Source organism: Cibotium barometz, chromosome 54, assembly GCF_041138505.1.
Source record: "Cibotium barometz isolate CiBa-2024 chromosome 54, ASM4113850v1, whole genome shotgun sequence".
In the NCBI taxonomy this organism is placed as follows: Eukaryota; Viridiplantae; Streptophyta; class Polypodiopsida; order Cyatheales; family Cibotiaceae; genus Cibotium; species Cibotium barometz.
Genome location: NC_141099.1, coordinates 3,907,475 through 3,979,563, shown reverse-complemented (window position 1 = coordinate 3,979,563; position 72,089 = coordinate 3,907,475). Strand labels below are relative to the sequence as shown.

Genomic DNA, 72,089 nt, shown 5'->3' with positions numbered 1-72,089 from the left:
GAATTACTCCCATAGGTTCGAGGTACGAAAGGTCCACTCGACCTTGCCCCGCTTGTACTTGTCCCAAAGGTCTTTCCCCGGGTTTCATTAGAAGAGTTATCATTCCTGTTCTGAGGCTTGGCATCATTCCATCCTCTTGTTCTTGTTGCACTATTTTTGCTTTACCACTTCTGCTCTCAGTGTCGGATAGCCGTTCTACTTGCTCCATACAAAAAGGCCTTCTAGCTCCACCTTTAAATAGGTGAGCTAGTGGACCATAAGTCCATTCACACACACACCCTTCTTCTCCCCTTTTACATAACCTTAGTCTCTTAATACCCCCTGTCATTCCATCTCCTATGGTGAGGAGGTCAACATGCCTTCCAGCCGGCTCAGTCTGTCATCTTGGTGATCCTACCAACTCGGCCCTTGGGATCCCTTGGGTCATCCATTTGGTATTGCTGAGTAAGTGCTCTTGCCTCGAGATGTCTGTTGTGCCGTTCATGCCGAATCCACACTGTTACTTCGATGTCAAGCTCTGTCTCTCTTTCTTGCCTTCCTTAATTCTTGTGACTTCTTTTGCGTCTAGGTGGCCACCTTCCGTGGTCTTCCCCTTTGTCATATGTATTGATCAAACTCAGCGATGCGGCATTTCCTGCTCTGATACCAAGTGTCACGGGAGGAGCGGTGATCTGTTCTGGGTCCGAGTTCCCGCTCGGGACTAGGAAAATCCAGTACAAAATTGAAAACAAAGAATACTTGCTGATGAACGCTACACACAAAGACCTATAGCTCGTCTCAAAGAGGACAACGAGCTGGTCGATTTGAGTACTGGAACTTCGAAAACGGACACCGTATATGAAGGAGATATGACCAAAAATGTACAAGCTGCATTAGAAGATGGTATCAACCAAATGCGGGCTTCCAACCTAAAAACTTGTATTGATTCAATGCTGACACACGACGAGATTACAATGGGGATCACAAGAGTGATGAGAGAAAAGACTTATGGGTATCCGAGGCGCGAGATCCCTTGCCCACAAGCCGTCTTGTATCTAAACAAAGGTAGGAGAGGTCGGGCTAGGCCACATTACTCCACCTCAAGGTAATCCCATATAGAGGCAAAGAATTCGGGTCCTCCAAGCATCCCTTGAGAGCACCATGTGAGGCCGGATAGGAATCCCACGCCTCACACTACAGAACACCATGGGCTGGATGTATGCTATTGACCTAGGCGTTGCAGCCTGTAGAGCAGCACGTAGAGGATACGTTATTTTACCAGAAGTTGGTGTGTTGCACTAGAGGCAGAACGATGATGAAGATATTGTAATGATGAGGTTGATGGCGGTTGTTGTGTATGGTTGGCCGCGTTGAGTGTTCGTTAATACATGATCATGATGGTTGATGTAGATTATATATGTTGATGGTTGATGATGATGATGGCAACGTGTATGTTGATGTAGTCAGGTTGATTGTGTTGGTTGATTCAGGTGGCTGCTTACTGTCTATTGAGTTGATGTGTAGATTATATATGTTAACGTGTTGATGGGGCCACATTTACATAATGCATGGAGCAGCAGTCGACCAGCACAAGCCGACCCAAAAAAAAGGTTTTTAGGTAATATAACGGGCACCCTTTTGGGCCGGTTGTTTGTCACACATTTTGTTGTTGCCCATATAGCCCTACAAGTCTGCCTTACAATCTATGCTAGTCTTTAGCCTGATGAAATAGCAAAATAGCTCATATCCAGCTATGTTCTACCCTCATCTTGCTCAGCCCACATAATACCCACTCATGTATTTATCTTCCATGTAGGGGAAAAAGAGTATTAACCACGAAAGAATGAGGAGGGTATCTTCCATTCGAAGGCTAGGGGAAAGATAGTGCCAACCACAAAAGAATGAGAGGGAGGGCATCACGATAGTGGGTTAGGGGAAGAAGCGCAATAGGTCATCTCAACAGATGGCGAAAGGCAGAAGAAGTGGCCGGGGAAGAGTAAATTTTTTGAAAATGCAACTACTGATAGCATGTGGAAAACTGATCCCTCACCAAACTAGTCTTTAATAAGCTCTAAAGTCATCTTTGTCCATGGTGTGACGTGGAAATAGAGTCTTTCTTTGCTACAAAGCCACCTACTCTAGTCAATTAATAGAATCCATTTTGAGCTTTTTTCCTCTAATTTAGCCAAAATCTCTATATTCATACCAATTGTGGTGGTCCCTAGGATCTGTTATACTGACAAAATCTATCAAAAGATTTGAAAAAAGATGGCATGAAGTTAATACCAAAATTTTTGAAGTTTGGACAAACTACCTCCAATATTCCTTTTGGCGCCCATACCATTTTCATTCTTCTTCTCAACATCTAGAAGCTCTCATCTTCTAGCTCTCTCTCATCTCTTTTTCGACCTCACTGAGCTTCATTGCATCTTCTAGCTCTCTCTCATCTCTTTTTCAACCTCATTGAGTTCCATTGTTTCATTCTCTTGCTTCTATTATGGAATCCATAAGACGTCCTTCTCGTTCAATAAACTCGTGTGTCGTACACAACAAAAGGGATGATGGAACTTGGGAACCCAAGAGTTTCACTGTAAACGACTGGATTACTATGTTGCCCTCATGGAAGGGATCTCACAAGGTGAAAAAAACAAAAAGAGAGGATATAAAATACCATTGGAAGGGACGGATTGCTGCTTTCAAGGCTACATCTAAAGGCTGGTTTGCTCAAGTCCAACATGTTTACATGGCAAAGAATATATACGTACCTCCAACTCCACATATTCCTATATGCAAGCACATTGTAAGTTGTAGTTCAATTTTGCATATATATTTTTTCTTTTAATACAAGTTTTAACTTTCGATTTCTTCAAATATCTTTCCCTCAACAAATTTTGAGTGGCAGCTTGTGGAGAGCTTCACTGGTACTTTCCAAGCCATTCATAAAGAATTTGCAGAGCTCATGTATTGTAACTAGAATGCGGCTTTTTTTAATAAAGGTAATCTTTTTGTATACTACGCACAGTACGTTGTTTCCCCAAAAATAGTTGTGTATAGGCAAATTGAGGATTTAGCAGTGCCAAGCCTTTCTTCTCTTATTGAGACATTCCAGATGAAGCGATGGTGCAGAGCTTCAAATATAAAATATCCTAGGATATTCAAAATGTTGGATATGATAATTCAACCATGAAGATTGATCAAAACATACTCAAGGTGGATCAAAGCTTGTACAAAACATCATGAATATGAGGGACAAAAACTAGTATATGCAGGAAATTGCTTTGAGATTAACACAAGAAGACACTAATTATGATTAGGCATGAACCAAACTTACATAATCACTTCATCACGACTTATATCTTATTTAGAGACTCCTCTACCCTATTTTTAGTTGCATGAGTTGCATGAACCATATGCACCAACCATTTGTAGGCTTTACACCAACCATACTGACCACTAGCCTAACCACCACACATTAAATTGGACTAAGGAGTTGGGATTACATTTATCCAACAATCCCCCCTTAAGACCAACTTCTTACAAGAACATGAACAAATCTAATATACCTCCTTGACACAATGAGTAAGAGTCCCCCCTTAACAACAACATAGGGTGGTGTACTCTCCTCTACAACTTGTCATCAAGTTGGAACAACATAAGTCTTAACTCAACCACATACATGACATAATTTAAAAAGCATAATCATCATCTACATCTTTTATACTAAGATTAGAAAAAAGATTTGTTTCTTCCTGTTGGTTGACTTCTTCAACCACATGTGCCTTTGCTAGCTTTTGATCTTTTTGGTAGCACTTTGAGGATGGATGATTTGTCTTTCCAAAATACTCACAAGGATATTTGGAGACACAATCCTTAGTAAGATGATTTGTACGACCACAAATAGTACACTTCTTCTTTTGTATAATAGCATATGCATAAGGATCTATCACATCCTTTGTAATCTTCTTGCTGCAAAGAATTTATGATACTTTCCAAGGAAGGGACTAGCTCCTTCTCTTTAAGTAATGTCACAATTTGCCTAAAGTTTGAAGGTAAACTTTTAAAGCAATATAGCAATAGCATCCTCTTCAGGAACAGGAGACGTAACATAAACTAATTGTGTCATTAAGCTCTTCAACCTATTAATCACAGCTATTAAATTTTCATTACTCTCCATGGTTAGATCAAAGAGTTGCATCTTTAAATTGATCTTGGAATGCTTGGCCTTTGCACCAAAAGTACGCTCTAATACTTCCCAAGCTTCCATAGCTGACTCAACATTATCAATATAATGAATAAAATCATCTTCTAAAGCAGTAATGATAATACCAAGTGCTTGCTCATCTTTTACTTGAAGTGCAGCCGTTGTAGCTCTTGTAACTGCAGCAGAAATACCTGCTTCATCTTCAGTAAGTGGCTTCACCGTACTCCACAGATTTTTCTTCATGAGGTAGCCCTTCACCTTGATTTGCCAGGTATGAAACCTAGTTCCATTGAATTTGTCCAGGAATTTGGAGTTCATGATGATGAAATATGATGCTTGATGTTGATAACTTGCTCATATAGATTATTTAAGCCCAAATAATAATAATATCATCAATATAGATCAAAATAACAAGCACCATGTTGTTGGAGCAAAAGAGACAGAAAACAGGCGACTGGAAAAACGTGTCATACAATATCTCCTGTGGAGGACCAATTGCTTCAAGATTTGGTATGCTAAATCCTCACATGATAGACTTGAAGCACCTAAGAGGAATTAGACAAATTTGTAGAGATGGCGTCGGATGAACCCGATTAGCAAAAAACAGCCTGTGTTGATGGCGATGAGAAATTCGTGAAGATGCAACGAAATCCGCCGTTGAGTTGTGTTGTAGGGCATGCGTGGGAGCAAAGCAAGAAGCCTACATCAAAATATTGGGATATAATCACCTCAGATGCAAGCGTGGAAGCAATCTACAGCATGCTGTCCAAAATAGGCTATGGTGATTAAGAGAAAGATTAGGATTTTTGCTAATAAACCAAACCTAATTGGGTCATGCTCTGATACCAAATGTTGGATATGATAATTCAACTATGAAGATTGATCAAAACATACTCAAGGTGGATCAAATCTTGTACAAAACATCATGAACATGAGGGACAAAAACTAGTATATGCAGGAAATTGCTTTGAGATTAACACAAGAAGACACTAATTATGATTAGACATGAACCAAACTTACATAATCACTTGATCACAACTTGTATATTATTTAGAGACTCCTCTATCCTATTTTTAGTTGCATGAGTTGCATGAACCATATGCACCAACCATTTGTAGGCTTTACACTAACCACTGACCACTAGCCTAACCACCACACACATTAAATTGGACTAAGGAGTTGGGATTACATTTATCCAACACAAAAGGCCATGACTCGGAGAAGGATCTCGAGGAGGATACGGTTATCATGATTCGTGCCTCTACATGTCTTTGTAGCTTTCTTCAAAGACGTACAGTTACAGAGGACAAAGGCATCATGGCTAAGTAGAAACTTGCCAGCAGACTATTTGGACAATATTATAGGACTATTTTGGAAATCTAGAGAGTATGACTATAAGTGAAATGGATCTAGAGTAAAATATTGAATCAAACACATCAAAGCAAAAATCTAGTATCCATTAATCATGAGATTAGTTATCAAATGGCTCATCACATGAATATACAAGAGAGAGAAAATCTATAAGTGCATGTAGCAAGAGAAGATGCACAAATAGCCTAAGTGTGTTTAACCTCTCACTAAGAGGATGGCTTTCAAGTTAGCCATGAACTTGACCATGGAAGGCCAAACCTCCATAGATGGAGCCCAAAGGTACAAAATGACCAAAATTAGTAAAAGTGTCAAAAGATCCTACCAATGTACCCCAAGCCCTATTTATAGTCACTTTCTCCTTTTGCCCATGGGCCCCTATGTACATGTGGAAATCAAGCTCTATGGCTTCATGACAAACCATCCCTTCCCAAAGATTTTGTCCTCAAAATCATACAAGATATTTACAATTGAATTGCAATCTCAATGTAAACCCATGGGAAGTAGAGAGGTCTTCAAAAATGCGCCTCGAATACATTTGGAATAGGGAAACCAAATGTAGTGAAGCCGGCAAACTCCTCCAAAAATAGCATGTACAACTATTATGGCAGCCATGTTGTCGATGAAGCTTCCCTTGAAATTCTTCATGAAACCTCCATAAAAATGAGCTGCAAATGATGCGTAGCCACACCCAAAAGGGTCCCACATATTTGTCATCGAACCAAATGATCTTCCAAGTGTGTTGGAGTAGACTGGTAACCCTAACAATAGATCCAACCAAAGCTGTCCAGAAATTACAGCACATATAAAACCTCATGATATGCCCATTCTTCACATAATAATCATGCCACTTAATCAAGGAATACTTCCATCAAGTAAACCATGTTGTTGAACATACTCCATTGATTGCCAAGTAGCCTCATGTATGGGCAAGCGCTTCCATTTCATAAGGAATTCATCAATGTTCCGGTTCCTCAAAACCCTTGTCCTCTTGTCCACAATCCTCTCCGTCTCATAGATAATCTCTCCTTCTTCATCCATCGGTGGTAACTCTTCAATCTCTTGAGGAAGAGAGCCTACAAACCTCTTAAGGTTGGATACATGGAACGCATTATGAATCCTTGTAGGAGGTAGGTCAAGCTTATAAGCCAAATCACCCACTTTCTTGACTACCAAATATGGTCCATAGTATCTATGTACCAACTTGGAATTGGAAGACCCTTCAAAAATATTGTGACGGCTCTTAGGAAGCTTGAGCAACACATAATCACCTTCCTTGAACTCCATTTTGCGTCTATGCTCATCCGCATTTGCCTTCATGACTTCTTGTGCCTTCTTAATATTATCCTTGCATAATTGAAGAAGGTGTCTCATCCTTTCCAACTCTTCCTTGGCTAAAGGATTAACCATTTTATCCTCATGGAAGGCAATAGATGGCACATGCACTTGATACCCATAAAGAGCCTCGAAAGGTGACATCCCAATACTCAAATGCTTGCTTGAATTATGACAAAATTCAGCAAGGTAAAGCCATTCATCCCATGATGCTTGCATGTCATGACAATAGTGCCTCAAGTACACTTCGAGCCATTTGTTTGTGCACTCTGTTTGCCCATCCGTTTGAGGGTGATAGGCTGTAGAAGGAGTGATTTGAGTCCCCAATTTCTCATACAATGTTCTCCAAAAAGTGCCCATGAACTTGGTATCTCTATCACAAACTATGTTGAGTGGCAAACCATGTATCTTGAATACATGCTCCATAAATTGCTTGGCAATGTGAGAGGCCCCATAAGTAGTCTTGGAAGCAATAAAATGAGCTGATTTGGTGAGTCTATCCACCACCACAAATACTTGATCCCATCCATGCTTCGTCTTTGGCAAGCTCGTAATGAAGTCCATGGAAATGTGAGTCCATTTTCCATCTGGAATAGGCAAAGGATGAAGTAAACCACTTGGCAATTGGTGACTATCCTTATTCCTTTGCATGACACACATTCCAAAACAAACTTCTTGACATCCCTCCACATGCCTTTCCAATAGAAGCTTTTGCTCACTTTGTCAAATGTCTTGAGAATACCAAGATGACCTGAAAGCGATGAAGAATGCATCTCATGAAGCACCTTGGGAATGTAGGATGAGGTTGGAACCAAATACACCTTATCCTTGTGCCATAGTAGACCATTCCAAAGCTTATTAATGAGGAAATTCTTCACCATCTCCTTGCTGTAATTTTTTGTAAATATGGGCAGCACTCTCATTGACAAGATACTCCTGCATTTTCTGCATTTCCTACATCTTTTAGCATATTGTCCCATATTGTCCCTCAAGATGCATGCATGATCCCTTCCACCGGGGTCGAAAGGAAACTCATCCTCTTCTTTGACAAAAGAATGACCCTCCAAGTCTTCTTCATGTGTCTCCTCACTGCAATCTTCAAACTCTTCCACATCATGAGATGACTTGGAATCGTCATCCTCATCCATAATGATCATAGTAGCCAAACCACTTTCTTTGATTTGCAAATGTGCCTGGGTGACCACTTCTCTTTGCATTTAAAACATAGGCCTTTGCTCCTCAATTCCTCAATCTTAGGATCATCCATCCGTTGAGTCTTCTTGAATGGTTGAGGAGGCTTCTTAACAAACCCATTGCTCTTCTTAGCATCATTATGAACTCCACTTGTGGACTGTCCACTTCCAAAAGATGTATGGAATTTGGAAGTGTAAGTGGATGTAGAAGAAGGTAGACTTTTCCCCACATTTGAAGAAGTGTGAAATGGCTTATGAAAAGGTACATTGGGCTGAACCCTCTTATACTTTGGCTCATATAGCTCCGCCAACCTCATAGCCTCTTTGATATTGGTCTTTGTGCCGAGACATCCGCTTTGATGTATGAATCTAGACCATGCACAAACTTCTTCAATCGCATGCCTTCATTGAGTCCATCCACAAACATAGAGAGCTTCATGAACCTCTTGATGTACTCCCTAACCGACATGCCCTTTTGTGTGAGTTCATACCATTCTTCATGGTATTGGTCAAGAACCAAAGGCGACACAAATGTCATCTTCATTTCATGCTTGAGTTCTTCCCACGTATGTGGCATAACTCCTTCCTTGAGCATATGTCTCCACCATTGATGTGCATAGTCTTCCAAATGCAAGGATGCAAAATGCACTTTGTCCCTTTCACTCTTCGGATAGAGCTGAAAGTATGTATCCAACTTATTCATCCATTCTTCTAACTCATGTGGGGCTAAACCATCACCCATGAACTTAGAGAGTGAAATCTTGTCCTTTACATCCTTTGACACGGTTGACGATGCATTCTCATGATGGTGCGAGGGCTTGTGCTTTTGCATTTAAAGATCCAAAGAATTGTGCAAAATCCTTGTACTCCCTCTTGTTGAGGAAATTTGGCATTTCCATCCACCTATCATGAGCTTCTCTTTGTCTCTCAATGAATGACATATGTTCCCAATCAAGCTCAACCACATCATCCATATCATACACCTCCTCTTCAAGCATAGAGAACTGATTTGCTTTGGGATGCAAAGGTACTCTCGTCGGATCCCCAAAATTTGACTCCTCGTGTCTGAATGTAGGTGCATGTTGCTTTCCATCCAATTGAGAAGAACCCGCTTGGAATGTAATAGGCTTCATCTCCCGCATAGAAGGCCTCCTAGCATCCGCCATGAATCCGAAAGTGACATTCTTGGTGGAATGCTCATGTGTACCTTGGGAGAAACCTCTTGTACCATGGGTAGCTTGCCTTCCTGAAAAGCTATCCCAAATTGCTTGCCTTCATGTAAAGCACCATGACCACTATCATAGGAAGGTTGGCTCATTGGCCGAGCGACCCTCTCTTCCAAAACTTCCATCCTTGTAGCCATAGTGTCAAGCCTACCATTGACTTCCACACTTGTAGCCATCGTGTCCATCTTAGCATTCATTTTCATCAGCATTTGCATGATCGAATCGATGGGGATGGTATATGCAAAGATTGTGGGGTGTGCTTATGGGCACTTCCGACATTCAACTCCTCATTCCCTTCTCTTGAAGTATGCCCAAAAGTATCCCCTTCTCTTGAAGTGTGCCAAGAGTATCCTCCGGAGCATCCAAAATTCCATGTTCCATCATTGCCTCTTCACCCTCTACCTCGTCTCGCGGAAGCCAAAGTGTTGCGCCTCGGTCGCCCTTTTGGCTTTGGCCCCATGGAAACCTTCGGTTTCAGAAATTTGGCTCTCTAAATTGAGGTAGGGATGTCCGATTGAAGTGATCTAAAGCTTGTTGCTGGAGAGCTAATGAAGTGTACTAGACCACTATGCAAAGACCCGTAAGAGATGAGGTGTGCTACTATTCTCTGTTTTAGGGTGCAAAGACCCGTAAGAGATGAGGTGTGCTACTATTCTCTGTTTTAGGGTTATAGGCTGAAACGATATTTTGGGTACAACTTGAGCTAGAGATATCCAAATGCAAAACTTTTTAGCTCAAATAGAAGCCTTCGATGAGTACTACAAGCCTATGTAATTAGATCTAGAAGACCTTCAAACCCCTATGACTGAATCAGGGTTTACTATTTCTACAAAAACCCTAAATTCTACCCTAAAGAGATATCAAAATGCGGAGGTTAATAAGGGCTCGTTGGGTAGCTCTAAGGAGGCACTAAGAGCTCATATAGTCCCTTTTAATTCAGTCCAAAAGGGTTGGGACTAAATTAGGGTTTTTGTGAATCTGCAGATTCTTGCCAAAGTGACCCTTTTTGTACCCAATTAATCTTTGTTTGCTCCGAAACCAATGTCAACACCTTTCCCACCTCATTGGCATCCCAAGGTCTGTAAATTATGCTCCACAAGCTTCAATGTCCATGTATGACCAGAAATTTGAGAAAATTTTGACAGTCTCCTTTGTTTTAGGACCTAAATCTCAATTTTTCTCAAGTAGCAATGCAAAAATCCATAATCCTCTTATCAATTCCCATCCATTACATAGCATGTGCCTCAACTTGCATCACCAAAAGGCATACAAATTCCTTGCAATTTCCAAGCATTCACCATACACTTCCCATGGCATAATGCAAGATCAATTCCCATGAGATGTCCATATTAAGGCGCCATTGCCATGTACATAAACAATCAAGAGGATGATTGTGTGAAGAATATCGTCGGTGTAGTGCATTGAAGCTTGCTCCATCCTGCCCTCACTGTGAACTGGGATAGTGGACGTATCCCCAGTAAGAATATGACCAGAAACCCGTACCTAGTCCGAACCAAGGCACACAGGTTGAGGCCAAGTCTTTACCTCCACACCTAATCCTCCACCGTACCGCTTTACCACGGCACTCACGGCACGGTGGATTCAAGCCATGCTCCCCCCGGGCCTCTCCGCCAACACCCAGGGTACCCTCACCAACATATCTAGTTTCTAGAAATTGAAGTGAGTGCAAACAATTGTGAGGTGCATATAGCTTGAATATGAAAATGAGGCGGATCACTTACAAGGATATGGCATGACTCATGCCCATTACAATATACTCATAAACCATTATGCATGAACTCATGCTTATCCACATAGCTCCAAATGTCCGCCATTTATCCAAAGATCCAACATCAATCAATAAGCACAAGTGAGGTAATACCATATACCAATGACATCAATATCCAATTGGTATCACTCCCATAAGCATTGCTTATGAGTAATTGGCATCAAATGGCATTCAAGGGCCTCAACTTGCATTTGAATGTAGCATTACCAATTGATTCCAATCACACACCAAGCTCTTCCAATGCTCAATAGCATCATACCAATGCATAAAAGCATCATGTCCATAGCAAAAACCTTCTCATTATTACCCAACATCCACTCCATGCATGTGGCTCAATCAATGCATCTAAGCATATGCATTCCTTCATCCATTTATGCATGGATTCATCAAAGAATCTTGCATTTGTCTCACAAATGGCCACATGACATCCAAATGGGTATGATTAAAGAAAGATGTGAGCAATAAGCTTTCTATGCATCCCCATTAGAGCATGTAATCACTTTCCAATGGATCATGAGTTATGTAGGAATGTTAAAATTCTGTAAATTAGGGTTTCCTTTCATGAATAACCCCAATTTGTCCATAGCATGAGGATTAATCACCGATGCTTGAGAAACTGGCCATAGCAACTCACCAATGGTATTCCGAAAGCTTCAATGGTTGGATTGTTGCTTGATAAAGCCTCCAATGGATCCAAATCTTGAAGATCTTTTTGCAATTTCTGAGGGCTGCTCAAACCTCCTCTTCTCCCTCTCCAATAGCAATGAAGAACTGCTATTTGTTACAAACAGTTTGTCCAAATGATTGATCACCATCTTGTTCATCACGTTAGGGCAAAGCGATGAGCGGGTGATCTGCGAGAGCTCCTTGCACGCATTGATGAATGGAATGGTTTCTTGGGGGGTTTCTTGGGCGCACGCTGCCTGCAACTTGCTACCTCTCTCTTTCTCTTCTCAGGGCGATGACTCCTTGTGTTGTTTGATGGAAATGGGAATCGCTTCATCAAGGCCCTCTAGAGTCGATGGCCTTCTTCCTTTTGTGCCTGCACCGCTTGCTGCAATCTTCATATGCTGACCAAGGTGCTGCGTGAGCATCATGGTGGCTCCATCGATATCTCATTTCCAACGTTAAGCTTCGAAAGTCAGACTGCTTGTAAAACTCTGACGTTCCACGTTCGCAAGCGTCCCTGTGTCGTAACACTTTGGCTTCTACTTCAAGCTCGACTTGTAGTGAGATTCAGCTGCAACTTACTGTCGCAGCGATGGAAGTCAGACTGCTTCTGTAAGGTAGCCCTTGCCTTATTGCCGCCCTCCTTTGGAGGTACCGATGGTTTTAGCGGTAATGAGCATGTGGAAAGACTTTGGGGACCATAGGTAAATCTTTACGATTGTCCACCGAGCAATGTTAACCCTTACCCTCTAGCTTGAATCATGAAGGAGATGAAAGACAAGAGGCTATGTGAAAATTGAGGTTTCATGCAAAGAGAGAGAAGTGCAGTTTTTGTGATCCAATACCCAAATTTTAACCGATAATTACTCATCACTCGGGTATTGGTTTTTAAAATTGATCATATGGCTAGGAAGCTCTTTCTATGCTCTTTCCACTCATGTAACTAATTTCTTAGTCCCTTACTTCATTGATGATCAGAATTTCTCCCAAAGTTGCTAATTTTTAGGCGAATTTTGGCAGTTTTATAGTCTTGAAGTAAAATGCTCATAACTTTTCGCTCGGTTATCCGTTTTTGAAAGTTTTTATATGGATGCGAAGCTTTCTTCAAGCTCTATGTATCTATCTAATCCTCTCTTACACAGCCTATATGGATCTAAGACTGCAATTCTCTGTGTATCTCTGTTTTTATAGAATTTTGGCAGTTTTATAGTCTTGTAGTAAAATGCTCATAACTTTTCGCTCGGTTGCCCATTTTTTAAAGTTTTTATATAGACGCGAAGCTCTCTTCAAGCTCTACGCATCTATATAATCCTTTCTTGCATAGCCTATATGGATTTAAAACTGCAATTCTCTGTGTATCTCTGTTTTTATAGATTTTGGCCATTATTTCTTCTTTATCATGATTAATTCCTCCTAATCTCTTATCAAAAGGCAAACCCCATGTGTCTTTCCCTCTTATAAGTGATTGCTATATTCATTTTCTTTAATATGTTCCGTCCAAATCGCCTAATTCAAATGGATGAACCTTACCAATATTCCCCGTATGTTTCCGTTCACATAATCCTGAGTCGGAAGATTTTCTTCCAACAAAGAATCGCCCTCTTGTTTGGAGCTGCAAGACTGGCACAAATTCTTGCTTCTCCGGAGCCTTTCATCTTCCCTTCCATGAATTATGATCTCACCTTTGATGTGTATATCTTTATCTTAGCCTAGGGAGAGAAAGGGAGGTGAGGAGGCTGTGAGGTTTTTTTCAAGTATGTTTTGATTCTAAGAAGTGACCGAAGTCCAAACCCCAACTTCATGTCACACTACCTATGGATCTACATTTTTTGGCTACTCTATTCTTTAACTCCTCCCGTAGAGGGGATCCTTCGTCTCTTTAGCAATATATCCAAAAATTTGCCAAGTGCCGATGGTGCTTCCAATCTTCATGTTCCACAACACGAACAAATCTCCAGAATCAATAGGCTCATCCGCTAGCATCTTTGTCCAAATATTGCGAGCCTATACCATGATTCTAAGATGTTTTGTTACATCTCCATCCATTTTGTTACATAAATCTTTGCAAACCCTTTCCAGGGTTTCCTTTAGAGTATAGCTAGGGCCATTAGAGAAGATGAACAAAGGTAGTTGATGGTCATGAGGATTGTTTATAAGGAAGAGAACGATAGTGAGGGAAATACAATGAGAGAGAAAGAGAGAGGGAGGCAACAAGATTTGGAAGTGAGGATTAAAGTAAGAGGCTGGGGTCAAATTTATAGATACATAAAGCAAAAAGCTACTTTGCATGGTTATCCACTAAATTTAGAAAAGTAGATACATGGCTTTTCCCTAAGTGAAAGGATTATAAAGGTGTGTCTTTTATATCATGTAATAACAATTGATGTATAACTCTACTCGACATGGTGTGGCAGGACATAATTCTACAAAGATAATGGCATGTGTTGGGGATCCTAGATAGGTTGTGCACTTCTGAACTAACAGTGTCCATCGGAGCTAGAACATGTCTTTGATATGTTGCTGAAGGCCAATGTGGAAGACAGGCCTTTACTATTAAAGGCGTCAATAAATACAAACACGGCATGTGATTGTATTGTAGTAAGGCTGCCCATAGAAGGTTCTGTTTATGATTACCCCGATGACATTGTCCCACTATGGAATCTTTGCACATGTGAGTGATGAGATTATTTTCCCTTCATTAAGACTTTGTGTGTTGTTGTGCATATGTTGCGTGTGTGTATGTCATACTTATGTTTTTTGTATATGTCATTATAATTAATGCCACGTAGATGGAGAGGAGCATGCATTGCTTCATATTTGTGAGACCATCTTAGACAACAATGGCTCTATTATTGTCATTGGTATCATGTATCAAGTGGCAACCATTATAGTTCACGACGACGCTGAGCGTTCTGGCTTCTCCTTGGACACCTTGGTGTGTGTGCAATGTACAACGTAGATTGGAAGGGCCTTTGGACAAGAGGTAAGCAACACTAACCATAGAGGTTGCCATTGAGCATCACATTTTACTACAAAAAATCATCTCATACTCTTGTGTAGATACATACCCTCATCGCTGCTACCTTCATGAGCATAGTTGGACAAAGCCATATACAACCTTTCTCAGCTGATTATATCATTGATTCTTACAACATGATGCACTGGGGTAGACACCCAGATGGGATAACATGGTGAGGTATGGAGTTAACTCTTCATGTGCTCTTAAATAAGGGCCTTTTATTTTTGGTGGAATTAAGAGAGATGTTTTCTTTGCAAGTGGCTCTCAACGTGGATATGACTTTTGGGATAGCTTGTTGAGTCGTTATGTAAAGCAAGGGTAAGTGTTAGTAGAGATTTATGCTGGATGTGGAGATTGTGTTATAGTAGCACAAATATTAGGCATGAACATTGTTTGTATTGATCCCGAAGATGATGTAGTGGAGGGTCTGTTGATGAAGATTTCATTGTAGTGCAGTAAACATATTTATTTGTGAATATTCAAGTGACTGGGTCATGATCTTATTTATAGAGCAATTGTTTATGATTGTGTCATGATCTTATTTTTCATATTAAAAAGAGAGAAAGAGAGCGATAGCAACGCATGTTGGGGTTTTGCAATAAGACATCATTCATCTCCTGCAAATGATGTTTATATACATACAAACCAATAAAGAATCGATATTTTCTGTATTGTGTGGATGAATAAGGTAATGAAGCGTTTGTAGACTCAGGGATCTGTACGCAAAACATGAGTTAAGTAAGCTTTGTTGAGAAATGAGAAAGAAATATAGAGAGAGTGATGTTAAGGCTCACCCTAACCCTCTTGAAACACATCCAAAAAGAGATTACCTGGTGAACCGCAACTGTCGAGGATAAGTTTCCAATGGCTGAGCTCATAACCCTTGAGATTACCTGGTGAACCACAACTGTCGAGGATCTTTCCAATGGCTGAGCTCGTAACCCTTGAGATCCCCCAGTTCTACAACTCCTTGAGAAGCAATTCCACTACACCTCCCGCGAGTGTTGTCACACCGCCGCGTTGCACTACGGGTACTCGTACCTCCTCTCACCTCACTTCACTCACACACACTCACTAGCATGAATTAGGGAGAAAGATTAGTAAGAGGATTAGCAAGAGTAAGACTCAATTGCACAATGGGAGAGTATGTTGTATTATGAGAGATATTCACTTATTCACATGTCTATAAGTATTCACACTCACTTAAAATGTGGCTGGCCAGGCACTTTAGGCTCACTTATAATGTGGCTGGCCAGGCACTTTAGGCTCATAAGAGGCCTAATAAGAGGCCTAATGTTATTATAATGACCACTCTCATAATATATCCATGAAGTACATCACTTAGGACTTCATCCTAACTTGCTACCACACACTCTTGAAGTGGGAATCGCCATAAATACTCCGTCACACCATTATGGGCGCCCGTCCAAGTTGTAGCTTTGGACACTATTACTTCATATCTTGAATGTATGACCCTTTGGTGTATCTACCGTGACTCCTTGATGTAAGATAATGGTGGTAGCTCTTGTTAACCCTAGAACTGGGATAACATTCCCCCCTTCGTGAGAGATGGTGATGGGGTTTTTTGCGAATGATTACATTTTGATATCTGTGTGAGCCTGTTTTTTTAGGCTGTTTGCTCACTTTGTTTTTGGCAATCATAAGCAATTTTACATGTGATTTGTATTAGTGGGGATGCTAAGAGATGTTGATAATGGGAGAGAAGAGAGGGAAGGTGTTGCGTGACGAGTGAAGATCAATGCAAGGATGCAACAAAAAGATACTTAGGGCTCTTGTAAAGAGTTCCAAGTTGTAGATGAGTGTGAGAGTGGGCTTGACAATAATCCCACATGGGAACTTTTGGGAGTTTTAGAGTTTTTGTATAAAAAGTGGCTCATTTGAGAGCTTATGGACACATTGGACAAACTCATGTTTGAGCTCTCTTGAGACTAGCTCTCCCTCTTTTCCCATAGAGGTGCAAGCTCTTCTCTCTCCCCATCTACATTGTTGTAAGTTCTATTTTTGTTAATTCAATGCAATGAGTTGATGTTTGTCTCTCTTCTCATGTCAATTCTCTAGTGTGCATGTTTCTTGTTGATAGCTTCAAGGTTTGTGTGCATGCTAGGGAAATGAGTATTTGAGAATGAAGAATGCTTTGATCTTGTGTATGCAATAGCTTAGCTTTCTTCTTGTTTTGGATGCATGAATGAGTGGGATGATGAGTGAGTGAGCAATAGCAAGATTGAGCTTGTGTGTGTGTTAAGTCTATGTCAATGGTAGTAGTATTCTTAGCATTCTCTCCATCAAATGGATAAGCTTTTGTGCACCAGTACGGGTTGAATCCCTAGCTCCGAAAGGGATGCAAATCCCATTGGATTGAGCTACATGTGGATCATACTACTCTTGCTACAAGTGAGAGAGTTTTCCGTCTCTCCATTGGCGCCGCTGCTGGTGGGGAGAAGACTCAAATCCGGTTGAGAGTGTGTGGAAACCACCACTATTTCCTCTTTTGGTTGCAAAACCATTGAGTGATTAGGTTAAGTTCGGGTGTGCGATCCCGGTGTGAGTGGATAAGGTTAGGATAAGAAAAACCCATTGAGCGGTTGAGGTTTCTCCCGCATTGTTTTTTATGTTTTATTGCTTTTATGCTTTTTCAAGTACCGTTCATTATGCTTACCTTCATTGTTTTTTGTCATTTCATGCTTTCATGCTTTTCGCTAACATAAAAAAATAATAAAAGAAGTGAAGGCGGGCTTGAGAGCCCGTGAAATCTTTGGGTAGTGCCTTGAACTGTTATTAGGGGTCATTAATTGAGGATTACTTTTGTTTAATAAGGTCGACATTGTGCTAGTTAACACTTTGGGGTTGATCGGATCATTGCACAAAACATAGAGCTCACTTGCTCACTCCAGCAGAGAAGGGCTGGTGCGAAGGTCAAGTGATGGCCTGCAGTTGTGAAGGAGGCCGTTGGCTGTAGGCGGTGGCCGCAAGGAGGTAAAAAAATAAAAATAATAAAAACAAAAAAATACCACTCAGACGCTGAAGGGCTATGTGGAAGGTGAGCCTCAGCTGGCGGAAGAAGGAAGCGGCGGCTGCGTGGAGAGGTGGCTGCGTGGAGACGACTGGCCGTGTGGAGAGCAAGGCTGTCGACTGCGTGGAGCGACGGCCGCGTGGAGAGTGACGTGGAGAGAGAAGGTCTCAGAAGGTTGGCAGGGTGCTTGGAGCCAAGGCGAGGGGCAGCAAAAGGCCTTTGGAGGTGGCGTCGAGGCGACTGGCAAGGAAGCGAGAAGAGGCTGGCGAAGGTCTACGTGGAGTAGCAGACGAAGGCGGGCAAGCAGAGGTGGTGGCGTAGGGCGAGGAGGCCGTCGAAGAGGAGAGAAGGGAGGTGTGGCCAACGCAGGCGACCTGCGTGGAGGTAAAGCCAGCGTGGCTAGCTTGAGAGCAGCGAGAAGAGGCTGGCGAGGAGCAGAGGCAGAGGAGAAGAGGCTGGCAAGGTGCAGAGGCGAGAAGGGCTAGCTGCAGCTAACGCTGTGAGGAAAGCGGTGGTGAGGCGAGTGAAGAAGGTGACTGGCCGGCGTGGAGACGACCGGCAGCTAGCTGCAGCAGCAAACGGGGAGAAGGCAAAGCACGTGAAGCCGGCAAGCGAGGAATCCGGAGGCGACAGATAAGGTTAGTGATTTTTTCTATTTTTTTATTTTTTATTTATTTTTTTATTATTTATTTTTGTTAATTTCCTTGTTAATTGCATTTTTTAAAAAAAATAAAAAATAAAAATAACAAACAAAAAACAATAAAAATATATATATATAATTTTTTTTAAAAAGAAAAAAAAAATTAAAAAAAAGAGAAATAAAAAGAAATAAAAAGAAATAAAAATAGAAAAATTATGTAAATTATGTGTTTTTTTTAAGAATCCATATTCTTCACATATTCTGTAATTTTTTATTTTAAAATTTGTGTAATTTTTTGCATAATTAGAGTAACTTGCATTTTTTTAAAATTTTTGTAATTTTGTGCATAACTAGTATTTTTTGCGTAATTCATATTTTTGTGTAATTAAAAAATAAATTTAAAAAAAATAAAAAAATAAGATAGATAGTTACACACATATTTAGTTGCATTTAGTGGTTAGGTAGGGTTTATATATATATATATATATATATATATATATATATATATATATATATATATATATATATATATATACATACATACATAAATATATATATATATATATATAACAAAAAAACAAAACAAAAAAAAAGAAAAAAAACCCAAAAAAAATTGACCTTATGCACTTGCGGTCGGGACGTCATTTAGACACTGCCATAGGGCCTGGGGCACCTTCTAGAGTACCTACGCAGGAAAGTGAGACCCAATCAGTAGAAAATTTGGCAGATATTGCTGAAACCTTTTCCGAATCCCAATCTGATACCCTTTCCAGAACAACTAGCTCATTGTCCATGGATAATCTAGGGCTGTCAAATAGTCATCCCTTAGCCCCAAATAGAACACCCACAAGATCTTTTAATCCATTTGAAGCCGACACCATGGGGTTAACACTCAATGTGAGACTCCAATATGTCTACACGAATGCTCAAGGAGCTGAGATCTTTAGGGATCCACAACAACGGTATCTTGTTAAGATCGCAGACATTTTCTCAGAACTTGATAGAGCACCTTTAGTCAATGACCAGGGTAACATGTACATGGGTGGAGATGGTGTTCGCCTACGAAGTCACCTACCATCCAGAGAATGTAGACAAATTAGGGGAGCTCTCTAAAAGCGAGTTCTTAGACTTATCAAAGCTTTCCAGAGCAAGGGAGTCTGGAGATAATTGGCTCATTGAGCCGGACATGCTTGGACCATCCAATGCCCAGTTCTCAAAGCCATCCATAGATGATTTACTTCTTGTAGATCTAAATTTGGAAAGGGATAGGAAAGGCAAGAGCAAAATGGATCAGGGGGCTGAGAACCAATGGAAATTTGTACAACAAATTCTAGTGACAAAGGTCTTACAGGATGACCCACTTCAAGAGGTCTATAGGGACTCTTTAGAGGGATATTATGCCACAACTAGATTGCCAGAGCTAGATCTTCCTCTAGCACTTGTGGTGGTAGTTGAGAAGCTTGCAGGACACATGAACCGAATCGTTGATAAATGGGCCAATGAATACCGAACCTTAGATTGGAAGGAGATTCGGGAGCTCACGTGGAAAGGACAACCATTATTCATGGAAGTGTTCTCAACAAATACAGCTAAACCAGGAGAGACAGCCTTTCTTGGAGAAACTGTTGCTCCTCGAGGCCCTACGAGAGTTCACTAGAGAGGGACCCTCAACATCAAAGTGGACCACTGCTAGTAGCCCAACTCTAGCACCAAGATATTATCCTACACCAAAAGTGCGACCACAGATCACACCACAACAACATTTTTCTCACTATGACAATCGAAGGGTAGGGGAGCCAACTCGGCCTCCCATAAATGCACCTCCTGAAATGCGGGTGACAAGGTCTTTGGAGGGGATTGGGGAGGCAGGTAATAGGGGACCCACACCAATTTGGGATGCATGTGGACCATCTTACCAAAGAGAGGAACAATTCCCACTGAGAGTGAGGCCGTAGGCCCTATGATGAGTATTCAAGACAAGTAAGGCCATCAACTCTTCAGAAACTGGTAAAGAAGTACGAAGGGTCAGGAGATCCATATGACCATGTAGCAGCATTTAGGCAAGCTGTTTGAGCTGAGCAAGTGGCTAACAAGCATACTCAAATTGAAGGATTTGGGCTCACTCTTGAGGGAAAGGCCCTTGATTGGTTTCAGGCACTAGAGGCTTCAGACAAATCTTCTTTACGAGTTTTGGAAGAGAGATTCATTGCTGCTTTTTCCTTGATGGGGATTCAACATGACACGGTAGCAAACATCTACTCTTTCAAGCAAGGCGAGAATGAGAGTGTTAGAGATTGTGTAAATAGGATGAAGCAGTACATTAATCGTTGCCCAGAAGATGAGAAGCCCGCCCAGAGTCAATTAATTTCTCTCTTCTTAAAAGGACTCAAAAATTCAACACTGCATACACATCTCTATGCAAAGAAGCATACAAATTTCAATGAGTGTTGCCATGATGCTATGGATTTCACCGATAACTTCAAATTCCAAGATGGTACTGGCCCAGAGGTGAAACCTAGAGATCAGTGGGGTGATGACCAAAGTTCAGGGTCTAGCGCGCTAGTAAATCTAGACCAGATAGCTAACCTAGTACTAAGGAGATTGGGACAGACCTATCACCCACCCATGCAGCCACAACAACAGCAGCAGCGAATGAGGAGTGTACTACCTATAGGTCCTCATCTTTGTGGGGCATGTGGCGGTAATACCTTTTCTCCTCTAGTCACAAACCAACCCACAAAGAAGTGGTTCCAAGCCTGTGCTTGGAACTTTACCCACACCACATAGGAATGTACTCGCATTGCAAGAATGAGACAGGAGCGTGAGCAGCAAAGGGGTGGAGTGGCTCCACAAATACATCAACAGTATACTAATTTTGAACGTAAGCCACCGATGGCACAAGAGCAAGCACGACCTGTTCTTGGTGCTCAACCTCCTGCTCCTGGGACTGCTCCTGTGAGGGTTGTTGACTACGACATTTCAAATATGTGTAGAGACTTGGTAAACCCAGGCTATGTGGAGGAGGAATATGCATCATATTCATCCAAGGAAAATCTCTTTGAAAGTCCCGCATATCCAAGCCAAGCACTGGCTCAACCAGGGGAACAAAATTCTTTGATGTTGAATGGGCCCCTATTATGAGTGCGGAGAACCCCATTGGGCTCGTGATTGTCCACATCGCTCAAGGCAAGCAGCTCGATCCAATACAACAGTACCACAGTTTTCACCAATTGAAAGATATTGTCTAGGGTGTTGTGTAGAACACTTCCCAAAGGATTGTCTGTTGAAACCACATGAGGAAGGCACATCTCAACCCAAGGTCTCACTCAACCTTGTAGGGGCAGTTCCATCGCCACCTTCATCTGAGAATGAGGATGTTGTGCCACTTAGTCATGACTAGATCACAGACACGAAATGCCGAAATGCAAACTGATGAGACACCTCGAACTAGGGATGCAAAGGCAAATCTAGTGGACAAGACCCTACATTCCAATAGAAAAAGGACCACTAGGAGGAAAAAGAACCACAACAAGCAAACTAAAAGTGCATCCACTAGTTCTCAAGAAGTCTCTAAACAAAACATGAGGGATCAAACTTTTACATCCCAAGAAGTGCATGAGGAGCATCAACCTCAACCTGGGCCTAGTGCTAAACAATATGACGCTAGTACAAACCGAGGATAGTTATGGGGGTTCTGTTTTTGTGGATAAGGTGAATGAGACTCTAGATGCCATCATTGATGCTCATAGAAGTCGCATTGCAGCTTTATCTGAGCTACCCAAGAAGCTTCAAGAATACCCAAACCCTCGTGAGGAGAAGATCAACCTTGCTGTACATCAGCAACTCATTAGGGAAGCTCAATCAATACTTGAGGGACCACCTCCACCTATTCCTCGGGGCCCAACCTCTCTTAAGCCAACATTAGAAACCATACCAGAAGTGTCATCAAGTCGAGAAATGAAAGGTGAGCTTATCTCACAAGCTCATAGCGAGAAGTCTGCAACAATTGCCACCCCATTGAAAGAAGGTATTCTGTCACCACCTAGCCTTGTCTTCCCATGCAATGATGAAGTTATTGATGCTAATGAGGACATGGCAAATGAGATGTGGGCAGCAGTTCATGAGAAAGTTAATGAGAATATGTCCTCTTTTATTTCACCTCCATTCTCTGAGGTGGATTTTACCAGGGGAACAGAAAACAACTCTAGACGCCCAAGCATCCAGGAGGAAGTTCAAACAATTGTTTCTCCTAGAAGTAAGCATACAATGAAAACCTTACCATCATATTTGGGAGAATATGAGAACTGTTCTCAAACCTTGAGGATACCCTCCATGCATAAAAGGTTGACAAAGGAGATGGATATGGGTATCGTGCAAGCTATTTTGTCAGCACCAGTGACTTGTACCTTACCTTTGCTTGATTTGATATAGCTTCGATCTGAGTTGTGGAATGATATTGCCACATGTTTGTCAGAGCAAGTATTGCTACAAAAGGGTCACCATCATTGTACTATACACCCTGAGACAAAGCATGTTATGCCAGTTCCTATCAACAAAGTAGGAAAATTTTGTGAGGACAATCAGGGAAATGCTACCCTCCCATTAGAAGTGCGAAAAGTAGCTTCAACTGCAATACTTGATAGTGGTGCAAGAGTGGGCATTGTGACAAGGTCCATTTGGGAAAAGTGGGGCAAACCAGCTATTAGGAGTACCAGGATGCGCTTGCAGCTAGCAGATGGAAGCTTAGAACATCCCCTTGGGCTGCTTGAGAACATATTGGTCACCACATGTGGGATTGAATATGAGCACACCTTTGCAGTAGTGGATTTTGGAAAACATCCAAACTATGAAGTGATATTGGGTAGACCATTCATGTGACAATTTCAAATGATTCAAGATTGGGGATACAATTATTTGTACCTCCGACATGATTCTGTCATCACAAGGGTCAACCTAAAGAATCACTCCTATCGTGATGTAACAAGGTCTCCAATAGATGAGTTTGATTCTGCTTCATCTGAGGGCTCAAGAGTTACATTATCAGATGGGCGAGAAGATCTGTGGATGTGTGGAGCCTCATGTAGGGATTTCAACACTGAGAGACTTAAGGGTAATCGAAGTGACGAGACATACATTCCACAACCCTTCCCTGAGCACTTAATTGATCCACTAGAATGGAGTCATGTCCTTGCAACATTATCGACAATGTGTGCTTTACCTAAGCCAATTCAATTTTGTGACTCAGATGGATATGACATTATTCCTATACGAATGGTACAACCACGTGACCTTCTAGATGTTTTGTACTATGGGGATGCATCCACAATAGCACTGCATGTAGAGGAAGTCTCAGTGGAGGATTTGACACTCGAATTTGCTAATGATGCTGATAAGGAAGATGGATGGGACTCTGATTTTGATAATGATGTGATAATCCCTGAGGAAGAGTTAGGAAAGGCATGCCTGCTCTGAGAGGAAGGGAGGTTCAAGTAGAGATCCCTCGAAGCCGACCTAAACGTAAATGTTGTAAGATCCATAAGAGAATCCGTAAACAAGATGAGAGGGAACGACATGAGAGAATACAAAAAGAAAAGGAGGAGGTTAAGAATGAACACTCTCGACCACCACCTCACTTCTCAGGAAAGAACGGATATCTATACTATGTCCAAGCACAAGATAGTATCAAAGACCAAGTAAAACGATCATATGGATTCCAAGCAGGAGAAAAGCTAAAAATTGTTAGCAAAAATTGTAAAAAAATGAAGAAACAAAAACCAAAACTCAAGTCTAAAACCGATTCAAAAGAGAATGTCGGAAGTGCAAAGATAACGGTTGAACAAAAAAATCCGATGCAAGATTGCAAAGGAGAGCTCAAAACCGCATGGTCTTCAATGAGTGACGACTCAAGTGGACAAGAACAAGGTCTCAATGTTCCCCCCAACTTCACACAGTACACTCTTCAAGATCGGAAGATTGTTCTTCAACAGCCCATGCGATAAAAACCAAGCGTGCTAGGGGTTTCATATGATGGTCCAGAAGATGCAAAAAAGATTGATATCGCTAAGCCAGGAGAAGAGCCTCGCTATGTGTGGATTGCCACAAACTTGTCCTTAGATGAGGAGAAGTTATTAATTCAAACAATAAAGGAGTATCACGATGTTTTTGCTTGGAGTTATAAAGACCTCAAAGGAGTTGATCCAAGCATATGTCAGCATACAATTCCATTGCGAGAGGATGCAAAGCCTTCCAAGCAACGTCCTTATACTTACAATGAGAATTTTGCACGAAAGATAAAAGAAGAAATAGACAAGCTCTTAGAGGTAGAATTTATCTATGAGATTGAACACACTGAATGGGTCTCCCCTATTGTAGTGGTGCCCAAGAAAAATGGAAAACTTCGAGTATGTGTAAACCTCAAGAAGGTAAATGCAGCTACTATACGTGATCATTACCCACTTCCAATCACGGATCGAGTTGCAGGGAAAAAGGCATATAGTTTCTTGGATGGATTCTCCGGTTACAATCAAGTGTCAATTGATCCAAAGGATCAACACAAGACAGCCTTTGCTACTGAAGATGGCATCTTTGCCTATCGTGTTATGCCATTTGGTCTAACAAATGCACCAGCAACCTTTCAGCGGTTAATGAGTCATGTATTCAAGGAGTACCTTAGGTAATTTCTTGAGATCTTCATGGATGATTTATCTGGTCACTCACAAGAGTGTGATGATCATATAGAACACCTCAGACTTGTGTTTCAAAAGTGTTAACTTTATCGTATGTACTTGAATCCTGACAAGTGCAAATTCATGGTACGACAAGGGAAAATTTTGGGCCATATTGTTTCTCGCAATGGGATTTCAACAGATATGGATAAAATTGATGTCATTGTCTCATTACCTCGGCCTATCAACCCTAAAGGGGTACAAACATTCATGGGACATTGTGGCTATTATCGTCGATTCATCTACATGTACGCTGTCCTAGCCAGACCATTATATGCTCTTCTTGTAAAGTTTAATTGGACTGATGAGTGTGAGGAATCCTTACTTGAATTCAGGGAAAGAAAACTTTGTAGTTGACTAATCCCTGAGATTAAAATTAGGTGGAAAGATAGGGAAATAGAGGATTAGCCTTGGGAGTCAGTTGAGATTGTTCAGCGCAGTTCTCCTTCTTTTCATTGCAAGAGTGCAATGTTTTGAGAGAGGGGAAGTATGTTATATGCACATTATGTGTGCATATACTAGGAGGCTAACCCACATTAGGCTTGTGAGCATGGGAGCATGGGTTAGGACTAACCTTAAGGGTTAAGCTTAGGGTCAGGCATCCAAGGGTCACACATGGGAGATGGAGAGTCAAGTGTCACTTGAGGGCCCTCCTATATAATAGGGGCATGGGGCACACTCAAGGGGGGCTCAGGCTATGGTCTCTGGATGTTATCTTGAGGCTAGGTTATGTTATATTCTCTTGTGTAGTGGATCATAACTACTCACCTACCATTTCACACTATAGCTACATGCTACTGGATTGGAGTTATACCTCTTGATGGTATAGGACATCAAGGTAAAGGTATGATGTACTTCATTATGATTCATGTGTACATCCCTTGGGCTCGGGGTGGTCGGGTGGATGAGTTTATGCCTGATTTATGCATGTTTATGCATAACAATTATTGTAAGATCCCTGTTCCCACCGAGCAACGGATTCGGGGTACTGGCAGCGGAAGTAGTGCTTCTCGCGCGGGACAGGGGTCCCACACTCGGGGCCTCGCCCACGGATATCTGGATAAGAGACTAATCCGTCGGTTGTTCCAAAACCGAACCCGGAAAAACTTCCTTTACCGGAAAGCACGGGCGATTCCACCAGGATGACTTTTTACTCTAACGTAGTCAAGATCATTTCTGATCGAGATGATCCGATTACATCTATAAGATACTTAGTCAGTTCAAGGAAGAAACTTGCACTTGGATCATTGGGATCAACGCTTTTTTCCCCATTCAAGAGGCACAGCCGTTGATTCCTATCCATAGAACAGTTTCTGTCCGGGATTTATTTTTTTTTTCTATCGTAAAAACAAAAGTTTGAGTCTCGATTTACGGATCCATCAGTCCAGCCTAACCCCATCCAATCCCATGGGTTAGCCAACCGCCCAACCACTGTAGTGATGGGATCCAATTAAAAATTTGGTTAGGTTTTGTCCCGGGTACCAAGGAAAAGAGTTCCAAGGCCCCCTAGCCGGATGTTCATGCAAAATAAAACTAGTCACACCACTCACACACCCAATATGAAATTGCCTTTTTCAACCAGATTCAACCAGTTTAAAACAATCCTTTAATAAAACCATAGTATCATTAATCACCATCTTCCAATTTATCCAATTGATTCTTAATTTCCCATCATTCCTTCATCAGAGTATCTATGGCATCATTGGCAACTAGAACGCTCAGGAGCCGTTTCGATAGTTCCTAGCCCATAATACTTGGCAATATAATCACTTAACATGATGGACTCTCGTTGAAGATCAGCAAGATCAACCAACAGATCCATATAAGGAGCCATGGACTCATCCATTGAAGACCAGCAAGGTCAATCAACCAGATCCATGCTCGATTTCAGAAAACAACTCCAACTCTGTTCCAATATCTTCCTCGACGCACGCGTGGGTATCCTAGGCAACCCAGAGCCCGAGCACCGTATGGTCAGCACCCTCTAGGATCCTTCGCAGGTAACCTAGCGCTTCACGCATAGGCCGCTTCCTTGGCCCCTCATCCACCGTACCGGAAGCTCACCATTTTAATCGCACCGAGGCTGGTCAAGACCTCGGCCGACCTTGCTACGCGAGACGTCCTTCATTGACTCCCCGTCAGCAGTTGCAACTTTACCATCACGACTTTAATCACAAGACGGTCAAAATGCTCCCCCCAGCATTCTTGACATAAAACAATCATTTACAAACAGCATTTACAAACAGTTTACAACACAATTTCTATTTTAACTTTCATTTTTCCACATTATCCCTCATCAATCTACATTACTTATTCCATATTCCATTTATATGTATACTCATCCCATCACATCATTTCTATCTCATCACTTCAAATTCCCTCACATCGCATATCGTATATTCACATCCATACATCCACATCTATATGCGTACATTCACATCTACATGCATACATCTACATCTCTATGCATACATCCACATCCACATTCACATTCACCTCCATACATCTACATCTACATGCATACATCCACATCTCCATTCACATCTACATCTATACATCTACATCTACATGCATCCATCCACCTCCACATCCATATCTACATCTATACATCTACATCTACATGCATACATCCATATCTCCATTCCCATCTACATCTATACATCTACATCTACATGCATCCATCTACCTCCACATCCACATCTACATCTATACATCTACATCTACATGTATATATCCACATCTCCATTCATATCTACATCTATACATCTACATCTACATGCATCCATCCACATCTCCATTTACATCCTCATCTACACATCTATTTCTACATGCATACATCCACATCCCATGCATACATCCACTTCCACATTCACACTCACATCCATACATCTACATCTACATGCAACATCCACATCTCCATGCATAATAAAATTCTTTTAATTAATCTAGGATGATAGTTCCTAGAATATGGTAGGAAGTCCTCTTTTTATGCTTTGAATGAATTTATTTTATGCGTAATTTCTATAAAAATTTTGCCATAGCTCCGCTACTATGACTGATAAATCTCAATTTTTCTTAATTTTTTTCTAAGGGATAAAGCTCATTATTAAAGAAATAATTAGAATGGTCTCTAATTGGATCATCAATCCATAATGGTCTCTAATTAGATCATTAAGAAAACAATTAGAATGGTCTCTAATTGGATCATCAATCCATAATGGTCTCTAATTGGATCATTAAGAAAACAATTAGAATGGTCTCTAATTGGATCATCAATCCATAATGGTCTCTAATTGGATCATTAAGAAAACAATTAGAATGGTCTCTAATTGGGTCATCAATCCATAATGGATTGAATCATCAATGTGCATAAACTAAAAGCATAGCAAAAAGCCATTAATTTGGCCTCAAGCATAGCTTAATCTTGGATTAAGGAAAAGCTTTATGAAAAGCTTCATTTGGATTGAGAATGGTTCATGAGTATGACCATTTCTTGAGTGAGAGAGAGAAATTACATAAAAACCATTAGAATTTTAAACATAAATGGAAATTAACTTCTATAGCATTTATTAAATTATGTAACTCTTCACTACTATTCACCAATTAACTTCAATAGCATTTAAAAAACCATACCAATTAAACTTCTCAAGCTTGAGAGGGGTTGAGAAGAGAGAATCATTGAGAAATCATAGAAAAGATCAAAATTCAATATACTTACCTTATGATTTGCTTGATTCTTTATTCACGGTAGAGGCCCCCAACCAATCAATTGGTTTAGTATGTTGATGGAGCCACCAATGGGGATTGAAGAAAGAGAGAAGTATCAAAAACTAGTGAATTATTAAAGAATTCACAGTTCTTGGCTTAGGTAGAGTAGAGTAACAAGGCATAAGACACTATATATTTTAGCTTAGGTGGAGTAGAGTAACAAAGCATAAGACACTATCTAATTTGGCTTAGGTGGAGTAGAGTAACAAAGCATAAGACTCTATCTAATTTGGCTTAGGTGGAGTAGAGTAATAAGCATAAGAGACTATATATTTTGGCTTAGGTGGAGTAGAGTAACAAAGCATAAGAGACTATATTTTGGCTTAGGTGGAGTAGAGTAACAAAGCATAAGAGACTATATTTTGGCTTAGGTGGAGTAGAGTAACAATGCATAAGACATTATATTTTTTTCAACAAGGGGAGGCTTCTATTTATAGGAAAATTTGAGCTCCTAACCAAACAAACTGATTCTAGAATTAGTTTGGTTGAATTTGGACTAGATTTGGACCTAGTTTGGTTACTTTTTGATTCGGTTTGGTTCCGTTTTGATTTGGTTTGGTTCAAGAGAGATGAGAGATAAAAATATCACATTATTTTTGAGTTTAAAACTCATTCAAGCATGTGAAATATGTACCTCCTTTAAAGAATTCCCCTTCCTTACATATGTGTCAAAATTTTATTGCTCATAGTTTTTTACTAATAAACCTTGTACATTTTCAACTCTTCATCTTATGTGAAATATGCACCTCCTTTAAAGAACTCCTCTTCCTTACATATGTGTCATAGTTTTTTTACTAATAAACCTTGTACATTTTCAACTCTTCATCTTATGTGAAATATGCACCTCCTTTAAAGAACTCCCCTTCCTTACATATGTGTTTATTTACTAATAAACCTTGTACATTTTCAACTCTTCATCTTATGTGAGCATTTACTCATTTTTGGGTATCTTCTTTTACAAATTGGATTTATCTCCTCCCTACACATGGATTGATGCTATTGGCCCATAGGAACCTTAATTGGACCATAGTCTAAAGATTTCTGAAAATCTAGACCTTAGGCTAAGGTTCTTTATACCTATTTCCAATTAATTCCAATTGCACATTGGAAAATTCTTTTTAAATTTCTGTTTCAGGGGAACTCATCTGAATTATAAGAGATATTTTTCTATCCAAAAATATTCAAAATCTGAATATTCTCTCTCTAGAATATTTTCTCTCTCTAGGTTAAAACAGTCACAAACAAGATCTCTTATATTTCAGAAAAGGAATTGATTACAGGGGAATATACTAGACATCAAAAAGGGGTTGGGGGAGGAATCTTACATTCTACCCCACTTAAAAAACGCGAGATGTCCTCATCTCGCAACTTGGAATAATTTCGCAAGATGCACGAATATGAGACTTAGAGAAAATTTTAATCACGATTAACCACCAAGAAAAGTCTTAAAGAGAGCAAGATTCAAAATAAGAACAAGATTTAAACTTTATTCATTCTCGGAACTTATACAGTAAAGATAGAGAAACTCTTTACACTTCCATAAGCCCGTCCATCATATGGTCACAAAAGCAGTCCTCACAAGCTGCACAAGTATAGGGTAACTCATCTATGGGAATGATTCTGCTGGTTATTGCCGCACCTATCTGAGTGGTATGAGGTGATCCAACAAAAGGACCTCTGAGAGGCAAGCCAAAAATGGGATAAAGGCATATCTTCTCATGAGGAAGAAAACACGCCAGTACGAAGACCCGCTCAGAAAACCCAAGATGCCTTGATCTCATGACGCAGTAGTATCGAGGACCCAAACCCAAAGCTTCAATAACCATGGCCAAGCGGACATTGTTACGAAAGTGCTGCTGACCCCAGGGTGTTACCCTAGTTATGTTTTGATAGGTCCGCCATTTGGTCTGCGCTACAGAAGTTCCTAGGTGAGGAAAAAGTGAGCGCTCATACTGTTCTATAAAGTCTTTCTTCACAGACTCTCTTGCGTCTTGAAGGTGAGAAATCATCAGGGATAAAACTAATTCCTGTTGCCAAGCCATGAAGGAGATTAAGAAAGAAAGGAGATTGATGGGAGTAAGATTACTGTGAGCGACAAGTAAAAGTTGCGACTTATATAAAGGAAGGAGCTAGCATAACCTAGAAGCCAACGGTAACTTGCCACTGAAGTTTTACCGTCTTTTCATGATTTGCGTTTGACACATTTTTCTATAGAAGGCATTAAGAATTTTGAGATGAGGAGATAAAAGAAGCTTGTAGGCTAAGTCACCTACTTTCATTGAATTCAGATATAAGGGTCACAATATCTGGGGGATAACTTCTTATACTCCCCACGAGATAAAGAACTTCTTTTGGGACGTACTCGAATGAAAGCCAAAACCTTGGTATCCAAAACACCGATTCTCACTTCTGAACTCATTGTTCTAAATCCTTAAAACAAGTGGGACTCCTAAGAAGTATTCTAGGGAAAGGGTCTTCCTTTTTTAAAACAGAAACTTTCTTTTATTTTAGAGAGGGAATAATTATGAGATCAGAAGGGAGATTCTTACTCCTGTATACCTCGAAGGCTGGGGAGGAATCTTACATTCTACCCCACTTAAAAAGTGCGAGATGTCCTCATCTCGCAAGGTAGAGGACAACTCTTTTTCTTAAAATCCAATTTTATTCTGGGGTTCCTTATATTTTGGTCAACCCAACAGAACACTGGGATAAATATCCCTTATATAGAACTCATCATTAAATAACAATTCATTCAGATCATGTCATTCATATCTTTAACACGATAATGGTCCATTAGACCGAAAAGTTTCCTTCGAAACATTCCTCCACGAAAATTTCAGTCAAGCAAGTTCTCAATTTGACATCCCTTAACTTGATCTACCGGTCAATATTAACAATAGCAATCTAACAGCACAACCCACTAACCTCATAGTGATTTGCTGAATTCATTATCATCATTCTAGTTATGAATATCATCACAGGGATTCGTCCCATTCCCCCTCATTGTGGTTTCATTATATTTCAACTAATTTTTAATAATCAACATTTTTCAATCAGCATTTTCAATCAGCATTTTCAATCAGAATCCAAATCAATTCATCAATTCTCAAACAGAATTAAAAATCATATCAATCACATTCGAAATCATCATCTAGATAGCATTAACGCTTATAATTTCAAGTCTTAGATTTACTCGTATATACTGTCAGTAAAGAGCTGCAGTATACTCTCGGTATATACGGGTAGTCACGGCCCTTGGAATTATAAGATAATTACTATCATGTCTAGGCCTCAAGCAAGTCAGGGATTCTATATAATTGCGGTACTTCCATCTGAAGACCCAATTACCAAATTACAAATTTCAGTTTGAATATCAAATTGTATGAATTATCTCACACAATTATAACCCTTTTGTGTTTCTTGATAAATTTTTGATATATTTGTCTTCTCAGTTGATCTTTATTAACCAAATGCTCTGATACCAACTGTAAGATCCCTGTTCCCACGGAGCAACGGATTCGGGGTACTGGCAGCGGAAGTAGTGCTTCTCGCGCGGGACAGGGGTCCCACACTCGGGGCCTCGCCCACGGATATCCGGATAAGAGACTAATTCGTCGGTTGTTCCAAAACCGAACCCGGAAAAACTTCCTTTACCGGAAAGCACGGGCGATTCCACCAGGATGACTTTTTACTCTAACGTAGTCAAGATCATTTCTGATCGAGATGATCCGATTACATCTATAAGATACTTAGTCAGTTCAAGGAAGAAACTTGCACTTGGATCATTGGGATCAACGCTTTTTTCCCCATTCAAGAGGCACAACCGTTGATTCCTATCCATAGAACAGTTTCTGTCCGGGATTTATTTTTTTTTTCTATCGTAAAAACAAAAGTTTGAGTCTCGATTTACGGATCCATCAGTCCAGCCTAACCCCATCCAATCCCATGGGTTAGCCAACCGCCCAACCACTGTAGTGATGGGATCCAATTAAAAATTTGGTTAGGTTTTGTCCCGGGTACCAAGGAAAAGAGTTCCAAGGCCCCCTAGCCGGATGTTCATGCAAAATAAAACTAGTCACACCACTCACACACCCAATATGAAATTGCCTTTTTCAACCAGATTCAACCAGTTTAAAACAATCCTTTAATAAAACCATAGTATCATTAATCACCATCTTCCAATTTATCCAATTGATTCTTAATTTCCCATCATTCCTTCATCAGAGTATCTATGGCATCATTGGCAACTAGAACGCTCAGGAGCCGTTTCGATAGTTCCTAGCCCATAATACTTGGCAATATAATCACTTAACATGATGGACTCTCGTTGAAGATCAGCAAGATCAACCAACAGATCCATATAAGGAGCCATGGACTCATCCATTGAAGACCAGCAAGGTCAATCAACCAGATCCATGCTCGATTTCAAAAAACAACTCCAACTCTGTTCCAATATCTTCCTCGACGCACGCGTGGGTATCCTAGGCAACCCAGAGCCCGAGCACCGTATGGTCAGTACCCTCTAGGATCCTTCGCAGGTAACCTAGCGCTTCACGCATAGGCCGCTTCCTTGGCCCCTCATCCACCGTACCGGAAGCTCACCATTTTAATCGCACCGAGGCTGGTCAAGACCTCGGCCGACCTTGCTACGCGAGACGTCCTTCATTGACTCCCCGTCAGCAGTTGCAACTTTACCATCACGACTTTAATCACAAGACGGTCAAAATGCTCCCCCCAGCATTCTTGACATAAAACAATCATTTACAAACAGCATTTACAAACAGTATTTACAAACAGTTTACAACACAATTTCTATTTTAACTTTCATTTTTCCACATTATCCCTCATCAATCTACATTACTTATTCCATATTCCATTTATATGTATACTCATCCCATCACATCATTTCTATCTCATCACTTCAGATTCCCTCACATCGCATATCGTATATTCACATCCATACATCCACATCTATATGCGTACATTCACATCTACATGCATACATCTACATCTCTATGCATACATCCACATCCACATTCACATTCACCTCCATACATCTACATCTACATGCATACATCCACATCTCCATTCACATCTACATCTATACATCTACATCTACATGCATCCATCCACCTCCACATCCATATCTACATCTATACATCTACATCTACATGCATACATCCATATCTCCATTCCCATCTACATCTATACATCTACATCTACATGCATCCATCTACCTCCACATCCACATCTACATCTATACATCTACATCTACATGTATATATCCACATCTCCATTCATATCTACATCTATACATCTACATCTACATGCATCCATCCACATCTCCATTTACATCCTCATCTACACATCTATTTCTACATGCATACATCCATATCCCATGCATACATCCACTTCCACATTCACACTCACATCCATACATCTACATCTACATGCAACATCCACATCTCCATGCATAATAAAATTCTTTTAATTAATCTAGGATGATAGTTCCTAGAATATGGTAGGAAGTCCTCTTTTTATGCTTTGAATGAATTTATTTTATGCGTAATTTCTATAAAAATTTTGCCATAGCTCCGCTACTATGACTGATAAATCTCAATTTTTCTTAATTTTTTTCTAAGGGATAAAGCTCATTATTAAAGAAATAATTAGAATGGTCTCTAATTGGATCATCAATCCATAATGGTCTCTAATTAGATCATTAAGAAAACAATTAGAATGGTCTCTAATTGGATCATCAATCCATAATGGTCTCTAATTGGATCATTAAGAAAACAATTAGAATGGTCTCTAATTGGATCATCAATCCATAATGGTCTCTAATTGGATCATTAAGAAAACAATTAGAATGGTCTCTAATTGGGTCATCAATCCATAATGGATTGAATCATCAATGTGCATAAACTAAAAGCATAGCAAAAAGCCATTAATTTGGCCTCAAGCATAGCTTAATCTTGGATTAAGGAAAAGCTTTATGAAAAGCTTCATTTGGATTGAGAATGGTTCATGAGTATGACCATTTCTTGAGTGAGAGAGAGAAATTACATAAAAACCATTAGAATTTTAAACATAAATGGAAATTAACTTCTATAGCATTTATTAAATTATGTAACTCTTCACTACTATTCACCAATTAACTTCAATAGCATTTAAAAAACCATACCAATTAAACTTCTCAAGCTTGAGAGGGGTTGAGAAGAGAGAATCATTGAGAAATCATAGAAAAGATCAAAATTCAATATACTTACCTTATGATTTGCTTGATTCTTTATTCACGGTAGAGGCCCCCAACCAATCAATTGGTTTAGTATGTTGATGGAGCCACCAATGGGGATTGAAGAAAGAGAGAAGTATCAAAAACTAGTGAATTATTAAAGAATTCACAGTTCTTGGCTTAGGTAGAGTAGAGTAACAAGGCATAAGACACTATATATTTTAGCTTAGGTGGAGTAGAGTAACAAAGCATAAGACACTATCTAATTTGGCTTAGGTGGAGTAGAGTAACAAAGCATAAGACTCTATCTAATTTGGCTTAGGTGGAGTAGAGTAATAAGCATAAGAGACTATATATTTTGGCTTAGGTGGAGTAGAGTAACAAAGCATAAGAGACTATATTTTGGCTTAGGTGGAGTAGAGTAACAAAGCATAAGAGACTATATTTTGGCTTAGGTGGAGTAGAGTAACAATGCATAAGACATTATATTTTTTTCAACAAGGGGAGGCTTCTATTTATAGGAAAATTTGAGCTCCTAACCAAACAAACTGATTCTAGAATTAGTTTGGTTGAATTTGGACTAGATTTGGACCTAGTTTGGTTACTTTTTGATTCGGTTTGGTTCCGTTTTGATTTGGTTTGGTTCAAGAGAGATGAGAGATAAAAATATCACATTATTTTTGAGTTTAAAACTCATTCAAGCATGTGAAATATGTACCTCCTTTAAAGAATTCCCCTTCCTTACATATGTGTCAAAATTTTATTGCTCATAGTTTTTTACTAATAAACCTTGTACATTTTCAACTCTTCATCTTATGTGAAATATGCACCTCCTTTAAAGAACTCCTCTTCCTTACATATGTGTCATAGTTTTTTTACTAATAAACCTTGTACATTTTCAACTCTTCATCTTATGTGAAATATGCACCTCCTTTAAAGAACTCCCCTTCCTTACATATGTGTTTATTTACTAATAAACCTTGTACATTTTCAACTCTTCATCTTATGTGAGCATTTACTCATTTTTGGGTATCTTCTTTTACAAATTGGATTTATCTCCTCCCTACACATGGATTGATGCTATTGGCCCATAGGAACCTTAATTGGACCATAGTCTAAAGATTTCTGAAAATCTAGACCTTAGGCTAAGGTTCTTTATACCTATTTCCAATTAATTCCAATTGCACATTGGAAAATTCTTTTTAAATTTCTGTTTCAGGGGAACTCATCTGAATTATAAGAGATATTTTTCTATCCAAAAATATTCAAAATCTGAATATTCTCTCTCTAGAATATTTTCTCTCTCTAGGTTAAAACAGTCACAAACAAGATCTCTTATATTTCAGAAAAGGAATTGATTACAGGGGAATATACTAGACATCAAAAAGGGGTTGGGGGAGGAATCTTACATTCTACCCCACTTAAAAAACGCGAGATGTCCTCATCTCGCAACTTGGAATAATTTCGCAAGATGCACGAATATGAGACTTAGAGAAAATTTTAATCACGATTAACCACCAAGAAAAGTCTTAAAGAGAGCAAGATTCAAAATAAGAACAAGATTTAAACTTTATTCATTCTCGGAACTTATACAGTAAAGATAGAGAAACTCTTTACACTTCCATAAGCCCGTCCATCATATGGTCACAAAAGCAGTCCTCACAAGCTGCACAAGTATAGGGTAACTCATCTATGGGAATGATTCTGCTGGTTATTGCCGCACCTATCTGAGTGGTATGAGGTGATCCAACAAAAGGACCTCTGAGAGGCAAGCCAAAAATGGGATAAAGGCATATCTTCTCATGAGGAAGAAAACACGCCAGTACGAAGACCCGCTCAGAAAACCCAAGATGCCTTGATCTCATGACGCAGTAGTATCGAGGACCCAAACCCAAAGCTTCAATAACCATGGCCAAGCGGACATTGTTACGAAAGTGCTGCTGACCCCAGGGTGTTACCCTAGTTATGTTTTGATAGGTCCGCCATTTGGTCTGCGCTACAGAAGTTCCTAGGTGAGGAAAAAGTGAGCGCTCATACTGTTCTATAAAGTCTTTCTTCACAGACTCTCTTGCGTCTTGAAGGTGAGAAATCATCAGGGATAAAACTAATTCCTGTTGCCAAGCCATGAAGGAGATTAAGAAAGAAAGGAGATTGATGGGAGTAAGATTACTGTGAGCGACAAGTAAAAGTTGCGACTTATATAAAGGAAGGAGCTAGCATAACCTAGAAGCCAACGGTAACTTGCCACTGAAGTTTTACCGTCTTTTCATGATTTGCGTTTGACACATTTTTCTATAGAAGGCATTAAGAATTTTGAGATGAGGAGATAAAAGAAGCTTGTAGGCTAAGTCACCTACTTTCATTGAATTCAGATATAAGGGTCACAATATCTGGGGGATAACTTCTTATACTCCCCACGAGATAAAGAACTTCTTTTGGGACGTACTCGAATGAAAGCCAAAACCTTGGTATCCAAAACACCGATTCTCACTTCTGAACTCATTGTTCTAAATCCTTAAAACAAGTGGGACTCCTAAGAAGTATTCTAGGGAAAGGGTCTTCCTTTTTTAAAACAGAAACTTTCTTTTATTTTAGAGAGGGAATAATTATGAGATCAGAAGGGAGATTCTTACTCCTGTATACCTCGAAGGCTGGGGAGGAATCTTACATTCTACCCCACTTAAAAAGTGCGAGATGTCCTCATCTCGCAAGGTAGAGGACAACTCTTTTTCTTAAAATCCAATTTTATTCTGGGGTTCCTTATATTTTGGTCAACCCAACAGAACACTGGGATAAATATCCCTTATATAGAACTCATCATTAAATAACAATTCATTCAGATCATGTCATTCATATCTTTAACACGATAATGGTCCATTAGACCGAAAAGTTTCCTTCGAAACATTCCTCCACGAAAATTTCAGTCAAGCAAGTTCTCAATTTGACATCCCTTAACTTGATCTACCGGTCAATATTAACAATAGCAATCTAACAGCACAACCCACTAACCTCATAGTGATTTGCTGAATTCATTATCATCATTCTAGTTATGAATATCATCACAGGGATTCGTCCCATTCCCCCTCATTGTGGTTTCATTATATTTCAACTAATTTTTAATAATCAACATTTTTCAATCAGCATTTTCAATCAGCATTTTCAATCAGAATCCAAATCAATTCATCAATTCTCAAACAGAATTAAAAATCATATCAATCACATTCGAAATCATCATCTAGATAGCATTAACGCTTATAATTTCAAGTCTTAGATTTACTCGTATATACTGTCAGTAAAGAGCTGCAGTATACTCTCGGTATATACGGGTAGTCACGGCCCTTGGAATTATAAGATAATTACTATCATGTCTAGGCCTCAAGCAAGTCAGGGATTCTATATAATTGCGGTACTTCCATCTGAAGACCCAATTACCAAATTACAAATTTCAGTTTGAATATCAAATTGTATGAATTATCTCACACAATTATAACCCTTTTGTGTTTCTTGATAAATTTTTGATATATTTGTCTTCTCAGTTGATCTTTATTAACCAAATGCTCTGATACCAACTGTAAGATCCCTGTTCCCACGGAGCAACGGATTCGGGGTACTGGCAGCGGAAGTAGTGCTTCTCGCGCGGGACAGGGGTCCCACACTCGGGGCCTCGCCCACGGATATCCGGATAAGAGACTAATTCGTCGGTTGTTCCAAAACCGAACCCGGAAAAACTTCCTTTACCGGAAAGCACGGGCGATTCCACCAGGATGACTTTTTACTCTAACGTAGTCAAGATCATTTCTGATCGAGATGATCCGATTACATCTATAAGATACTTAGTCAGTTCAAGGAAGAAACTTGCACTTGGATCATTGGGATCAACGCTTTTTTCCCCATTCAAGAGGCACAACCGTTGATTCCTATCCATAGAACAGTTTCTGTCCGGGATTTATTTTTTTTTTCTATCGTAAAAACAAAAGTTTGAGTCTCGATTTACGGATCCATCAGTCCAGCCTAACCCCATCCAATCCCATGGGTTAGCCAACCGCCCAACCACTGTAGTGATGGGATCCAATTAAAAATTTGGTTAGGTTTTGTCCCGGGTACCAAGGAAAAGAGTTCCAAGGCCCCCTAGCCGGATGTTCATGCAAAATAAAACTAGTCACACCACTCACACACCCAATATGAAATTGCCTTTTTCAACCAGATTCAACCAGTTTAAAACAATCCTTTAATAAAACCATAGTATCATTAATCACCATCTTCCAATTTATCCAATTGATTCTTAATTTCCCATCATTCCTTCATCAGAGTATCTATGGCATCATTGGCAACTAGAACGCTCAGGAGCCGTTTCGATAGTTCCTAGCCCATAATACTTGGCAATATAATCACTTAACATGATGGACTCTCGTTGAAGATCAGCAAGATCAACCAACAGATCCATATAAGGAGCCATGGACTCATCCATTGAAGACCAGCAAGGTCAATCAACCAGATCCATGCTCGATTTCAAAAAACAACTCCAACTCTGTTCCAATATCTTCCTCGACGCACGCGTGGGTATCCTAGGCAACCCAGAGCCCGAGCACCGTATGGTCAGTACCCTCTAGGATCCTTCGCAGGTAACCTAGCGCTTCACGCATAGGCCGCTTCCTTGGCCCCTCATCCACCGTACCGGAAGCTCACCATTTTAATCGCACCGAGGCTGGTCAAGACCTCGGCCGACCTTGCTACGCGAGACGTCCTTCATTGACTCCCCGTCAGCAGTTGCAACTTTACCATCACGACTTTAATCACAAGACGGTCAAAATGCTCCCCCCAGCATTCTTGACATAAAACAATCATTTACAAACAGCATTTACAAACAGTTTACAACACAATTTCTATTTTAACTTTCATTTTTCCACATTATCCCTCATCAATCTACATTACTTATTCCATATTCCATTTATATGTATACTCATCCCATCACATCATTTCTATCTCATCACTTCAGATTCCCTCACATCGCATATCGTATATTCACATCCATACATCCACATCTATATGCGTACATTCACATCTACATGCATACATCTACATCTCTATGCATACATCCACATCCACATTCACATTCACCTCCATACATCTACATCTACATGCATACATCCACATCTCCATTCACATCTACATCTATACATCTACATCTACATGCATCCATCCACCTCCACATCCATATCTACATCTATACATCTACATCTACATGCATACATCCATATCTCCATTCCCATCTACATCTATACATCTACATCTACATGCATCCATCTACCTCCACATCCACATCTACATCTATACATCTACATCTACATGTATATATCCACATCTCCATTCATATCTACATCTATACATCTACATCTACATGCATCCATCCACATCTCCATTTACATCCTCATCTACACATCTATTTCTACATGCATACATCCATATCCCATGCATACATCCACTTCCACATTCACACTCACATCCATACATCTACATCTACATGCAACATCCACATCTCCATGCATAATAAAATTCTTTTAATTAATCTAGGATGATAGTTCCTAGAATATGGTAGGAAGTCCTCTTTTTATGCTTTGAATGAATTTATTTTATGCGTAATTTCTATAAAAATTTTGCCATAGCTCCGCTACTATGACTGATAAATCTCAATTTTTCTTAATTTTTTTCTAAGGGATAAAGCTCATTATTAAAGAAATAATTAGAATGGTCTCTAATTGGATCATCAATCCATAATGGTCTCTAATTAGATCATTAAGAAAACAATTAGAATGGTCTCTAATTGGATCATCAATCCATAATGGTCTCTAATTGGATCATTAAGAAAACAATTAGAATGGTCTCTAATTGGATCATCAATCCATAATGGTCTCTAATTGGATCATTAAGAAAACAATTAGAATGGTCTCTAATTGGGTCATCAATCCATAATGGATTGAATCATCAATGTGCATAAACTAAAAGCATAGCAAAAAGCCATTAATTTGGCCTCAAGCATAGCTTAATCTTGGATTAAGGAAAAGCTTTATGAAAAGCTTCATTTGGATTGAGAATGGTTCATGAGTATGACCATTTCTTGAGTGAGAGAGAGAAATTACATAAAAACCATTAGAATTTTAAACATAAATGGAAATTAACTTCTATAGCATTTATTAAATTATGTAACTCTTCACTACTATTCACCAATTAACTTCAATAGCATTTAAAAAACCATACCAATTAAACTTCTCAAGCTTGAGAGGGGTTGAGAAGAGAGAATCATTGAGAAATCATAGAAAAGATCAAAATTCAATATACTTACCTTATGATTTGCTTGATTCTTTATTCACGGTAGAGGCCCCCAACCAATCAATTGGTTTAGTATGTTGATGGAGCCACCAATGGGGATTGAAGAAAGAGAGAAGTATCAAAAACTAGTGAATTATTAAAGAATTCACAGTTCTTGGCTTAGGTAGAGTAGAGTAACAAGGCATAAGACACTATATATTTTAGCTTAGGTGGAGTAGAGTAACAAAGCATAAGACACTATCTAATTTGGCTTAGGTGGAGTAGAGTAACAAAGCATAAGACTCTATCTAATTTGGCTTAGGTGGAGTAGAGTAATAAGCATAAGAGACTATATATTTTGGCTTAGGTGGAGTAGAGTAACAAAGCATAAGAGACTATATTTTGGCTTAGGTGGAGTAGAGTAACAAAGCATAAGAGACTATATTTTGGCTTAGGTGGAGTAGAGTAACAATGCATAAGACATTATATTTTTTTCAACAAGGGGAGGCTTCTATTTATAGGAAAATTTGAGCTCCTAACCAAACAAACTGATTCTAGAATTAGTTTGGTTGAATTTGGACTAGATTTGGACCTAGTTTGGTTACTTTTTGATTCGGTTTGGTTCCGTTTTGATTTGGTTTGGTTCAAGAGAGATGAGAGATAAAAATATCACATTATTCTTGAGTTTAAAACTCATTCAAGCATGTGAAATATGTACCTCCTTTAAAGAATTCCCCTTCCTTACATATGTGTCAAAATTTTATTGCTCATAGTTTTTTACTAATAAACCTTGTACATTTTCAACTCTTCATCTTATGTGAAATATGCACCTCCTTTAAAGAACTCCTCTTCCTTACATATGTGTCATAGTTTTTTTACTAATAAACCTTGTACATTTTCAACTCTTCATCTTATGTGAAATATGCACCTCCTTTAAAGAACTCCCCTTCCTTACATATGTGTTTATTTACTAATAAACCTTGTACATTTTCAACTCTTCATCTTATGTGAAATATGCACCTCCTTTAAAGAACTCCCCTTCCTTACATATGTGTTTATTTACTAATAAACCTTGTACATTTTCAACTCTTCATCTTATGTGAGCATTTACTCATTTTTGGGTATCTTCTTTTACAAATTGGATTTATCTCCTCCCTACACATGGATTGATGCTATTGGCCCATAGGAACCTTAATTGGACCATAGTCTAAAGATTTCTGAAAATCTAGACCTTAGGCTAAGGTTCTTTATACCTATTTCCAATTAATTCCAATTGCACATTGGAAAATTCTTTTTAAATTTCTGTTTCAGGGGAACTCATCTGAATTATAAGAGATATTTTTCTATCCAAAAATATTCAAAATCTGAATATTCTCTCTCTAGAATATTTTCTCTCTCTAGGTTAAAACAGTCACAAACAAGATCTCTTATATTTCAGAAAAGGAATTGATTACAGGGGAATATACTAGACATCAAAAAGGGGTTGGGGGAGGAATCTTACATTCTACCCCACTTAAAAAACGCGAGATGTCCTCATCTCGCAACTTGGAATAATTTCGCAAGATGCACGAATATGAGACTTAGAGAAAATTTTAATCACGATTAACCACCAAGAAAAGTCTTAAAGAGAGCAAGATTCAAAATAAGAACAAGATTTAAACTTTATTCATTCTCGGAACTTATACAGTAAAGATAGAGAAACTCTTTACACTTCCATAAGCCCGTCCATCATATGGTCACAAAAGCAGTCCTCACAAGCTGCACAAGTATAGGGTAACTCATCTATGGGAATGATTCTGCTGGTTATTGCCGCACCTATCTGAGTGGTATGAGGTGATCCAACAAAAGGACCTCTGAGAGGCAAGCCAAAAATGGGATAAAGGCATATCTTCTCATGAGGAAGAAAACACGCCAGTACGAAGACCCGCTCAGAAAACCCAAGATGCCTTGATCTCATGACGCAGTAGTATCGAGGACCCAAACCCAAAGCTTCAATAACCATGGCCAAGCGGACATTGTTACGAAAGTGCTGCTGACCCCAGGGTGTTACCCTAGTTATGTTTTGATAGGTCCGCCATTTGGTCTGCGCTACAGAAGTTCCTAGGTGAGGAAAAAGTGAGCGCTCATACTGTTCTATAAAGTCTTTCTTCACAGACTCTCTTGCGTCTTGAAGGTGAGAAATCATCAGGGATAAAACTAATTCCTGTTGCCAAGCCATGAAGGAGATTAAGAAAGAAAGGAGATTGATGGGAGTAAGATTACTGTGAGCGACAAGTAAAAGTTGCGACTTATATAAAGGAAGGAGCTAGCGTAACCTAGAAGCCAACGGTAACTTGCCACTGAAGTTTTACCGTCTTTTCATGATTTGCGTTTGACACATTTTTCTATAGAAGGCATTAAGAATTTTGAGATGAGGAGATAAAAGAAGCTTGTAGGCTAAGTCACCTACTTTCATTGAATTCAGATATAAGGGTCACAATATCTGGGGGATAACTTCTTATACTCCCCACGAGATAAAGAACTTCTTTTGGGGCGTACTCGAATGAAAGCCAAAACCTTGGTATCCAAAACACCGATTCTCACTTCTGAACTCATTGTTCTAAATCCTTAAAACAAGTGGGACTCCTAAGAAGTATTCTAGGGAAAGGGTCTTCCTTTTTTTAAACAGAAACTTTCTTTTATTTTAGAGAGGGAATAATTATGAGATCAGAAGGGAGATTCTTACTCCTGTATACCTCGAAGGCTGGGGAGGAATCTTACATTCTACCCCACTTAAAAAGTGCGAGATGTCCTCATCTCGCAAGGTAGAGGACAACTCTTTTTCTTAAAATCCAATTTTATTCTGGGGTTCCTTATATTTTGGTCAACCCAACAGAACACTGGGATAAATATCCCTTATATAGAACTCATCATTAAATAACAATTCATTCAGATCATGTCATTCATATCTTTAACACGATAATGGTCCATTAGACCGAAAAGTTTCCTTCGAAACATTCCTCCACGAAAATTTCGGTCAAGCAAGTTCTCAATTTGACATCCCTTAACTTGATCTACCGGTCAATATTAACAATAGCAATCTAACAGCACAACCCACTAACCTCATAGTGATTTGCTGAATTCATTATCATCATTCTAGTTATGAATATCATCACAGGGATTCGTCCCATTCCCCCTCATTGTGGTTTCATTATATTTCAACTAATTTTTAATAATCAACATTTTTCAATCAGCATTTTCAATCAGCATTTTCAATCAGAATCCAAATCAATTCATCAATTCTCAAACAGAATTAAAAATCATATCAATCACATTCGAAATCATCATCTAGATAGCATTAACGCTTATAATTTCAAGTCTTAGATTTACTCGTATATACTGTCAGTAAAGAGCTGCAGTATACTCTCGGTATATACGGGTAGTCACGGCCCTTGGAATTATAAGATAATTACTATCATGTCTAGGCCTCAAGCAAGTCAGGGATTCTATATAATTGCGGTACTTCCATCTGAAGACCCAATTACCAAATTACAAATTTCAGTTTGAATATCAAATTGTATGAATTATCTCACACAATTATAACCCTTTTGTGTTTCTTGATAAATTTTTGATATATTTGTCTTCTCAGTTGATCTTTATTAACCAAATGCTCTGATACCAACTGTAAGATCCCTGTTCCCACGGAGCAACGGATTCGGGGTACTGGCAGCGGAAGTAGTGCTTCTCGCGCGGGACAGGGGTCCCACACTCGGGGCCTCGCCCACGGATATCCGGATAAGAGACTAATCCGTCGGTTGTTCCAAAACCGAACCCGGAAAAACTTCCTTTACCGGAAAGCACGGGCGATTCCACCAGGATGACTTTTTACTCTAACGTAGTCAAGATCATTTCTGATCGAGATGATCCGATTACATCTATAAGATACTTAGTCAGTTCAAGGAAGAAACTTGCACTTGGATCATTGGGATCAACGCTTTTTTCCCCATTCAAGAGGCACAGCCGTTGATTCCTATCCATAGAACAGTTTCTGTCCGGGATTTATTTTTTTTTTCTATCGTAAAAACAAAAGTTTGAGTCTCGATTTACGGATCCATCAGTCCAGCCTAACCCCATCCAATCCCATGGGTTAGCCAACCGCCCAACCACTGTAGTGATGGGATCCAATTAAAAATTTGGTTAGGTTTTGTCCCGGGTACCAAGGAAAAGAGTTCCAAGGCCCCCTAGCCGGATGTTCATGCAAAATAAAACTAGTCACACCACTCACACACCCAATATGAAATTGCCTTTTTCAACCAGATTCAACCAGTTTAAAACAATCCTTTAATAAAACCATAGTATCATTAATCACCATCTTCCAATTTATCCAATTGATTCTTAATTTCCCATCATTCCTTCATCAGAGTATCTATGGCATCATTGGCAACTAGAACGCTCAGGAGCCGTTTCGATAGTTCCTAGCCCATAATACTTGGCAATATAATCACTTAACATGATGGACTCTCGTTGAAGATCAGCAAGATCAACCAACAGATCCATATAAGGAGCCATGGACTCATCCATTGAAGACCAGCAAGGTCAATCAACCAGATCCATGCTCGATTTCAAAAAACAACTCCAACTCTGTTCCAATATCTTCCTCGACGCACGCGTGGGTATCCTAGGCAACCCAGAGCCCGAGCACCGTATGGTCAGCACCCTCTAGGATCCTTCGCAGGTAACCTAGCGCTTCACGCATAGGCCGCTTCCTTGGCCCCTCATCCACCGTACCGGAAGCTCACCATTTTAATCGCACCGAGGCTGGTCAAGACCTCGGCCGACCTTGCTACGCGAGACGTCCTTCATTGACTCCCCGTCAGCAGTTGCAACTTTACCATCACGACTTTAATCACAAGACGGTCAAAATGCTCCCCCCAGCATTCTTGACATAAAACAATCATTTACAAACAGCATTTACAAACAGTATTTACAAACAGTTTACAACACAATTTCTATTTTAACTTTCATTTTTCCACATTATCCCTCATCAATCTACATTACTTATTCCATATTCCATTTATATGTATACTCATCCCATCACATCATTTCTATCTCATCACTTCAGATTCCCTCACATCGCATATCGTATATTCACATCCATACATCCACATCTATATGCGTACATTCACATCTACATGCATACATCTACATCTCTATGCATACATCCACATCCACATTCACATTCACCTCCATACAACTACATCTACATGCATACATCCACATCTCCATTCACATCTACATCTATACATCTACATCTACATGCATCCATCCACCTCCACATCCATATCTACATCTATACATCTACATCTACATGCATACATCCATATCTCCATTCCCATCTACATCTATACATCTACATCTACATGCATCCATCTACCTCCACATCCACATCTACATCTATACATCTACATCTACATGTATATATCCACATCTCCATTCATATCTACATCTATACATCTACATCTACATGCATCCATCCACATCTCCATTTACATCCTCATCTACACATCTATTTCTACATGCATACATCCACATCCCATGCATACATCCACTTCCACATTCACACTCACATCCATACATCTACATCTACATGCAACATCCACATCTCCATGCATAATAAAATTCTTTTAATTAATCTAGGATGATAGTTCCTAGAATATGGTAGGAAGTCCTCTTTTTATGCTTTGAATGAATTTATTTTATGCGTAATTTCTATAAAAATTTTGCCATAGCTCCGCTACTATGACTGATAAATCTCAATTTTTCTTAATTTTTTTCTAAGGGATAAAGCTCATTATTAAAGAAATAATTAGAATGGTCTCTAATTGGATCATCAATCCATAATGGTCTCTAATTAGATCATTAAGAAAACAATTAGAATGGTCTCTAATTGGATCATCAATCCATAATGGTCTCTAATTGGATCATTAAGAAAACAATTAGAATGGTCTCTAATTGGATCATCAATCCATAATGGTCTCTAATTGGATCATTAAGAAAACAATTAGAATGGTCTCTAATTGGATCATCAATCCATAATGGATTGAATCATCAATGTGCATAAACTAAAAGCATAGCAAAAAGCCATTAATTTGGCCTCAAGCATAGCTTAATCTTGGATTAAGGAAAAGCTTTATGAAAAGCTTCATTTGGATTGAGAATGGTTCATGAGTATGACCATTTCTTGAGTGAGAGAGAGAAATTACATAAAAACCATTAGAATTTTAAACATAAATGGAAATTAACTTCTATAGCATTTATTAAATTATGTAACTCTTCACTACTATTCACCAATTAACTTCAATAGCATTTAAAAAACCATACCAATTAAACTTCTCAAGCTTGAGAGGGGTTGAGAAGAGAGAATCATTGAGAAATCATAGAAAAGATCAAAATTCAATATACTTACCTTAGGATTTGCTTGATTCTTTATTCACGGTAGAGGCTCCCAACCAATCAATTGGTTTAGTATGTTGATGGAGCCACCAATGGGGATTGAAGAAAGAGAGAAGTATCAAAAACTAGTGAATTATTAAAGAATTCACAGTTCTTGGCTTAGGTAGAGTAGAGTAACAAGGCATAAGACACTATATATTTTAGCTTAGGTGGAGTAGAGTAACAAAGCATAAGACACTATCTAATTTGGCTTAGGTGGAGTAGAGTAACAAAGCATAAGACTCTATCTAATTTGGCTTAGGTGGAGTAGAGTAATAAGCATAAGAGACTATATATTTTGGCTTAGGTGGAGTAGAGTAACAAAGCATAAGAGACTATATTTTGGCTTAGGTGGAGTAGAGTAACAAAGCATAAGAGACTATATTTTGGCTTAGGTGGAGTAGAGTAACAATGCATAAGACATTATATTTTTTTCAACAAGGGGAGGCTTCTATTTATAGGAAAATTTGAGCTCCTAACCAAACAAACTGATTCTAGAATTAGTTTGGTTGAATTTGGACTAGATTTGGACCTAGTTTGGTTACTTTTTGATTCGGTTTGGTTCCGTTTTGATTTGGTTTGGTTCAAGAGAGATGAGAGATAAAAATATCACATTATTTTTGAGTTTAAAACTCATTCAAGCATGTGAAATATGTACCTCCTTTAAAGAATTCCCCTTCCTTACATATGTGTCAAAATTTTATTGCTCATAGTTTTTTACTAATAAACCTTGTACATTTTCAACTCTTCATCTTATGTGAAATATGCACCTCCTTTAAAGAACTCCTCTTCCTTACATATGTGTCATAGTTTTTTTACTAATAAACCTTGTACATTTTCAACTCTTCATCTTATGTGAAATATGCACCTCCTTTAAAGAACTCCCCTTCCTTACATATGTGTTTATTTACTAATAAACCTTGTACATTTTCAACTCTTCATCTCATGTGAAATATGCACCTCCTTTAAAGAACTCCCCTTCCTTACATATGTGTTTATTTACTAATAAACCTTGTACATTTTCAACTCTTCATCTTATGCGAGCATTTACTCATTTTTGGGTATCTTCTTTTACAAATTGGATTTATCTCCTCCCTACACATGGATTGATGCTATTGGCCCATAGGAACCTTAATTGGACCATAGTCTAAAGATTTCTGAAAATCTAGACCTTAGGCTAAGGTTCTTTATACCTATTTCCAATTAATTCCAATTGCACATTGGAAAATTCTTTTTAAATTTCTGTTTTAGGGGAACTCATCTGAATTATAAGAGATATTTTTCTATCCAAAAATATTCAAAATCTGAATATTCTCTCTCTAGAATATTTTCTCTCTCTAGGTTAAAACAGTCACAAACAAGATCTCTTATATTTCAGAAAAGGAATTGATTACAGGGGAATATACTAGACATCAAAAAGGGGTTGGGGGAGGAATCTTACAATTATCTAGAGAGATCTTAGGGTTTTAACACCATCTATCCGTTTGCTCTTATCACTAGGGAAGCATTGTGTCTGGGTGCGTTTGTCACTGACTATCTCCAAAGGGTCTATGTCACACTGACTATCTCCAAAGGGCACCCAAATCTAGTAAAAATGTTATCATAGAGAAATTTGCCATTGTGGTTGTTGTCTTGTCCCTCGTGACTTTTGCCTCCACCCATTTGGTGCATAATCTGTGGTTGTGGACAACAAGAATGTATGCACAGCGCTGCTTGGGCAATCCTTAGGAGTGATGGGCCCCACAAATTCTATGCTCTATTCCTAAAAGGTGGGAGCCCTTCGCGGGTGATCCTTGGGAGTAATAAGCCCCACAAAGTCTATGCTCCATCTCTCAAAGGGCTCCCTCCCTAGAGGTGAAGACATGTAGTGGAGAGAAATTCTTACTTGTGGACTTGGGACCCGACCCCTAGCACACATCACAGTGGCACAAGGTTCTTGCAATTTGTAAAAAGGAATGACCACCACAACCTAGAGTGCATAATCTTCTTTGTCATGATGTGCCCTGGAAAATGGCTATGACTTGGACCTTCATGGGCATCATTCATAATTAATTTCACCTCATGATGAGGGTTGACGTTAACAGCACAACGAATCTCGCCCCTTCCCATCTTGTGGAGGTTACCTACATTGATTTTGTACGGTCATCCCTTGATGAGAAGTTTGGCTTTCTCCTTGGGGCTCATTGATTAATGGAGTGGGCCATGCTCAATAGCACCATAATATCCTAATAACAAAAAGTGGGAGTGGGATATATTGCAAACAACATGTTTGTCTGGAAGGTCATCACAAATGCCACAAGCCGACTCCCACTCATAAAAGATGATTGTCCATCACATACTCTTTCCCCGACTGCACCATAATCTCAAAGTCAAACTCATGAAAAAGTAATATCCACCTCCAAATGTAACCCGCCACTTGAGCCTTGTTAAGAAGATACTTTAAGGCTTGATGATCAATAATCACCACAAAATGGGTGCCCAATAAATAATGAAAATTTTTCTAAAGGGCATAAACAATATCCAAGCCTTCCTTCTTGGTGTAGTGGAGTAGTTTTGCTTATCTCAATTGAGCTGATGATGCAGGTGGCTCGCATAATGGATAGGCTTGTCCATCTTGAGGGTGTCATCGAGCTGGGCACAAGCATTGCTCTCAGTCAGCTCTATTCCACTACCATCTATGTGACCTTTTAAAAATGGTGCACCAATTTGGAGTAATGAGCATTGGAGCGTGCACCAACATGTGCTTGAGAGCTTGGAAAAACTTGCTATTGATGTATCCCCCCAAAGGAAATGGAATCTCCTAGTGTTGCACAAAATTTAGGTGAGAGAGAAAGATACATCAGCATAGATCCTCACAAAATGGTGTTGATAGCTAGTATGATTCCCAAGAAGCTCCTGCATCCCTTTGGAATTAGTGCGAGTGGTGGCAGTTAAAGGATAACAATGATCTCTCTAGGTCAAGGGATATCCCCTCTTCTAAAGTCATAAGGTCTAAGAGACCTCCATGTGCAACCAGGAATTACACTTGAAGGGATTGATCCAAAGCCTTGAGAGGATGCACTTGGTGAAGACCAATAAGAGTCCCCCCAAGTGCCAACACCGTCTCGCAAACACCATCCCCTTGCGTGTATCCTTGGTACCTGAAAAATTAGAAAATTCATCCAATAAAATTCTCAAACATCATTGAGATATTCCTTAAATATCTTGGTGCTTATGCATTGGAAAGACATTTAGAGCATTGCACAACCCAAAGGGATCATCACATAGACATATGTGCCCTATTGTGTGACAAATGTTGTTTTCAATTGGTTGGCCAGATCTATGGCTACTACTAATTGTACCCACTAAATCCATCGATGAAAGCATATAGAACATGGCCTGCCACATCTTCCAGGAAACACATCCTTGACGGTGTTGTGATTAAGCGGTCGGAAGGCCACACATATGCAAATCTTTTCTTGGGGATGACTATTATGGGAGAAATCTATTCAAAGTGTTCAATGGGGATAGAATGTCTAAAAGGTCCAGTAATGCATAATCTTTTCTGGAAGAAAAGATATCTATCATCATCATAAATACTCAACAAAAGGGGGTCCAATAATTTTGTAGACCAAATGTCACTAAAAACAGGGTCTTGGTCATCCTCATAAGTCTCACGCGTAGAGTCAAAAGATGTATTCTCAATCATAGAAATATTTTGAATGGAAGTTCTTCTACTCAAAGCGTCAGCAACCACATTTTCGTTACCAGGTTGGTATTGAATAATAGGCTAAAAACTTTGAATAAAAGCTACCCATTTAATATGCTATCTGAAATAAGTGGTTGAGAAAGCAAGTGTTTGATACTCTGCTGATCAGTTTTTATAAGAAAGCCTTTAGCAGAAACTATATGTCCCAAATACTCAATCTCACTCTAGAAGAAACTACTCTTTTCGGAATTAAGGTAAAGTTCATTTTCCTTGAGCAAATTAAATACAATTTCTAAGTGTTTTTCATACTCTTCTTTAGATTTACTAAAAACTAAGATATCATCAAAAAAGACAACCACAAAGTTTTTATGTTCAAGAAAGATCCTATTCATCATACGACTAAAAGTCGCAGGGGCATTAGTAAGACCGAATGGCATCACTAAAAACTCAAAGTGGCCAGTCTGAGTTCTAAAAGCAATTTTATAGATATCTTGCTCAGTCATTCTTACTTGATGATATCCAGATTTTAGGTCAATTTTGCTAAAGATGCTGGCTCCCCTTAATTTATCAAGTAGATCATCAACTCTAGGAATTGGAAATCTATTCTTGAGAGTGTTCTTTTTAAGAGCCCTCTAGTCTACACACATACGATAAGTACCATTTTTCTTTTTTATAAGAAGGACGGTGCTCCATATGGTGAACTACTTGGTCTAATAAGTCCCCAAGAAAGCATTTCCTCAATTTGAGTCTGAATTTCTCTTTGCTCAAGAGGGTTAACTCTATAAGGTGCTCTACAAGGCGGTGCACTTCCAGGAATAATGTCTATGTGATGATCTTCAGGAAGTGCTCTAAGAAGGTAACTCATTGAGAAAACAGTCAGAGAATTTAGAAATGAAAGAGTCATGGGATGTATCCCTAGGAGGTGGTTCTTGAGCACTAAGCTGGTTAACCAAAATTAAAAAAGTTTTCTCCCACTTCCTCAAAGCCCTTTTGACCTAAGTATGGCCCATAAGTGGTTGATCCTTACCTTCAGAAATTCCTTGTAAACAAACATTCTTACCGTGATGCATAAAAGATATTGTGTGCTTTGCATAATCAATATGTGGTGTGTACTCATGTCGAAAAGGCATTCCCAAAATCATGTCAATACCATGCAAAGGTGCTACTAAGACAGTACGTTCATCCGAAAATTGTACAATAGAAAAAGCAAGATTCTTCACTTTCTTAGTGCAATTATACTTTTGGTTTTGAAAAGCAGCCTTTACTTTAAAATGATAAGGAATCATGTCAAGATGAAAAGCATATGCAAGACGTTCAGAAATAAAATCATGTGTACTGCCATCATCATGCAAGATTGTGATTTTCTTATCTTGAAATTATCCTTTCATTTTAAGTAAAGTATGTGGTGAAAAAGAATGAGGATCAAGGTTAGAAGTACCTTCTTGATCAAATTTACCATTAAACTCATTACCATCAGACTCTGGCTCGTAGTCGTGCAATTGGCTTCTTCTTCTTCTTCTTCATCTTCTTCTTGTCATTTGGACACTTATTAGCATAGTGTCCCCTCTGATGGCAAGTGTAATCGGACATTCTTCGCTTTTTCATCTAAAGTCAATGAATCCAGAACATCTATCTTTTTTGGTTCTCCACATTACTATTGTTGCCAATATTTGTTTTATTGTTGTTGGTGAATTGCTGGCTTCTTTGATCTTGACCCTTGTTAAAAGGTCGTTTGAATGAAGAACGTCTGTCAAAACCACTAGAAGATGTCGAATCTTTGGAGAATTTAGAAGTACGATTCTCCTTTTGGAACTTGGGCACACCATTTTTCTTTTCACAATTTAAAGCAAGAGATTTAGCAGAGGCAAGAGTATGAGGACGAAACATATTAACCTCCACTCTAATCTTTGGATTTCCTGAGTTAAATTTCCTTTTAAGATTATTTTCGTGTACTTTTTCTATAGATTGCATTTGAATGAGAGCATTCCAAATTTTTCAATGTAAGTTTGGACATCCTTCCCTTTCAATTGTCTAAGAGTGTCCCAATGTTGTCGGGCTTGGCCTTGTACTGAGGAGGTAGAAAGTGTCTCTTAATTTCGTGCTAAAAATCCTCCCAAGTACGAGGTTTATGTCGCCCATTCTTGGTAGCATTCCACCATAAAGCAGCACTCTGAATCAAATGATTCGCAGCACACTTGACCTTGTCTTTCTCAGAAAATTTCTCTCTCAAAAATTAGTCATCAAATTGGCTAAACTAAGCTAAAATAGTGCATGCGTCCTTCTTTCTGTCAAAAATTTGAAAAGAGAAAGCCTTGCGACTAATGCGAGATGCATTCTTTCCGAGCCGTTTGAGCATCTAAAATTTCTTTCACAATTTGAAGAATAGAATCCTCATCACTATCGCTTCAATTCGAAGAATAGAATCCTCATCACTATCGCTTCAATGTCATGCTTATGCCTTTTTATGAGATTTCAATTGGTCTTCTAATGCAATTCTATGAGTGTGTTCATTAACCAATTGTGCTTGCAAAGCATTGAGTTGCTCTTGAATAGACGGAAGTGCAGGTAAATCAACCATGAATACTAAAATAATAATATAAAAGATAGGAAAAAGTTATAAATACTTATATTATTTTTCGCTCGTGGTAATAATTTTGAAGATCATGAATCTCGTGGCAATTAGAAGAGTAGTGTGGCCATCCAACGCAATCACCAAAGTGCTTGAAGTAGCCTCGAAGCGTCAGAAGGTCGTCCGGTAGAAAAAATATTAAGAAGCGAGAGTGAATTTAAGCTTCTGGAAGGCATAAATCAACAAAATTTGAAAATCCCGCAACTTGAATTGTTGTAATTTTTTGAGCCGAACCAAAATAAGAAACTGAAAATATTTCCAATTCGAAGCCGGGCCAAATTCAGACGAATTCGGGCTGATTTTGATGAAGTTTTGGCTTGAAGAAGCTTGGCGTATGAATCTCATCTTATCTTTTTAGACCTTTTTAAGTAAAGCTTGGCGTATGAATCTCATCTTATCTTTTTAGACCTTTTTAAGTAAAGCAAAGATGTAATTTCTTATTATTTGTTTCTCCACCGTTGATTTTTGCAGAGCTTCCTCCACCATTGCAAATTCAAATCCCTATATCTTCCACAAGTGTGGCACCCAAATCATGAGCTAGATAATATCTCACCAAAGTGGTGAGGGCTCTCACACCATACAACAAAGGATAGCACACCTTTATACAAAGACAAGGCTCGTGCATGTGAGCCATGTGTCTTGCCATGTGTCACCATGCTAGACACTCCACTCTACCTTAGTCTAAAAATATTAAATCCACCACACTACTAATACTTGGATTTCCTACCTTCAAGAGTATTGTGGTGCAACTTATGACACAAAACTCCCGTGAGTGCAGGCATTGATGTATCATCATATGAGGGTGCCCTGCCCCAGCCACAAAGAGTCTTAAAATTGAATTTTGCCCAAGAGAGGCGTGTATGTGTGTTCAGTTGTGTCCATGCTGAGGGAGAGGCATGTTTAGTCCTTATTATGAGGCACGGGGGAGTGTTGGAAAGTTGTGCGGGAAAAGAAGTGCTCTTAGATTTGTGGAATGTGACACCAAGGGAGAGTATTAAATAATATGGTTTCACATATTTATGTAACTAAAGGAGAGTGTTGATAGCATAGTTTGGGTAATATCAATTATGTAAAGTTGGAAGGATAAGGACATGGGTAGGTAAAGAAGGTGATAACTCATGGATAAATATGCCATATGTTAAAGAATCTTGGCTAGAGGCTATACATATTGGAAGCCTCTCATTCTATGGTTGTAAGAAGCATATTGCAATACATTTGGTTGAGTGTTCTCATCGGTGTCCACATCTCTTAATCATAGATTACCTTGATAATTTTGAGCCTCCCTAGTCTAATGTCTCTAATTATGTGCAACACTCTACCAAGCCTATCCCTAGCACCTTAGATTCTCAACAATAGACAAATCCGCAACCAGAATATAATTGCATAAACCACACAACTAGAATACAATTGCATTAACCACACAACCGCTCTAAGTCTTACAATAGCATAATGTAACATCCTACTCATGCACAACAAACTTCTAGCACCTCTCTCTCTCTCTCTCTCTCTCTCTCTCTCTCTCTCTCTCTCTCTCTCTCTCTCTCTCTCTCTCTCTCTCTCTCTCTCTCTCTCTCTCTCTCTCTCTCTCTCTCTCTCTCTCTCTTAGGTTGGCTTGAAGTGTACACCACTATCCTCATTAAGAAGGGGGAGAATCATACCTCCATCATCAAGGGAGAAGAGTCAGATCTATATCATCGAGAAGGGGGAAGAAGATCTAAGAGGATCGTACAATGTAGTTGATATATGGCTCACCATGGGAAAGACAAAAATAATGATATTACAATGATACGTGCATAGCAGCGTACTACCTCTTTAGGGTAAGGAAACTTAATGTGTGCCTGGGATTCCTTGGATTTGATGTAACATTTGTATCGTTGTTGCACAATGTGATGTGTTATGACCTGAATTTTTTCAATAATTGGTATGAGTTGCATGGTAGTGATGGCATTATACACAATGTACACAACACATTTGGTCCACAAATGAAAGATGTTACAGGGATCGTATTTAATTGAGCTCATCCCCTTTCGAGTTTCTTCCCAAAGTTTTCAAGCAAGGATATGTAGAATTATGTGATTGATATTTCAAAGATCAATCTTGCTTGAGATTGATATTTCAGAGATGAATCTTTCTTAAGCCCTTGCTTCTAGCAGTCTAGATGAGGAAGAGTTGATTTCACAATTATCATCATCCAAACAGATGTCTTCTTTGCATCATTAATAAAAAGAATCTAGACTTGAGACTATGATTAGGTTATGCAAAGTGTTTTTTTTAGGAAACATCGCTTCATTTGTGAGTTTTTCCTAATCCTTATATCATGAGTTCAATGTTTTTATGTGCAAGATGTAATCCCTTACCATTTCCTCAGGTTTTCACTCTATTATGTAGAGTTATGTCAATTCACTTCACTAAGGGTTTTGTTTAGAGAATCCATCGATGAAGGTTGTCTTCAAAATTTTAAAATTTGTCTTAATCACAAGTATATCAAAGTGATGCACCACTAATTGGTCTTTTTCGCTAAGCATAGATTCAATGCATGTACCTTGGTGGTGTAGGTCGTATTTCTAAAATCTTCACATCCCTGCTTAAACAATTCTATGAATTAAACACAATCGGTAGATCTATCATATTTTTCCATGAACTTGGCAATCTCTATGGCCACTACCATGGTTCTCGAGATGAGTCGCTTGGTCCATGTGCAGCAGCTCCTCTTGAGTTTAGAGTACTATTTATTCCTTGTGCAACAGAGGTTCCTAGATTGATTGTTCACAATATTGCTAAAGTTTGGGCATCCAGGGGCTGCAAGGGTTGTTGAGTGTTAAGTCCAAGCATTTGCAAGAGATTGGGACATTGTGGGTGGCAAAGGACTAGTCACTAGTGGAGAAAAGGAGTCTAATGTTGTGAACCCTAGCGGCACATATAACAAGTCCAATCCATAGAAAATGTGATTGGAATTTCTACTTGAGACATGGACCAAGGGTTGTAGATTTCAAATGTTGGATTCAATTATGTTAAGGGAACATTCAATCCCTTTGAATTGGTCCCGTTGCTTGCATTGTGTTGAATGCTCCTTGATGAGCTAGGGCATAATTCACAAATAAATACTATTTTTGGATTTATCTTTTTTAGATTTTTTTAAATTGTTGGACTTTTGTTTGAATGTTTTTTGGGGTTTATAATTTGTTTCAATTTTTGAGGTTCTAGATGTTTTTAGTGTTTTGTGCTGGCTTCACAAGACAAAAGAGATTAATTTATGTGCAAATAGCCTCTTAGATGAAGTGCAACTATTTGGCCAATTCAATTTAGGTCTTAAAGCTGCCCAAGTAATAAGCATAAATCCTTAAGAATGCACATAGACAGTAAGTCTCTCTTTGTTTCTAGTCACGTATGCACTCAAAGAGGATCCTTAGGTACACCTGCGTCTGATATGGAGTCCCTAAGTTAGAACTAAGTGTGGCCAAGTAGCCTAACTTACCTTACTCAACAACTCCAACCATGTGTATAGCCAAAATATTCAAATCTATGCAAGAAAAAAAAGCTCTCAGGAGGTCACCTATCTGAGTTGTGTTCATGAGCATACATAGTTAACCTTGGAGTTTTAAAAATTGGTGTAACCCAAACATATGGAGGATTTCTTAAGAATACCTTGTACAAGACTTTCATGTTTTTTTTTACAAGCCCCTTCACTCTTTTGAGAGAAATTTATTCCTTATTCCCCAAGTCCACTTTAAGGGGGTATCTTGAGTAAAAAACTCATATATTATATGGTTGTACTGTGAAAAACTCTGGTTTTTCACGACATAAAAACTTTGGTTTTTCAATAAGCTCATCTATCAACACCCTATTATTGGCCATGTAGCCCCTATAATCATGATGGGAATCTCAAGAGGATTTTCACAATCATGAAAAATTAGTCAACGTGAAAAGGTAACTTGAAGATTTGATCTTTTTGGGTGTTTTTTATAATTTTTCATAGCTTAAACTTCAAGTTAGGTTCTTCTAATCATGGAATTATGATTTTAAACTCAATGAGATCGAATTAACACTATATGCATTATTTTTTCCATCTTTTAACTCTATTAAGCATAAAACTAGTGGATTGGTAAAAATTAGTAGAAATCAAGAGTTCTTATCATGTTTTTGTGTCTTTTGCTTGATTAGTCTTTTCCTAATACCTTGCTAACCTACCTATCTACTCTATTGCAAGAAAAAGAATACAAATTAAGCGAAAAAGTAGATCTAAGCTCTAGGCTTATTCAAAATATTTCTAAAAGAATGCAAAAATATCTTAATTTATAACTATTGTATGCAACTATGCATTCTAAATGTATATTGTGAGACCCCCGTCCCCTCCGCGATGCACCCTCCGAGGGCGCTGGCGGCGGAAGCAGCGTCAGTCTCTCGCGCGGGGCAGGGATCCACACTCGGGGCCTCGCCCACGGATATCCGGAAAAGAGACTAGCCCGACGGTTCCTTTGAAACCGAACCCGAAAAAACTTCCCTCGCCCAGAAGGCACGGGTGATTCCACCAGGAAAATCATCTAACGAGAGAATTGATTTAACGAGTCAAAGTCTTATCTATCCAAACTAATTCGACCGAACCCGAAAGTCACATGATCAGATCAAGAAAGAGACTTGCACTTGGTCCATAGAATCACCGCTTTTTTCCTCCTTTAGTGAGGCACAACCGCTGATTCCCTCCCACAGAACAAGGGTCTTCCTAGATCTTAATCTAACTAACGTAACTTAATCATTACTATTTGTATCACAGGAATCCCCTGATCCACAACCTAACCCCAACCGGCCCATAGGTTAGCCAACCACGGTATTGGTGGGATTCCTTTATAAAAATTTGGTTATGTTTTTCCCAGGTACCGAGGAAAAGAGTTCCCAGGCCCCCTAGCCGACGCTTCAAGAAAAATTTAAGGTAGGTATACCACTTACACACCCAATATAAAATTGCCATTATAACAGATTCGGCTGTCTTTAAAACAATCTTTCAATGAAATCATAGTATTACTGATCATAATCCTCCAAAATATCGAGTCCATTGTTTTATAAAATATATCACCCAGACTCTCCGTTGAAGACTAGCTAGTCAACCAACAATGAGATCCAATATCAAAATTTAGTTCACAAAAGTAATTATTTTCAGTTCATCCATATCTTCCTCAACGTACGCATGGGTGTCCTAGCAACCGCGAGCCCGTGCATCACCTGGTCAAAACCCTCTAGGATCTTACTTAGGTGTCCTAGCACTTCACTCAAGGACCGCTTCGTCGGTCCTCGCCCCTGCACCATTTCAACCATACCGAGGCTAGTCAAGACCTTCGTAGGCTTTGCCGCGAGCGACGTCCCTCGACGGCTCCCCACTAGCTGTTGCAAACGAGTCTCTCCTTAGTTAAACACATACCAAATACTTCCTCCAACATTCTGGCATAAAACAGTCCTTTAAAAGAAAACAGAGGTTCTATGCAAGTAGAATTCTCGGTTCGAGATTGGTTCCACAGAACCCTTTTTCCTTACTCCAGATTTTCTTAATGAGAATCGTTGATCTCTCATCAGGGTAATCCATCATTTGACTGAATTTCTAACTAGAATCTTGGTGATTTCGATTAAGAAAAAATTATGCTAATTCAACGGTAGTCTATTCTTTGTGTCAAGAATTAGAATTGGTCTCAAGGTTTTTGCTTGATTCAGATTCAAGAAATGGGCAAGTAGTTTACTGGCCACCATTCTCACAGTCATGGTCTAACCAAAATTATTCGATTTACTTCTAACTTTGATTCCTAAGGATTTTCTTCAGATAAACATCTACTGAACTTCTAACCGTAAGGGAATTCTAACTTTATGAAATTCATTCCTTCCTAACCACAATAGATTAAGAATTAGTTCTATACGAGAATATCTAGATTTTATAAAAAATACTCTTCTTCCATTAATCCAATTTTGGGTAAATATTAATTTAGTGATTTATCCACATAAAATATCTAAGAATATTCTTTCCACCAATTGAACTATCAACCCTACTTTTCTAGTGAACATTCCTCTTTTGTCATCAAAATTAATTTAAACCTTTCTCTACTTAAAATACCATTAAAAAATCTTTTAATTAAATACAAATATCTATTTTTTTTAATATGCCAAAAATTCCTCTTTTTGCGTTGAAGTGATTGAATTTTGAATGCCATGGGAATTCCTCTTTTATCATTTAAAAAAAATCTTATACATAAATTAACTTTATCAAGAAATTCTCTTTTTTAATTAAATAAAATATCCATTATTTCAAATATACCAAAAATTTCTTTTTTTGCATTTAAATGATTGAATTCCAAATGTCATGGAAATCCTTCTTTTATCATTTAAAAAAATTCTTATACATAAATTAAATTTATCAAAAAATTCTCTTTTTTAAATTAAATAAAATATCTATTATTTTAAATATGCCAAAATTTTCTCTTTTTGCATTTAAATGATTGAATTCCAAATGTCATGGAAATTTCTCTTTTATCATTTAACAATTTCTTATGCATAAAATCAATTTATTAGAAATTTCTCTTTTTCTTAATTAATTAGTTATGCATAAATACAAAAAAAATATTCTTTCTTAAATATGATCAAAATCATTCTTTTTTTTTTAAATTTCTAAATCTACAATATGGTAGGAGTTCCTCTTTTAGTATTGCATAAAATAAGATATGTATTTTTTTAAAAAAAATTTACCATAGCTTCGCTGCTATGACTGATAATTTTTAATTTTCTTAAAAGAATAAAACATTATAATGAAAATACGATAAAAGATCTATTTTTAAGCTTAAATCTAAACTATGAATTTTAATCATAATTTTAACTATAATCATAAACTTAATTATAATTATCCCATAAGATTAAGCTAATTCCATTGTTCCTCTTTTTTCAAATTGACAGAATAATCTATTTCTCATTTAGAATCAATCAAAGTAGTTTTTAACTACTTATAAATAATCTAAAAGAATTAACCATTATTTTATTAACACAAAAACATAAAAATACCATTTTCTTAGTCTCTAGCTTAACAAGCCTAGAGTTTGGCTTTGAAATAAGAAATTATCAATGAGAAGCATTCTTTTGCTAAAGAATTAGCCATAGAAATGACTATTCTTTTTGAGAGAGAGACATATACATAAGAAAGCATTTTAAATAAGCATAAAGATTAACTTTTTCTTGATTACACATTAAGATTCTTAGAAAAAGCTTGATTTGAATTTAAAACAACCATTTAGGAGACGTCTCAAGCTTGAGAGGAGTTGAGAAGAGGTCGTTTGAGGAAATTAACAAAAAACCATAAAATTCATTCTTACCTCAATGATTAGCTTGTTTCTTTTTCTAGAAGTGAAGCTCCCAACCAATCAATTGGTTAAGCAAGTGGAGAAGAGAACTCCAAGAGTTGTTGAAGAGAGAGAGAGAGAGAGAAGCTCCAAGCTCTCCAAAAGTAGAAGAAAATTAAGGGATAATAGAAAATATGATTATTTTAATGTAATACTGGCATGGTATAGCTCACAGATGAGAATACAAAAGAATGAGGATCTATTTATAGGTGAGGGAGGCCACTAACTGAGTCCAACTAGGTTCTAGAATTTTTCAGCTTCAATTTGACTCAATTTAGACCAGTTTGGCTCCCCTTTTGATCCAGTTTGATCCAGGAGGGAGGACAGATAAAAATATCACAATTTTTTGAATTAAAAAACCCTTCCACACATGTGAAAGAGGCACCTACCTCAAAGGTCCCCCTCTTCTTACCAAGGTGTCAAAAATTCATCATTTTTCTAAAATATCTTATTTTTTTAGTAATATCTCTTAATTTTTAACTAATAAGCCTTGTACTCAATCAGCTCTTCATCTTATGTGAGCATTTACTCCTTTTTGGATATTTTCTTTAATTCTTTGGATTTATCCCATCCCAACACTTGGATTAATCCTATTGGCCCATTGAAACCTTAATTGAACCATAATCCAAAATTTTCTGAAAATCTAGACCCTTAGACTAAGGTCCCTTATATCATTTTTAATTGATTCCTAATACACATTGGAGAATTTATTTTAAACTTCTGTTTCAGGTAAAATATATTTTAAATATTAAAAGAATTTTTATATCCAAAAATATCTCAATATTAAATTACCTCTCAAACTTTTCTTCTCTAAGCAAAAACAAGAAAAAATAATATTTTCTTGTATTCGAAAATAGGGAATGACTACAAAGGATTGAGGTAAAAGCTTAATCATTATTCAGGCTGAGGAAGAATCTTACATATATAGCTAGTTCCTAGCATGCTCTAAGAACAAAAAATAACTAAATAAATAGATTCACAATATATCTAAGCAAAATGATAGAAAAATAAAGAAAACAAAATATTTTTCTTCTTCTTCTTACATACCTTTCCAACCATATGTGTAAAGTGAACACATTCACTCACCACAACGTGCTATGAAATACTCTAGAGAACTAATCAAGAAATAAAACCATAAAAGCACAATAGTGTTCTTTAACAGCGGTGCCAAAAATGTTATGGCCCAATCCAATGTCTCCTAGAAACACATTCATAAGAGAAAGCAAGAACAAGCAAAACATGTGCCAAGTTGAGCTCCAAAGTTCATTTCTAATTACATTTGTATTCTCATTGTAGCCTAGGTTGGGATGGGAGTTTACATGTATATTCAGCCCCCACCAAGGCTTTGCATACATCCATGTAGAGCAAGTGTCGGGTCTTTAGTACCTTTCGAGTTTTTTTGCAAAAACATCAATGGCAGCTAAAATATGTCGCATGATAATTTGCTTTATGTTCAACCTTTAAAAAGCCCTAAAAAGTTACAATTGCATAAACAAATATTTTTGAAAGCAAACACTTGGAAAGGAAAAGAGCTAATCTGGGACGTGGGCCCTTTGTAATTTCACTTCTGGTTGCGATATGTCCTACGTGCAGAACTGGTCTAGAGGATGGGAAGCATGCCTTCTACGAATGTCCCAGATATTAGAGAGTATAGGGTAGAATTGGAAAATGGGTCTCAGGCAACATAGGGGTGCAAGGGAATTGGATCTTCTGCAAGGTAATTGGATCTTCTGCAGACTAGACACTGCTAATAGAGCCAAGGGAATTGGATCTTGTGTGTTCATGTGTTGGTCAATATATTAGGTTAATAAATTGGATGATGCTACTACGGTACAATTAATTCAAGCCATATCCAGTTGAGGGTGCAGGCATATATCCAGACAGGTATAAATATAAGATTCCACCACGTGAAAGAAAAATCAAGTTTATTCCAAAGCAGTCGGTCCATTTATCACCCAATTCCAGAGCTACAATTAGTGCACACAGGGAAGTTATGTTCACCAGGAAAACACAGCTACAAACACGTTTTCTTGATCCACCTCACGAAAACAGCACTCCACACTAGGGTGATAGCAACAAGAGGCATGCATGCACCACACACTCACACACCAAAAGCCACACATAAAGCGCATACATCCCCTTTCCTCCCAAAGGAGGGCATGGTCAACGATCGGTTCAAAGTAATAACCTATCATTAAACCTAAAATGTACGGTAATTACAAGATTAAGCTTCAATCAAGTCCTGATATGAGCCTCAAAATCTAGAAAATAGGTGGTGTTCAGAAACACCTTTGAAAAGAAATGATCTAAGCGCTGGTAAATTTGGTAACAGCCTTGGTGCCCTCGGACACAGCATGCTTAGCAAGCTCACCGGGCAAGATGAGGCGAACAGCGGTCTGGATCTCCCGACTAGTGATAGTGGGTTTCTTATTGTAGCGGGCTAGGCGGGCAGCCTCCTGCGCAAGCTTCTCAAAGATGTCGTTGATGAAGGAGTTCATGATGCCCATAGCCTTGGAGGAGATGCCGGTATCCGGGTGCACCTGCTTAAGAACCTTGAAGATGTAGATCTTGTACGTCTCCACGCTCTTCTTGGCCTTCTTCTTCTTCTTCTCGCCGCCTTCCTTAGCCGCAGCGGGCTTCTTCTCTGCAGCAGGCTTCTTCCCGGCGGGCTTCTTCCCGGCCTTGGTGGTTTTTTGGGCCTTCTGCTCGGCCTCCGCAGCAGCAGGAGCGGGTTCTTTCGACTTGGGAGCCATGACAGAGGATGGGTGATGGGGGCACAAACGCAAAAACACAGGCAGCCCTAACGCGCAGAAAGGGAGTGATAATGGCTTTGAACACGGCACCGCTTTTATACAAGCTTTTTTCCTTTAACCAATCGAACCAAAGTTTGCAGATCGCCAGCTCATCAAACGTGCGATGTTCATCCAACGGGTAATCTCCTTCGAAATTTTCCCGGCTCTCGAAATCTTCCAGCAAGGGCAAAGTTTGAATTGTCCTCCCTCTCCTGGCATCATGTGCCGTTCGATACTCCCACATCCAACGGCTAATCTCCTTCGAAATTCATTCAAACTCAAAGGGCAAAGTTGCCAAGGCAAGGCTCCTACAATCAAGGCCTTGTTGCTGAATCCGTTGTGTTAGCCTTCCCTTCTAGGATTAGGGCTAGGGTTTCCATAGCAAGAGGACTTTCAATGGAGCTGAGGCAAAGATTCAAGAAATTCACTTTAAAGATTGAGTTTTATGGTCTAGAAATAAATTTTAATGAATCTTGGCTCAATTTGTCAATAAAATAAAAAGCATCATGACCCAGTTATATAGCATAGATGCTAAGATTGGAGATAAAGATGCAGTTGCAATAATCTTAAAAAGCATGCCAAAGGAATACAATGCACTTGTCACAACCTTGAAGAATCTACTAGAGCCAACATTTGATGGATGTGTCTCCTCCCTTTTGGAGAAGGAGAGAGAATTTAAAGAAAGCATTCCCAGCACCGTTGAGCATGCATTGTTCAACAAAAGGAATGTGAAGTGTCACAATTGTGGCAGGAAAGGACACTTTCAAAATGAATGTAGGTTCAAAGACAAGCCAAAGTGTAACTACTACAACAAATTCAAACACAAAGAATAATATCGTAAATTGAAGAAAAGCAAAGGTAACTTTATGGGGACTACTTCGACCACCAAGTACGAAGAGACCCCTAGTGATCAGCTCTTGTAAGGCAAACAGCACCACTACCCTAGCCATCTGTTGTAAAAGAGGGGTCACCATATAAGTAGACACCCATCTTATCATTTCATCTTGTTTGTTGTGTGTATCTACCTGACCACTTGAGATCAGCCAGTTGACCACCCAAGGGGGGTAATATTTGTTGTAACTCACATCTGACCACCTTGAGTAGCCCATAGATATGGCACCAAGGGGGGGTGTTAAGAAGTGTGATGCCACAGAGCATATGTAGAGGCAGGGAGTGAGCATGTGAGCATAAAGCCATATGGCAAACTGGATTATCCCACATGCATGGAACAAGCAAACACATCTCAAGTCTCTCTATGAGTCCAACCTAATCTATCTTGGAACCTAATTGATTTGAGTCTATTACACATTCACATCACCATAGATGTAATTAGGCACCATCCACCTTAGTGTAATCACTCATCATTAGCATGTGGTTAGCTTAATCCACTTGTAGTAGTGAAGGTACTATGGATTTCAACATTCATGGGTGGAGAGCAAGATTATCGGCCAAGCGCTGAAACCTGTGTTCCAGTCCTAAAGGCTGGGATAGGAAACTTTTTTACCATAGAGGATTTCAAAGGGGCTTTGCCTATGGGGGGTATTGTTATAAGAAAATTAAAAGATATGTAAACTCTCATCCCAATAAGAGGGTGAAGTAATAGTATAAGATCGCATAAGATGCATGATAATGCTATTAGTAGCCTCAATCTGGCCATTGCTCTCAGGATGGAAAGCAGAACCAAAGTCCATTTTAGTACCTAAATTAAAGAATGAAGCTATCCAAAAATGATTGCATAACTAGGAGTCTATGTCAAAGACAATGAGTCTAGGAAAACCATGAGTGAGAACAATTTTAATAAGAAACTTAGCAATAAGTGGAGCAATCAATATTTTCTCACATGGAACAAAATATGCTTATTTGCTAATTCTATCTACTATGGTCCACATCATATCATTATATGACGAAGGAGTAGGCAATTCTGTAATGAAAAGTTTAAGCTTTTCTGTAGGAACCTTGCTATAACTTTAAATAAATTGGTCCATAAACCTACTAAGGGTAAATAAACCATATGAACAAATATGCTTAGTAGCCATTTGACTACAAAATAATGATGGCCATAAATCCAAAATAATAATGGTCATAAATTTGCTGCTACAAAAATATGATGTCGCATAAATATAATGTCACCAAAAATGTACACACACATGCAACCCTCTCGAGTCACTCGTAATAGCCTTGCACACTGATCTCCTATCAAAAACACATGCCAAATATTTTATCTAGTGACTATCTACCTAACACAGTGCGACCAATACCTTGCAACAGTAAGTCACTAACCATGTGGCAAATAATCAAAAATAAATATCCATGATAAATGAAACACATCAAAAAAATACCATTTCAATCATTTTAATTGAAATTTATTCTCATGGACCATTTGGAATTGGCAAGGCCATTAAAAGACCATGTGGTTTTCCATAAAAATGCTTAACATGTTGGTAAATAATGCAAGCAAAATAAAATTTTCTACATCCTTTTTCATGTGAGGCCAATAGAAGTTTTCTTTAAAAGTAGTCAAAGTAGAGAGTATGCCACAAGTCCTATATAATGTGGTGCATGCATTTCTTGTAAAACAAGTTCTCTCTATAGGGTGCAGTAATGCATAACATTTTTTCAAAGAATAGAAAACCATCAGCACAAGAGTAACTATTCTTGTTATGCATCAATACATTCCAAGCATTTGAAAAATCAAGATCAATGATGGTCAGAGATTAAGAGCTAACTAAGAAGGTGTCTAATGCTCTGCTGGTTTGTCTTTATCAAGAATTATGAACCCATGAGATAGGGTTTCCACATGCAAAGATCATGCACTACAGCCATAGGTATTATAATTAAGCTCGGAGGGTTTTAACTTTCTACTCTCAAATGCCAAGGGATGGCCATCTTACATTAAATAGCTCCTATATACCAGATTCACTAGCGTTAATGTGACAACTATTGAAAAGGCTCTAGCAAAATCAGGTGGCTCTATAAGACTGGGGCATGAGTCAAAATATGTTTAAGACGATCAAAACACTTTTTTTTGTTGTCTCCCCAACAAAAAATAGTTTGCTTTTTTAGTAATAAAGTTAAAGGCAAGGCAATGAGGGAAAATTTCCACACAAATTTCCTTTAAAGCCAGAGAGTCCTAGAAACGATCTCACATCATGGACATTTTTAGGAATGGGCTAGTCTCAAATAGTTGCTATCTTCTTAGGGTCAACACAGATGTTATCAGCAGAAACAATATGTCCAAGATATTCAATTTTAGTTCTTAAATGATCCTCGTGTTCTTTTTTTGAGTGACTGAAAACCAGAATGTCATCAAAAAAGACAATTACAAAATCTTGGTGACTTAAGAATATTCTATTCATCATCATGCAAACAAATGTAGCTGGTGCATTCACAAGGTAAAAGGGTATTACTAAAATTCATAGTGACCAAATTGAGTAAAAAGCAGTTTTTTAAGAGAATCCATACGCACTTGATGATATCCTAATTTTAAATCTATTCTACTTAAGCCACCGAAAACAAGAATGTCATCAAAAAAGACAATGGGAGTCAAAGCAGTGCTTGTATTATTTGAAGCTCTTTGGAGGTACTTGCAAGGTCGATGGTTATCCAAGCAAAGCAATGGATCATTCACATCCATTTTCAACTAGGCAGTCTCGCTTGCTTGGTGGATTTGGTGTTATCAAGAGCACTTAGAATAGAGAGGCTATTTTGATTGATAATTGGTGTGGCTAAAGAAGAAGAGGCCACTAATATATTAAGGAGGAGGATCAAGGCATTGGGTCGTATCATGGACCACAGTCCCCCCATCCATAAATGTACATGGACGGCTGCTGTCGAGACAGAGAGACTTAGTGCAGATGCTTGAGATTGTTGGTGCTTATTCCTACTAGATATGTCTACTAATAAATGCAAAGCCTATGTGTATAATATTGTAAGCACCATGCATGGGCATTAGACTAAAGGTGTGCTAGAAGCTCCTTTCAGGTAGAAACTCCAACATTGCTTTCTTTGACACTTATTTTTTTGCTTTATTTAACTCTTACACATGGTATGGGGGATAGGAGATCGAGTGTTGATGTGTGTAATGGGGCTGGCCGATATAAGGTGATTGTGAATGAGGTTCGGCTGTCCATGATAATGGAAGAATTTAGGACAACCTATATAGCATGCACTTGGTATGAGAGTCCATGCGATAACACATGGTTTGGGGGATAGGACATTGAGTTTTGATGTGTAATGAGGTTGGCCAATAAGGCGGTTGCCCGAGATGAGAACATTAAAAGAAACGGAGTTTTATTTTTCTTGTCTAATTGATATTTAAACATCTTCCATAGACCTTAGTCTTGAGTCAGAATGTTAGAGTATAAATCCTAAGTTGGATAATATTAAAACTCTGAGATATTGGGATTGATTCTTATAGTGATTGAGGAATTGCTTATGAGAAAAGGGCATCTTGGATGCTAACCTTGGAAAAGACTAAAGAAACCTCGTCGAATCCTTAAATGGAAGAGACTAGGGAGACCGGATTGGACCATGTGATGCATGGTAGAAGCTCAAGTAGAAAGATCAAGTTGTCTTTTCTAGCTTGCAAGGATTTACTTGTCATAATTGTTTGGTATTTTTGCTTGATGCATTTTCTTAAAGCATACTTGCAATTCTTTTATGAATTGTTTGTAACTAGTGGTATTATGGCACAATGGCCAATGAGGGTACCAAACATGTTAGATTTATGCCATGTAGATGACATCGGTGGGGTGCATCACACAGGAATGTGGTTTTCAGGGACCTTGACCCCTCAGTTTAATGTGGGTGTGCTCTTGGTATGTATGAGTGAGAAACAATGAACCAGTCCCTCTAGTGGATAGGCTCCCTACTAGTGATGGCCCAACCAGGTGAAGCAAGCTCATGGATTCAAGAGTCTAAAAAACAGCTAGTTAGGGAGATATTGTACTCGGATGTGTAATTCTTGGGAACTCGGATGGGCAATTTCAGAGTTTCCAAGATGCGTAATTTCCAAGTACATGACTGTGCAATTCTTAGGTTATGATGGTTTATGATGATTTATGATGATTTTTTTTTGTTTATGAATTTGAATTGTGAATAGATTATTTTTCTTTTTTAAATATGTACCTTCAAGGAGTGTGTGCACCTATTTCAAAGGTGTGTGTGAGTGAAAGAAAAAGTGATTGTTGGGTGTGTACTTGAAAACACATAATCCATAGATTGAGTGGGCTAACACATGGTCTCGATGAAATTAAACTCAGTCCAAGGATTTGGGTGAGTGTGTGTGTAAAAGAAAGCAATTGGGGAGTAGAAATAAATAGTGTTTGAAGTTATTTAACTTGGAGGAATTGCCTATAATTCTCGGCAAGGGACTTTTCCACTAGATAGCTACTTGTAATGGAAATTGTCGGGGATTCCCTGATTGAGTCATCACTCTACCCATATAGAATAGTTTATGTTAACCACTCCGGTTAACATCATTTTTCAAGCGTGGTCACGCTTCTTCTAACTTATCCTTTTTGTAACCATGCAAAGAGCTTATGGATACAAGAGACATGGGATGATTGACCTTACCACTTATGTCGGTCGTAGGAATGAGATATACATAGGCCCAAAAAGCTAGTTTTGGGCCCCTAATTATAAATGGGTGGCCAACTAGTGTAAAAAGTGAGCTCATGTATATATATATATATATATATATATATATATATATATATATATATATATATATATATATATATATATATATATATAGTCGTCTCGGCGATGTAAAAACTAAATGCATGAGGTAAGAATCCAAAATTTGGATCTTTCGAGTTAGTTGGAATAAGGAACTTGAATTAGAAAATGCAAAAGTAGAAATTTTAACATAAATTAGTTGTGAATGATTGGAGACTCTTAGTTATGGCCTAGGACCAGTCTCTTACCCTTGAGAAATGGGCAATAGGCATAGATTTTGAACATATGATGTGAGATAAAAACTTGGCTATTGTGAAGATTTATGCTTAAGGGATTTTTTTTGGAGAACCTTACATATGCAGCTCATAAAAACTAAGGTTCACTTCTTTCATGAGGTGATTCAATACTATTTGTTCTATTTGAGATAACTTGAGAAAGTGATTCAATACTAGAAGTTCTAGTGAAATAATGTTAGTGGTCTATTTTTTGAAGTAGAATGTTATTTGAGACCTTAAAAGAGATCATGGTGTTGAAACTACTATAAGGGTGCTTGGAAGCACTAAAGTTGAGTTAATTTTGAAGACCACTATCAAACCTACAACGAACATCTTACCCAAGATGAGAACATTAAAAGAAACGGAGTTTTATTTTTCTTGTCTAATTGATATTTAAATATCTTCCATAGACCTTAGTCTTGAGTCACAATGTTACAGTATAAATCCTAAGCTGGATAATATTAAAACTCTGAGATATTGGGATTGATTCTTATAGTGATTGAGGAATTGCTTATGAGAAAAGGGCATCTTGGATGCTAACCTTGGAAAAGACTAAAGAAACCTCGTCGAATCCTTAAATGGAAGAGACTAGGGAGACTGGATTGGACCATGTGATGCATGGTAGAAGCTCAAGTAGAAATATCAAGTTGTCTTTTCTAGCTTGCAAGGATTTACTTGTCATAATTGTTTGGTATTTTTGCTTGATGCATTTTCTTAAAGCATACTTTCAATTCTTTTATGAATTGTTTGTAACTAGTGGTATTATGGCACAATGGCCTATGAGGGTACCAAACATGTTAGATTTATGCCATGTAGATAACATCGGTGAGGTGCATCACACAGGAATGTGATTTTCAGGGACCTTGACCCCTCAGTTTAATGTGGGTGTGCTCTTGGTATGTATGAGTGAGAAACAATGAACCAGTCCCTCTAGTGGATAGGCTCCCTACTAGTGATGGCCCAACCAGGTGAAGCAACCTCATGGATTCAAGAGTCTAGAAAATAGCTAGTTAGGGAGATATTGTACTTGGATGTGTAATTCTTGAGAACTCGGATGCGCAATTTCAGAGTTTCCAAGATGCGTAATTTCCAAGTACATGACTGTGTAATTCCTAGGTTATGATGGTTTATGATTATTATTTTTTGTTTATAAATTTGAATTGTGAATAGATTATGTTTCTTTTTTAAATATGTACCTTCAAGGAGTGTGTGCGTACCTATTTCAAAGGTGTGTGTGAGTGAAAGAAAAAGTGATTGTTGGGTGTGTACTTGAACACATAATCCATAGATTGAGTGGGCTAACACATGGTCTCGATGAAATTAAACTCAGTCCAAGGATTTGGGTGAGTGTATGTGTAAAAGAAAGCGATTAAGGAGTAGAAATAAATAGTGTTTGAAGTTATTTAACTTGGAGGAATTGCCTATAATTCTTAGCAAGGGACTTTTCCACTAGATAGCTACTTGTAATGGAAATTGTCGGGGATTCCCTGATTGAGTCATCACTCTACCCATATAGAATAGTTTCTATTAACCACTCTGGTTAACATCATTTTTCAAGTGTGGTCACGCTTCTTGTAACTTATTCTTTTTGTAACCATGCAAAGAGCTTTGATAAAAGAGACATGGGATGACTAACCTTACCACTTGTGTAATGTCGGTCGTACGAATGAATGTACATAGGCCAAAAAGCTAGTTTTGGGCCCC

The 72,089-nt window shown here is 38.6% G+C and overlaps 1 protein-coding gene across 1 annotated transcript; it reads right to left on the bottom strand.

Moving 5' to 3' along the window:
- Positions 1-63,811: 63,811 nt before the first annotated feature.
- On the bottom strand, positions 63,812-64,473 carry LOC147607786 (histone H2B.9-like). Its single transcript, XM_086789916.1, has one exon. It carries the CDS (start codon positions 64,390-64,392, stop codon positions 63,946-63,948), a length of 447 nt encoding a protein of 148 aa, XP_086646042.1. The 5' UTR covers positions 64,393-64,473; the 3' UTR covers positions 63,812-63,945.
- Between the last annotated feature and the right edge of the window lie 7,616 nt (positions 64,474-72,089).

Coding starts and splice junctions, on each gene's coding strand:
- LOC147607786 (XM_086789916.1), bottom strand. CDS start 64,392: ATGGCTCCCAAGTCGAAAGAACCCGCTCCTGCTGCTGCGGAGGCCGAG.